The 72,089-nt window shown below is 45.4% G+C and overlaps 3 long non-coding RNA genes across 6 annotated transcripts; 1 reads left to right on the forward strand and 2 right to left on the reverse strand.

Moving 5' to 3' along the window:
- Positions 1–202: 202 nt before the first annotated feature.
- LOC111774940 (uncharacterized) lies at positions 203–7,336 on the reverse strand. 4 transcript variants are annotated; one of them, XR_011421259.1, is made up of 3 exons: positions 7,058–7,334; positions 6,466–6,604; positions 203–1,040 (listed from the first exon to the last, which is right to left on the reverse strand). It is a non-coding gene; the product is annotated as an uncharacterized lncRNA (long non-coding RNA). The 4 variants fall into 4 exon arrangements; XR_011421261.1 differs by lacking the exon at positions 203–1,040 and adding an exon at positions 2,741–3,495 and having other exon boundaries at positions 7,058–7,336; XR_011421258.1 differs by lacking the exon at positions 203–1,040 and adding an exon at positions 2,741–5,726.
- A 24,028-nt stretch (positions 7,337–31,364) lies between these two features.
- On the reverse strand, positions 31,365–40,794 carry LOC106780960 (uncharacterized). The gene is made up of 3 exons (XR_001377421.3): positions 40,585–40,794; positions 32,537–33,262; positions 31,365–32,150 (listed from the first exon to the last, which is right to left on the reverse strand). It is a non-coding gene; the product is annotated as an uncharacterized lncRNA (long non-coding RNA).
- Positions 40,795–45,220: 4,426 nt separating this feature from the next.
- LOC138915384 (uncharacterized) lies at positions 45,221–48,599 on the forward strand. Its single transcript, XR_011421256.1, has 2 exons — positions 45,221–45,589; positions 46,843–48,599. It is a non-coding gene; the product is annotated as an uncharacterized lncRNA (long non-coding RNA).
- The last annotated feature ends 23,490 nt before the right edge of the window (positions 48,600–72,089 follow it).

The raw sequence follows: 72,089 nt of genomic DNA on the forward strand, positions 1-72,089 counted from the left end.
TCTTCCATACAATGGGAATAATAATAGTCTCTATGTCATAGAGAAGTTATGAGGAATAAATGAAATAATGCATGTGAAGTGCTTAGAGAGGGCCTGATACACAATCAACAATAAAGCGTCTGAGGAAAGGAAGTACAGAACTAGCAACAATTGTTCAGTGGTTCAAGTCTGAACACTTAAGGTCAAGAGTTGACAAGAAGAATGAGGAACCTAATCCCAGATGTTTATTTAGAAAGACATATGAAGAAGTTGAGTGATTGGAAGAAAGAACAACATAGGAGAACTTCTTTTGGTGTGTGGACCATAATGTAGTCAAAATACTTCCAGGGCCTCCCCAAGTTTCAAGTTTCTGCCATAAACTCCTCCACTCCCTCCAGAACCAGCCTGATTGCGCTGCAGAGGTCCTTACAACTGAAACATCTTAGGCATCTTAGGAAACAAACACAAAAACTCAATGAAACCCATGAGAGTCTTATTGCAACAGGCTTCAGTAACAAACCAGTGGAGGATCTTCATGCCTTTAAGAATAGAAAATGGTCCTGCTTTAGACTTTGAGAAACTTTTGAGTTTAAGTTTTCTATGCTGACGCACTTATATCAAAATTTTAACAAACTAGCCTGACTCCTGGAATTGAAATCAGTAAGTAACCCTTTCTCCAAGTCAGCCTGGCTTTGCGGGGAATTCTTATTTTACATGCGCAGATGCTGGCTATTTTCAAGGTATGGAGCTGGCTTGTGCAGTGGAGACAAAACGTTATGTGACACATACATATAGTTTCTTATAAGGCAAAACTCACTGCAGTGAACACTGCCAGAGTCCCCCTGGTGACTGTACCCAATTTCCATGCAGTTCCCATTAAAGTTGATTCCACACCCAGCCCCAGGGGTGGCGTTGGTGACCCAGGCCTAAGCCATCAGCATGTCTCATTTCCCTTTCCATTGACGTTCATGTATCATTCGTGACCTAGTCGGAGCCAATGAGATGCAATGACATTTTCGCTGCATCTTCTGGGAAAGAGACTCTCACTCATAACCTTTGACCTAAAACATAAGAGAATGAATGGGTTAGCAGGGACCTTTCTGGGACCCATAAAACTCAAGGCCAAAGTCAACATAATGGAAAGTAGAACAAAGACATGAAGATTCAAAAATAAGCAGGTGCTACTGATATGCTTAAGCCCTGAATAGAGTTGTGCCTGAAGCTAGCCCTCCTCTTTTCAGCTTCTGAGTCAATAAATTCCCTTTTTTGACTAAGCCAGTTTGGGTCAGGTTTTTCTGTAACTGCAACTAAATAATCCCAACTGGCATTCATCAAAGTCACTCTTCCCAAACAGGAGCTGCACACTCTGATTCTGTAAAAAAGATAACTGGTTTCTCTAGAGAACTCACATGTGAATGAATCAGGGCATATTCAAGAGGGTAAGTATCTGGGTAAGAAAATCTCTCCTTTGGGGATGCCTGTGGTTCACATTTCTGTGTGGGCCAGGAAACTCCTATAAATTTCACCTGTTGACACATTTTCTTTGCAAGCATTTTGCTACTTCAGGGGGAGGAGCCGGAAACAGAGGTGCAGAAGGGAAGGCGTGAGGCAAAATATAAACGATTGTGCAGGAAGCAATATAGCTGATGGCCTTTTAGCAAAGGGCTGGCATGTGGGTACGTGCGGTGTGAATTCACGGTGGAGGAACTAATCAGGCAACGTTATCAGATCTGGAACAGCAAGAAAAAGAAAAATCTCTTTCTTTTTCCCCTGGTTTGATATGTCTGAAAGTATCCAACCAGAAACCTTGACTTCGGATTGTGCTAAAGTGGGGACCTGGGATCTGGGTTGTTTTCCAGAGACCGAGTGTCACTTCATTTTCAGAATGAAGCTGGATTTTTGTTCTATAAAAACAAGGCAAGTTCTGGATTGAGGACAATAGTCAAACACACTGATACTTGAATACAAAGAAGTATGGAGTTTCACAAGTTCTTCTGAGGAATAGAGACTCGTCTCAAGCCTGGAGCTGAGGAAGCTGTGGGAGCAGAACCAGAGTCTGTGAGGTTATGTCTTCCGTGAAAAGTAACAGCCCAAAGCATTGCTCTTAATAATCTAAGTCCAAAACTGCTCCCGTGGAAGGTAGCAGAGCCTGAAGAAATGAGCTTGGACTTCAGTAGCAGGACTGGTTTCAAAGCTTGCTTCCATCCCTAACTGGCTCTGTGGCCTCAGACCAACGAGTTATCCTCTCTGAATCTGTTTCCGTATCTGTAAACATCATTTAGTTTCTTGAGAGAAGTAATTCAGCTGAGTTACATCAAGAGCCCATGACCCATAATAAGAACTCAAATAAATGGCAACAGCATGATTTCTCTTATCCTGGGGAGACATACTGAATACAAATTGTGTGATATCTATCTGATGAAATACTACTCACCAATAAAAAATAACGAACTCTTGAAATACACAAACAGCATGGGTGAATCTCAAAATAATTACACTGAATGAAAGAAGCCAGACCAAAAAAGACTAAATACTGTATGATTCCATTTATGTAAAATTCTGGAAAATGCAAACTAATATATTGTAACAGAAAGCAGTTCAACAGTTGCCTGGGGGAGAGGAGATAAGGCAGAGAGGGACAGAGATGGGAGGAATTACAAAGGGACACAAGGAAAGTTTTTGGAGGGATGGATATATTTTCTATCTCGATTGTGGCTATGCTTTCATGAGTGTAGAATGATGTCAAAATTAGTAACTTGAACACTTTTAGAATGTGTGGTTTATTGTGTATCAATTCTACCTCAATCTAAAAAGTCTATGCCTTTTACTTTTATGGATAAAGAGAGAACAGAATTTGGTGGTAGATCAGAAACATCTTCATATATAGTTTCTTTTTGTTACTTTGCAGTCAAGTTCTGGGAGATTCTGACCCGGAGGAAGGGAGACGTTGGAAGGAAGCTTCTTGTTGAGGAACAAGACTTAGGAGAACAATCTACAGCTCTAGCCCCAGCTTTGGGCTCAAGTGCTTCTCAAGCACCAGTCAAACTTCCATCTCTGGTCTTGATTCCTCATAGCGTACACTTCCCATCCTGTACAATCCCATTAAAATCCCCCACCCACTATCAATCCATAGCGCCAACCGCCAGTGACTTTGCACACCAGCCTCAGACCCGCTGCCAGACCACAGCTTTCATTTAAGCCCTGCTGGCACCGGGCCTCACTTCACTTCAACCCACTGAACAAGGTTCCTGTTAGGCCAATGCTGACCTGGCCCTCTGGGCCACTTTGCTTTCCCTGAGATTTTCAGCAGAGTGAGAAAAGTTACTTTATGTGCATCCCGTTGAAACTTGCTTAAAACCTTTCCCCAAAATTTTAGTTCGCATCAATGGAACTTTTTCTCCCAAAACTCCTTCAAAAGATGTTTTCAAGTCTAAGCCCTTTGCAGCATCCATGCGCCTTCCCAGCAGCACTGCACATTCATTTTGGTGACGCTTCGGAATCTTCCTAGGTGAAAGGCTGAAATATATAAAGACATCATAAACGAATTCTAGAGGGCTTGGGCAGGATTATTCTAAGAATTTTATCCATCCACTTCAAGCAATTTCTTCTGTTGATCTTTAGGATTACTCCTGAAACAGCCAAGGCTTCTGCTAGTTTATCCCAGAATGTCATCCTTGTTGGTGTATAGTTGTGCAGTATCGCCAGTGCAAAGGTTTTTTTCTCTGACTGGCTCAAAGTGGCATACCAGAACTAAGTAAGAAATAAGCCTATATAAGAATGAGAAGATTTAAGGATTATAATTGATTCTCACAAACTGACTTTGGGAGAGCTGGGGAAAGTGATTTTCATCTTCCTCTAACATGGACTCAGGCATGGCCTGAGAAACACTGGGTACCACCCACCCTCCATTTAGAGCCGAGATTTTTCTTGGGTTTTAGTGCATGCGTGTGTGTGTGTGCACGTGCATGCATTTGTGGGTGTGAAGTACACTAGGTTTAGCCGGGCCCGATCAATGGAAATTGTGCTAACTGGAGTAGATAGCTGCTAATCAATCAAGGAAGTATGAGAGAGAAGAGATGGAGCCAGAAAATGTCAGAGGTTGACTAAGTTGAATTACATTTAGGAACAGTGAAATGGGGGCTGTCCTGTTGACTGAAGGCCCTACCTCTTGGGTTCTTGCAGCAGAATTAGCAAAAACAAACCGCAGAAAAGCCTTTCTCCAGCCAGAATTCTTAGTAGGCAGTCATGTGGCGGTAATTGCGTCTTTGTCTGCCTCCTACTCCCTCCTCGCCTTCAGACCCTCTGGTTTCTGTCTGAATGGAAAGAACTCTTGCTGCAGTGGGATCTTCGTGAAGTCGGCCGGGCAGGGGAGGAGAGGTAGCCCCACTCCCGGAGGCACCACCGCTCTGATGAGGGCCCTGGTGCTCACCTTCCTCCAAGTGGAGAAAGGCCGGAAGGAAGCTGGTAGTGATGGATCGTCCAGCCGATGCCAGGCCCTGTGCTGGGTGATTTTTCATTCAATATCCTACTTAACCCTTACAATGTCCCACAAGATGAAATTATTAACCCCATTTTCACAGAATATGGGGCCAAGAAGAATAATTTACAGAATAATTTAATCTCAGGAAGGCTAAATAAGTTGCCCACACTTCACAGCTACTATGTGGGGGGCTGGAGATTTACTTTCGCATCTGCCTGAGGGTGGGAGGTGACTCAACAGTGGGGGGGTTGGGTAGCAGAGGCCTGTACAAGGTTCAATATCCTGAATTGTGAGAGTCAGGTACTCGGTGATAAATGATATCCAGGTCTTGCAGAAAGAGCTAGATCTCGATCCTGTCTGCCTCAGACCACTAGGATATTTTAGTGTGGAGCCTATCATTTTCAGATGATTTATAAGAAGCAAGGTCAAGTCAACTTCTTTTCCTATTGACTCTTTCCTTTTTTAAGTCTTTTTGAGATGTTATGGTAGACCAAGATTTAAAGATGTTTAATTCCAGTCCAGAAGCCAATGAGATGAAAATAGAAAAGCAAAACTGAGTAGCAAATAAAGGAAATTAATTTAATAACAGAATTTACTCAGTCTCTGGGGGCCTGCCCCAATGAGCATCCCCAGTACCTTCAGAGCGAGAGCCTGGCCACTGCTGGAGTCAAAAGTTCTTGACTCCAACCACAGAAGGCAGAAATTGTTACATGTTCACCCAAACACCAGCACACAGCTATAATACGTGTCCAAGTCCTTGCAGGGGTGTGTGGCCATGGTCCGCCATCAGTCCTGCTCTGGTCAGTAGAAAATAAGCGGAATTGATGCGCACCAATTCCAGGCCTGGATCATAAACCCACGTGCAGTCTGTCATGGACTTTTCTCTTCCCACCTGGCTGTAATGAGTCAACTCTTGGGACCATGTTGGAGCCACATGTTGAACTTGATGGAGCCACAAGACGAAAGGAGCCCTTGGGTCACATCGTGGAGGAGAGCTACTCAACCAGAAGTGTCAGCTTTGCCTGTTACGTGATCGAGATATAAACTTTCAGTACGTAAGCCTGCCAGGACGTAGGCATTTTTCTGTTACAGCAGCTAGCGCTCCCTTAACCAACACACGAGAGGCTGGGTTCTGCTCATCTCCCCAGAGATCATGATGTGAGCCTCAAAGCACCAGAGCTCGGAGAATGAAACTACTCTTCCAGAAAGAAAGGCCTATCTGGTTCTGAGCCTCCAGGATTTTTTTCTCTTGCAATTTGTGTCCCACCTACAGGAAGTATGGAAAGAATTTGGAAAACATTTTCTTTCTGTGACTTAGGAAGCAGAATTCAGTTGTGGCACCAAGAATATACCTTATTGAAGGGTAAAGTCATAAAGTAAAACATTTCTTTTTAGACCATCGTAGAAAAGACCAAAGTAAATTAGCGAAAGGGGTGAAGGATAGGGTTTTTACATAGTTTTATTGCAGTAAATAAATAGGAGGCTAAAGGACAGCCGCCCACCAGAAACCCTTGCAGACTTGTTTTGTGAACACAGAAGATTTATGCGTACCTGGAATCAGTTGTTTGGGTGCAATGTGACATTTTAAAGTGCTGGAGGGTGTTTAAAACAGTTTTCCTGTTAAACACTTTAAATTCACCCTTCCTACAAAAGTGTTCAGTCTAGTAATGTACACAATACACAATTATCTGAGCAACAAGTAAATTTCATTTCAGCTTCTGTCAAATGCTACAAATTCCAAATGCGTGGCACTGCATTTAATAAGGTTCATTTAATTCGTATCCTTCATATTCCATGATGGAGGAAAGTGTGTGATTGGAAGAAGTCTTAACTATAGTTAGATGATGAAACGGCTGGTGTGAAAGGTGGGTCTTCTCCAGGAACATAAGAAATCCCAAAATAGAAGCAAGCAATGTGGTAATGATTTTAGATGGAAGGAATTTATACCAAGACCTTTTGTGCATAGATATTACGGAGCTCTCTGAAGTCTTGACTGGTTTACGTACCGTAGGTAACCAGGGGTTATCACTGGAGCATAATTCACCTTTGTCGGGGTGCAGGGTGAGAAGATCAGAGCTGTTCCCAAGGCTGACTCATGCATCTGCCCAGGTAGAGGAGAGTGACGAGATGAGCTGAAAAATCCATCTGTGCACAGACCCAGAAGAACCATGAAAACAAATTGCTTCCCCTTTCAACACACTGAGAAGCCCCCCAAAGGTGACATCCTGGATCTTCAGAGTTGCGAGCTAGCCTGAGTGGGTCTGTGCTCTGCTCCAGGTGTCTTTAACACACTGCAATTTGTGTGTGGCTGGCCCTTTAAAAACAGCTCCAGGCCAAAGAAACCTCATCCAGCAGAATTGTGGGTTTGTTTTAGCAACTGCTTCCCTGCCCTGGTCTCCCATTACTTCATCTGCATTCCCTAGATGCTGACCTTGTCCCCCTGTAAGCCCACAGCAGTAGTTCCCCTCACCCCCTGTGGCTTCCATAATCTCCCAGGGAACTCCCAGTACTGAGCCCTGGCCGCCCCGCAGGATGCCACCTCTTAGGTCACAGCTGGAACCTGATGCCCTCACCCAGCTCCTCTGGTCGCAACCTTACCTGCCCCAGATTTCAGGCCTGCGTCAGACGCTGCGACAGGAGGAGATAGGGAGGTGACCCTGTTTGGCTGTGCCCCGGCTGGCCTCCTCCACGCAATTCCAGGCAGCTAAGAATAGTGTTGAAGCCAGGGGTTGCTTAATAAGGTTTCATTTAGAGGGCTGCCCGGCAAGGACTGCCAGCGTCTTTGAGCAGTGGCTCAAAGCCCTCTCTGGTCAGTCTTTGTGTGGCCAGTGAGTCAGCAACACGCCCTTCCGCACACTTGCTCCCACTATTGAGTAGCGGACTCCAGAGAACTCTCCTTGGATTCTTAGTTAGAGCACTTTTGGATGCAAGAGACAGAGGCTGATTCAACTAGCTTAAAAATAGCGAGTTTATTGGCTGGGAAATGAAATTTAGCCCAAGGGAGTAGCAGGCTTTGGGCAGAGCTGGATCCAGAACTGGTTCAAATGCTATTTTCAGGGATCTCTCTCTCTATCTTAGAAAGAGTGAGTCCACCTGACAGGCAGGATGTCTGCGAGAGGCCATGACTTACATCCCAACACTTAGCAGCTCCAGGAGAAAACCTCCCGAGAAAATCTACTCGGCCCAGTGTGGGCCACATGCTCATCTCTAAACCAATCACTGTGGCCAGGGGAAAAGGTCACATGATTGGCCAGGCCTGGGCCCATGATCCTGCCCCTGTGGCTAAGGCAGGGGCCAGGAGACACGATCAAAGCACATCGAAGGGTTGTCTCTGCAGAAGATGGGGCCCGGCAGTGGCCGCCACCTGGCTAAGACCAACGGTCATTTTTAGCCCTCATCTCGACACAGATAACCACTCCTTCCTCCCCTCAAACGCTGCGTCTACTTCCAGCACACCCCATTCTCCTGGTTTTCCTTTTGCCTGGGCCTTTCTTTCCCAGACTATTTTTCTGGTCTTCCTCATCTCCCTGGCCTCCTCATGCTGGAGGTCTCAAACCTCAGGCCTTGACTTCTCTCTCTGTCTTTTGTCTGCACTTCGTTGCTAATCTCATTCTGTCTTATGACCTTAATGGCCGTCTATTTACTGTGGGCACCAAATGCGTATCTGACTACTGTCCTCTCATGAGCTCCAGTCTCCACTTGGAGTCCTCTACCACTTGGGTGACCAACAGGCACCTCAGATAGACACATCCAGCACCGGGCTCCTGACGGTGCCTCCCACGCTGCTCCTCCAACCCCTTCTCCCTGCCATTAATGTCAAACAGCTCCATTCTTGCAATTGCTCAGGCCAAAAATCTCAAAACCACCTTTGTCTCTCTTCTTTTTCTCACATGCCACATTCAGGTGATCAGCAAATCAGGTCATCTAGTGTTAGGTCTAGACTCTGACTATTTCTGACCTCACCCACCCTTGCCAGACGGCCAAGTCATATCATGTCTCACTAATATGATCACAGTCGCTTCCTGACTTCCTCTGGTCACACCCTGAAGTGACCGTCAACTCATTCAGAGTAAAACTCTTATAGTAGTCTGCAAAGCCCTACATCATTTCCCCACTGCCACCTCTCCCTGTTTCCTCTCTGATATGGCCTACTGCCCTACACCCCCTGCTCAGCTCCAGTCACACCAGCTTCCTTGCCATTCCTCACTCACCAAGCACAGTTATGCCTCAGGGCCTTTGCACTTGTTATTCCCTCTGCCTGGAGTCCCCCTTTGCCAGGAAGCATGTCTTCCTTCCTCATGTCTGTCAAATTTTTAATCAAATGTCCCTTCTCAATGAGACCTTCACTGACCACCCTTTCTAAAGCTGCAAACCCCTTCCTGACTCTGGCACTTCCTGTTTTCCTTCCCTGCTTTAGTTTTCCCCATAGTAGTAGTTACACTTTAACATGCTCATTCTTTTTATTTTAAATATCTTTAAAAGTATTTCTTTAGTTCTTTGCATATTTATTTTAGTCCCCATCTGTTTCCCCAGCGCTAGACTCTGTCGGGGAGAGGTGTTTTTCTGTCTGTGCTCAGTGCTGCTGCTCTGAGAGGCCCTCAGTGATTCAGTGGATGAATGAAATGGAGTGATTTTCTTCCTCAGTCCCCCAACCAGGCTCCCACTGGGGTGTGAAGGCCTTCAGTCCCCCCTCCTGTCTCACCCTCTCACTCCCCTCACCTACAGCCTCATGCAGGGCCCAGGAGGCAGCACAGAGTCACGGCTCAGGCCGAGGCAAGGTGGCAGCATCTAGCCAGGAAAGGTGAGTCCAGACCTTAGAGGACAGGCAGGAGGGCTGGAAAGCAGGGAAAATGTGGGTGGGCTGACATTCCAGTCGTAGGATGGGGCCAGTGTGTGGCAGCTGGACAGGGCCAGGTGGTGGGGGCTGCGGCAGTGGGTGGGAAGCTGGGTGGCCTCAGTCCTGTGTCGGGCTGGCACACGGCAGATGCCAGGTCCAAGCAGGACAGACACAGGGATGGAACTCATGAGACACACTGAGGTCAAAATGGACAGAGGCCAAAACAGACACCCTGCCAGCTTGACCACAGAGGCAGCAATCTGTCATCCTTTCCGGTCAGGGTTGATGGGAGCTCTCTGAAGATGCCGGGCTCTCCCTCAGGCCAGCACCTTCTCTTACCTTAAAGGCTCAGCTCCTGTGTCTTTCATTTCACAGGCTGTGCCTCTTTAGGCAAGACCCCAATTACTGGCCACCCCAGGAGGGCAGCCTCCGCTGGCCTGGCCCACACCCTTAAGAATGCAGGCACACTGTCTTCCTCCGCCACGGCCAGGCCACCACCGTGGAGGAGACCCCATCTTCCCAAACCCCCTATGCCCGAAGCAATATTTTTAGTGTTATAAAACTTAAAGGTCCCTTAGAGACTCTCCAAGTCCAATGTCCTCATTTTATCAGTGAGAAATCTGAGGCCCAGAGGACTGAGGTCGCTGCCAGGGCCATGCAGGGAAGATGCCCAGCCGAGGGCTCTCTGCACAGGGCCACACAGTCAAAAGAAGCCCCCGCCTGGCTGATCGCAGGCCAGGCCCGCTTGCTTCACCTGTGAACTAGAAGCTCTCTAATGTTCTAGGAATCGGCAACGTGACGAGCGAAATAATGAAGCTCGGCTGCAAGGAGCCGTTTATTGCGCCCTCTTGCTCTTCTCCCTGCTCCCCATTTCGTGATGGGATCGGATGAGGTCACTCCTCAGCCTGATGAAACTCTCCTCCTCGCCAAGCTGCGGGCTCTCTCTAAGCTCATTATCTGACTGGCTCATACTTTCCCAGGGGTTGCGGGGAGGAGGAAAGGTAATTAAGTGTTTTGCTTAAATGGCCTTTTCAGTTGACAGAAATAGCTGCCCAGGGATGCGGTAAACTCTCCTTCCTGATCCTCGCCCTGTGACCGCTGGGCTTCAGGCTGCACGCAGGCGCCAAGGGCGAGGGAGGGGACCGATGATGGTGAAAAGGCCAAATGGACCAAAGGTGGCTGCCCTCCCCAAGCTAATCCAGAAAGTGGATCCTCTGCAGGCAGATAATGGAGGAGAATGAGATTGCACTGAGGACTCTGCGCATCTCCAGGTCAGCCTTCTCCCCTCCGAGCTGGGGAAGTATCTGGTTTGTCTGCGTGCATGCCCGTGGGTGCCAGGTGTGAGCAGCCCAGCAAGAACCAGGCTTTTCTCCTGCCTTGCCTGGCCCTCTGTTGGACTGGCATACTGGGACCAAGTCTAATCAGTGGTGATGTTTAATGCCCCTTTTCAGCCCAGAGCAGTAACCACTGCTTAGAGAATGCATTATTTTGAGAGACATGATCCTGCCGTACAGAGCCCGTGTAACCTGGAGGATGGGACCGGGGAGGACGAAAGGCAAGGATGCATCTCCCCCAGGCTCCATGAGTGAAGACCTAAGTCAACAATCTCCTCTGACAAATGGGCAAAATATGCATTTCCACAGAAAGACGAATTTGGATGCAAAAGAGGTGTTTATCAAAACACACAAGGAAAGAGGGAAAGGGAGAGTGAAAGCAGTGAAAAATGAAATAGAAACAAGAATGGGAATTTCTGAGGTTGGAAATCACGGATAGGTCTGTAAGGAGCTGCTTAAATCGGACCCCAAAGAGTTAAGTCAAGTTTTAGCTAACAGCACCTACTGGTAAGTCCAGGGCACATTCAGAGTTATTGTGTTAAAGATAATAGCAGCCTTATTATAACAGAGAGCTCCATATACATTAGTGCCCACACGATGTCACCTGTCTGTGAATTCAGCAGAATTTTGCTCAGAGAATAATACAATATTGCCATTGTTACAGCTTAGAACTACATGTTCATTAATAGAAACAGTATCTCTGGCACTTCTATGCAACACTAAGTCCCAAAAAAGCTCGTTATGGAATGCGGCCCTAAAGCCAGTAATGGCAGTCATTATGACAATGCGCATCAATATCAAAGGATCTGTAATTATTTTTACATTTTTCCGGGTATCATCAGTGATTCTCTAAACTGTGCACCTCTCTTGGTATAATCATGTGTCCTGGTAGCCTCTATCCATATGCAAAATTTCATCACAAGTTATTAAAAATTGAGAAGATATGCCTAATAGAATGCTTATTAGCTACCATTTTGTTTCATATTCAACCTCAAATTGTTATCAAGGTGACTTTACCATTATTTAGTAGTATTTAGCCCAAATCCAATCAAGCAAATGCTTCAGAATTTAACACTGGCATGAACATACTGAAGACAAAATCTCTTCTATTCTGTGTATTGGGTTAGGATGGTTTGAACTGGCCATCAAAACTGGGGAAAAGGAGAGAAACTGATATACACAGGAAAACTCAGTGGGAAAAAAATGACTCACCAGATTTGTGTTTATTGCTGTAGAGATTCCTAATCTCACCCTGTCCAGTTCCCCTCTTCTCTAATAGGTGGGCCATGTGACGAGCTCTAGCCTATGAAATGACAATGGAAGTGTGATGGTTTTTTCTAGGCTGACGAATGGAAGCGTGTGTGACACCTGTACCTTTTCTCTTCCCCTTCTGCAATGTTCTTGTGAAAATTCAGCAAGCTGTATATTTCAGTGTGCTTTTCTGTGTATACTTCCATAAAAAATGTAAAAATAAGAGGAGGTCCTGAGTAAATTTTGCCCTCGATGATACCCTTCAGTTCTGAAAATTCTGCCCTCTGGTAGCTGCGCTCATCAGGGTTCTCTATTTTTGGTGAGGAAGATTCACTCTGAACTAACACCCATTGCCAACCTTCCTCTTTTTTTTGATTGAGGAAGATTAGCCCTGAGCCAACATCTGTGCCAATCTTCCTTTATTTTGCATGTGGGATGCCTCCACAGCATGGCTGATGAGTGGAGCAGGTCCACACCCAGGATCCGAACCTGAAAACCCGGGCCTCCGAAGTGGAGTGCACAGAAATTTAACCACTCAGTCATGGGGCCAGCTCCCACCAGAGTTCTTATTTTTGTTCATGGGATAATGGACAGAATGTCTTCTCCTTGGGCCCAAGGACCAAAAGAGGGAGAAGATTAGAGCCTCAATCAGAGATTTAGGTGTTCAGGATTTATTGAGGGAGTGCCTTACAGGAAAAACTGGTGAGGGAGGGAGTGAAGAAGCAGCATGGCGGGGGAGAAGAAAGAGCTGAGCAAGGCTGTTGTCTCTGGTAAAGTCAAGCCTTGGCCTGATCCACGGTAGGGGGTGGAGGGAGTTCAGAGCATAAACAAAATTGCAGAGTTATCCCCCCCAAATCTTGACGCAAAAGATCCTGCCTTTTAAACCTTTCATTGGTCAGTCATTGCCCATGGGCTTCCCAACTTGGAAAGCAGTGCAAGTTTTCTTGACAAGACTGTTCCCATCAGCTGAGGGAAATGTTTTGGAGAAGCAGGCACCTCTGGGAACCAGGATATCTAAAATTGTGTGGACAGAAAACACAAATTTCCCAAGTCAGCCATGATGATGGAAATGATGCTGAACAAAGCCACATCTACTTCCTGCAGCCACAGTTTTACCTTTTAGGGATGCAGCACATATAACAGCATTTTCCTAAAAAGTCTGCTGCATCTTGACACAGTGCCTCATCCACATAGGGTGTCACATTCAAGCTGGTGACCCAGCTGCCCTGATAAAAGGCTTTTCCACTGTTCTATCAGTTTACCAACTTCTGAATAGTGTGATATAGGATAGAATCAGTAATCTCGTGGTCATGTGCCCCCTGCCATACCTCCTTTGCCATAAAGTGAGGCTTTGGTCTAAGGAGATGCTATGTGTAATCCCACATCAGTGAATCAGACACTCTGTGAGCCCTTGGATAGCGCAATGGCCAAGGTCTTGCAGGTAGAAAAGACAAATCCATTTACAGAATATGTATCGATCCCAGTGAGCATGAATCACTGCTCTATCCAGGATGGGAAGGGACCTATATGATAGACTTGCCCCAAGTGCCTTTCTGGTCAGCTCAAGATGCTCAGCCTCATTGAGCTAACAGATCTCACTCGCAGCAGCAATAGCTAAATCAGCCTCCATGCGAGGAAGTCCATGCTTTTGGGCCCATGCAGAGCCTCCATCTCTGCCTTCATGATTGCTCCTTTCATGAGCCCATTGCTCATGCACTGGGGAAGCCAAGGGCAGAGGCTGTCGTCAACTGGCCAAGACTTCCTGCCTGTTTGGTTGTTTGGTACTTCAGCAGTGGCCCTTGGTGTGTGTATACACACAACACAAATATCTTCACACTCTATGCCCACTCCCACAGGTCCATCCACATAACTTATCCCCAGAACTCCTTATCCCCTCTCCTATGTCCCTTAAAAACCAGCCAAGTCATTTGCCACTTCCCCAAAGCCCATGTATATTCTTACCTTGAGTCACTTCTCCTTCTGCACAAAGTGAATACTGGTGCAAAGCTCTGCCCACTGAAGGGCTTCCCTCACCAGCGTTCTTCAGGGCCACAGAGAGGCTGTAGTGCAGCCACAGTCCATTTTCAGCTTGTGTCAATGCTTCTAGCTAATCCATCTGTGAGCCAAGCTCAGGTTTTCTCCTCTATCAGCTGGTCATAAGAAATCCTCTTTGTGGCAATAGATGTGAGCTGAGGGAAAGACATCAGTGCCAATTAGCAGGTGACATGGAAGTCTGGGCCATCAGACTTGTGTCCTCTGGACCTGCTCAAGCCCAATCCAGATGTACACTTCCATCCTACAACGGATTCTTGCTGGGCCTGTCTGACATATTTTGGTGAGGCTGATAGTACTCAGCTCATAATAGGCAGTTTGGAATAAGGCCAATTGATACTCCATGCTTAGATGTTCTCCTACTAGTGCCCAGTAACATGTCAAGAAATATTTTTCTAATGGTATATAGTATCTGCTGTAGACAGCATGGCCTTGGTCCAGAACTCCAGAGGTCTATGCTGGAATTCTCCTTGGGGCCTGCTGGGACCTCTACTGAGCATCCCTATCTACTCAGATACCTCTAGGACCATGGAGTCTACTGCATCATATAGTCCAAACAGCAGGACTGCTGTTGCTACAAGGACTTTTCTTGCTCTGGAGCCAATGCAAAACTAGCAGCCTCCCATGTCATTTAATAAATGAGTCAGAGAAATATTCTCAAGTATAGAACATGCTGCCTTCAAAACCCAAAAACCTCTAACAGTCGTCATGTTTATTTCTTAGTAGTAGTGGGTGCAAGGTACCCACTTGTCCCTTACTTTGTTCCTTACAATAACAATGGACCTGTTCCTTACTTTGGAAGCCCTATCCAGCATACCCCATGCCACTGGACACCTGTTACCTTCACTGGTGTGGCAGGTCCCTGAATCTTCAGAGAATTTATCTCCCACTCTCTGGAGCATTTATCTTACTAAGGCATCCAGAGTACTTACCATAGTGGATCAATGTTTTGCAGAATGTCCAGCCCATCCGGATCCTTTCAGACTGTATTATGACAGAGTGCAGGAGAATCAACGTATCCCTCAGACTAGATCGTGACTCTATACTGTTGTCCATCCCACAGGAATGCTAACTGCTTCTGTTCTTCTTTCTTTCTGGAAAAGAATGCACTGACCAGATCAACAGCTGCATACCCCATACCTGAGGCTGTGATGGTCTGCTGTAGTGAAGACAGCACGTCTGACAGAGCAGCTATAATTGGAGCCACTACCTGGTTACATTTGCAATAGTCCATTGTCGTCTGCCATAATCCGTCCAGTTTTGCAAAGACTAGACTGGCGATTATGATGAAAGCCACCACCTTTTCATCATTTAAGTCATTTAGTGTTGCACTCATCTCTGTCATTCTTTCCAGGATGCCATACTGCTTTTGATTGACTATTCTGATATGGGAGGGGCTTCTACTTGGGTTTTCCTACAATAGCTCTTACTCCACAGATCGAAAAATCAATGTGAGTATTCTGCCAAGCTAATTATCTTCTTACCAACCATGCATTCAGGAATTTGGGAAATGACCACCTTTTGGTCTGTGGACCCATTTGACCCACCATGAGATGGACCAGGTCTGTGACTCCCATAAAGCCCTCCCCTAATAGGGAAATGATGATTGTGTTTGAGTCTCCAGGAATCAAGATCAATTTAGACCTACAACCAATAGCCTTTGAACAAGCTGGTATAAGCTATACCTAAGGGTATGGTTGCCAAAGTAAATGACCATAGTATATTTTTAGGGAAGAATGGGGAAATCGCTACTCTACACACTTGCCTCAGTGTTGCAGAATCCATCCTTGTTAGCACTTGACCTTTGATCAATGGATGTCTTAGAACTGGCTCAAATTTGGAACTTGGGCAATAGATCATGAGTTTCAACTGGTACCTTGGCTTTCTCTCTCCTTCATTCTCGTTCCCTTATAATGCCATATTTATTAAGTAATAAAGAATCTATGATGGATGCTGGATATTGGAGATACAAGGGTGAAAAAGACGCAGCTCCTTGCCTCCTGGAACTTTTTCTTCCATCTTCTCTGGCTCACTTATCTTAACACAACAGTCTGAAAGAACAGAATATGAAGACTGGGAATGCTGTGGGTTCTCAGCAGCTAACATACCTGAAAGTAAAATTACAACCATAATAATGGTTCATATCGAGGAGTTACCATGTGTTCTAAGTACTTGGTCTGTATAATTTGATTTAATCCTCACAACCCTGTGAGAGAGGTTTTCTCATTTTGTGGATGGGGAAACTCATACTTACAGAAGTGGCCTAGGCTCAACTTGTCTCCCTAAAAGCTGTTTACAACCGAATGAATATGAGATAGATGAAAAGCAAAAATGGGATTCAAGCTGGTTGAAATTTTGACCAGAGGAAGCCAGATTCTCCAGAACTCTTAATTCACAGAGAATAACCATCTAAACAACTTTTTTTCTGTTCTGATTCAAGCCAACCTGGGAATGACAGGGAGTTCGAAACTCAAGAGATTAAGTCACCTAATTCAATCATTATCCATTGGAAACACCTGCCATGTATTGAGCCCTGCGAAAAAACCCACCAGATTGTGCTGAAGGAGCCCACAAGCCTGCTGAGATAAACTGGTATACACTGCATGGGTCATGAACCACAGAAGGCTCAGTGGACTGGTTGTAGACTCTTTCTCAAATTGCAGGTCTCAACTCAGTAGTGGATCATGACAACATTTTAGTATGTTTTGACTAGCTTTTTTTTTTTTTTTTTTTTTTGAGAAAGATTAGCCCTGAGCTAACATCTGTGCCCATCTTCCTCTACTTTATATGTGGGACGCCTACCACAGCATGGGTTGCCAAGCGGTACCATGTCCACACCCGGGATCCAAACGGGCAAACCCCGGGCCGCCGAAGCAGAATGTGCGTACTTCACCGCTGTGCCACCGGGCCGGTCCCTTGACTGGCATTTTTAAGAATGAAATGGAACATAATTAAAGAGACTATTATCAAACAGAAAATACAAAATTGTGTCTCTTAAAGAATAAATATTGTTTTGTGAAATTTTGTTACTTTAGATGAAGTAAAATAATATTTCTTACTGTGGGTTGTGGTAAAAAAAAAAAAGTTTGGAAAAGACTGCATAGAGCATATGTAAAACTACTTTAACAAACAAATAAACAAGCCACCCTCAAACCAAGGAGCACAGGAGGCACCAAGTTGGCATTGCATAAAGAGAAAAGTGAATGAGTCAAACAAAATTATTTTTTCGGCTATCTGAAATTGATATAATTACTAATTTTTCTGCATCCTAAGGGGTCATATTAATGAAAAACAACGTAGGTAACAGTAACAACAACAAAAAGAGCTTAGCACTTTTAGGCTTTCCATGATCGTGACCCTCTCTCAAGATCATCGAGGAGAGAGAGGTGTTTGTGAGTGTGTAGAGTCAGTTCACATCACAAAAGGGCCTCCTTCCACCACCACTCACACACGCTGAGCGCTCACTTCTCCATGAAGTGTGTCTGAGGAAATGGCTTTGGTGCACAGACCTGAGTGGGACAGGTACACATGAACCACAAAGGCAGAGGCTGTGACGTGGGCTTGAGATACTCGCCAACGCTGCTTACAGGAAGCCTTCCTGAGACTGCAAATGTCATTTTTCAATCCCTCTTGACACCATCTTCGTTTGCTGCTTATGCTGGCCACCTAGAAATCCAGGACTTCTTCCTTAGCAATCCACTCCACAACATAAAGTCTCCTGACTTGAGAATCATTCCACTACAGGCCAAAAAAGTATAAAATGGAAAGGAGGAAATATGAAGGTTTTCAAAGCACTTTTCACTGGGGAAGGGCTCATTATGAGTCATGCTTCATATTGAGACAGCGTTCTCCTTCCCAAAGGGTTCGGAGGGCTTCACCCTGCTTGTCACTGCCTCCCATATGAGAACCAGCAGCAAGGATCCTTTTTACAGGCTCCCCGGGGCCCCCAGCCCTGAAACAGTCCTGGGTTGTGTGCAGCCTGGAGAAAAAGGATATTCATGCTTCTCTCCACCCCTGAGATGCTGCAATTCCAGAGTTACAAAGCAGGCAGTTTTATGCTTGATTCATAAACCAAAACTCTGAGCTGCTGGAATGTCAAGAACTCAAGTCACACTGAGCAACCCGAAATACAGTCAGAACTGATTTGCAAAGGGGACATTGAAAGACCAGTCCAGTAGTTTCACCTGGAACTTGCCTGTGCTGTGTCCTTGCCCAGAAGTTTCTTCCCTCCCACTCTGCGCTGGCCTGCCTTCTTCTCATCCTCAGGCCTCAGCACAAATGTCACCTTGTCAGAAAGTCCCTCCCTGACCACCCCACCCGGGCCAGGTCACCCAATCAATGCTCTTTCAAAGCATCCTGCCCTTTTCCTTCACGGCACTGACTTTGGTGAATAATTATATGCTGATTGGTATGTTCACTTGTTTAATATCTGCCTCCCCGGGTGACTGGAAGCTCTGTGAGAGCTGTGGGGCTCACCCTGAACACCCAGCACACTGCCCCCGGCACCTGGCCCTCAGAAGACAGGGAATGTTTGTTGAAGGAGTAAATGAGTTCTCTTTATGAAATTGAAATTTTATTCCCTGTTACTTACCATGAAGCAGTTGACTTGCTATCATATTTTGAAGACATAACGGTTATTATCAAAATATTCTTTATGGACCCTCATGTGCATAGCAGCATTATTCACAATAGCCAAAAGGTGGAAGCAAGCCAAATGTCCATCGACAGATGAATGGATAAACAAAATATGTATATACATACCATAGAATAGGACCCAGCCTTAAAAAGGAAGGACCTTCTGACACAGGCAACAACATGGATGAATCTTGAAGACATTATGTTAAGTGAAATAAGCCAGTCATGAAAGGACAAACACTGTATGATTTCAATTAATATGGGGCACTTAGAGTAGCCAAATTCATAAAGACAGAAAGTAAAATGGTGGTTTCCAGGGCTAGGGAGCGGGAGGAATGGGGATTTAGTGTTTAATCAGTGAGGAGTTTCAATTTGGGAAAATGAAAAAGTTCCAGAGACAACAATGTGAATGTGCTTAATGCCACCAAACTGCACACTTATTAATGGTTCAAATAGTAAATTGAATGTTATGTGTATTTTACCACAAATTAAAAAATAAAATTAGAAAATATATTTTAAAACATTAAGTGTTTATTGCTACACAAATGCCTGCTTTTGGTGTCATGGCAGTATGGGGCACAGTTTGCATAAATGTTACCATATAAATACTGAAAATGTTGATCACATACTGAAAGGAAGTTCTGTGTTCTGGCTACCATCTCAGAGGAGCTTCATCTCTCCCCTCTTTAGTTGGAGAGGCCCGGTGTGCAGCCCTGTGTCAGACACATGGCGAGTGTTTAGAAATACTCGTTGAATGGATGGCTGCAGGTCCGACAGGATGCATGGGTGTACAAACAGGTGTGTAGATAAATATAAGGATGTCCATGAGAAACAAAATTGTCCAAACGTGTTTTATAGAAACTAGAACTGATATCCTAGATTGTGGTAGTTAGGACACCTTGTTCCTCAAATCACTTCATCCTTTTTTCTAGTAAAAGGTATTCAAACAATGGCTATTTTCCAATAATCAAATTTGAGGAGAATCTTAAACAAGAAAGGCAAAATTTTAAATTGTATTACACTATTTATTCTGAAAGAAGTGTTTTATTCCCGAAGATTCAAAAAAATCATAATTATAATCTTAATGGCAAATGTTTATGAGTTAGTCATTATTATTACCCATGTTTAGCAGGGAATTGGAGCAGAAAGAGATCAGTATTTAAGAGCACATAGCTAGCAAGTGACAGAGCAGGGGTACAAGCCAGACCCCGCATTGTTAGCCAATATGTTCTATTAGCTCTCTCTCTTAAAGAAAGAGAAGAGAGGTTGGGAGAAAAGGGAGAAAGGGAAGAGAAAGAAAAGAAGCTTCTATTTCAGCTTCTTAAAATTTAAAAGCCACATCATATTCAACTATGTGGTCCATTTTAATGCTCATATTTTAATACAAACAACTCAGAGTGGGGCTTCCGGGGCTTCCTCCAGGCCAAGGCCAGGTCCAGGGCTGAGTCCTGCCAAATGAAGCGTCCTCTTGTTTCCCAGGTTGCTGCCCCTCTGCAGCTGCCCTGAGAGCCTGGCCAGAGGTCCCACAACACACATTGCCTCACTCACTCTTCCTGTAACAGAGGACAACTTCCCTTAGCACTCCACAGTTTCCAGAAGGCTGCATTGTTCTTGCATCCCGATTTTGGAGTTCCAAAAGACCTCATTTCCTCTGGCTATTCTTTCCCCTTCCCCAGAAGGGGGGCTGGGGGGGGGTGACAAAATCAACTCTTCCACTCTTTGCTCTTGGTCACCATCTCCTAAGGAATCTTAGAAAATACACTTAAAGTAGTAAGACACCAACATCCTCAATACAGAGGCTCTAACACTACAGGAACATAACCCGTGTCGGGTGAGTGGTGTGGATTGTGGGGGAGGCAGGAGTGAGGAGGGAAGGCAACCAGAGAGGAATTACACAAAAGAGAGTCCATGTGACTGGGTCTAGACAGTACCAACTTGCTGGTAAAAAATTCACCAAGTGCACCCAAAATTGTCATTGAATTGAACTTTATTCTAATAAATATGTTTTTATTATTGACGTCAAGTTAAACCAGTTTATACCTAAGGATAATATTTATAAACAGTAATTTTAAAAGCAAAATAGAAGGATTTGAGGGGGTGGTCTGTGTTTATTATCACTCTACTCTCTTTGAGAAGTAATTTATCATCATTGCTGGGGTGTCTGCCTGGTTTTGATTCTTTAAACAAGTCTGAGGAAGGCTTCCGGTGCCTAAGAGAAATGGTATTTGTGTTACTCTGGGTAGACACCTGCAGTTCTGCACTCGTATTTAGATTACACTAAACAGGCCTTCCTTTTTCCCCTCTCTGAATTCTGGCCATCCCCTAACAATGCAGACCAGCTCTTGGTAATGGTGAGCCGGGTCGGACACCCAGGGGGCCGGCCACAAGAGCCCAAGGCCATTGCACACTTATTCTTCAGGATCAGATTCAAAGTGTTGGCAATCCCTCTCCCGCCTATGAGGCTGAGAAAGCTTAAAATTACTCTATGGTGTCTTGCCCTTATTTTATCAGTCAACTTTGTAAAGAATAAAACGAAAAACATAAAACTTCAGAGTGGAAAATGCAAACAATAGAAGGAAATGATGGAGACACTATGACTTTTGAGCTCTCAAGAACAGCAGGGCTCTAGTGAGGGAGAAATTTCAGACTCTCCCCTCCCCCTACACAACCCATAATGGTATTGAGGTCAGCGTGGAAAAGGCTGCAGATCTCCTCAGAAGAAAAAACTAAAGACCAGGCATTTCAGGAGTTTTATTTTTGCTTGATGCAATTTGCATGTCTATTTTCAACCTTACAAATAAACAAATTTCAGGGTCTTCAAAAAGTCAGAAAATATAACAATAAACTAAATTTTTTAAAGTATACATTTTCGTGAAAAGATACATGCACTCCCATGTTCATTTGCAGCATTATTTACAGTAGCTAAGATATGGAAACAGACTAAGTGTCCATCAACAGATGAATGGATAAAGAAAATGTGAGAGAGAGAGAGACACATATATATAATGGAATATTATTCAACTACAAAAAAAGAATGAAATCTTGCCATTTGAGACAATGTGGATGGACCTTGAGGGCATTATGCTAAGTGAAATCAGTCAGGCAGAGAAAGACAAATACCATATGATCTCACTTATATGTGGAATCTAAAAAAAAAACCAACTCGTAGATACAGAGAACAGATTGGGAGTTGCCACGGGTGGCGAGTGGGTGGTGGGTGAAATAGGTGAAGTGGGGGGGGTCAAAAGGTACAAACTTCCAGTTATAAAATAAGTAAGTCACAATGATGTAATGCAGTTACATATTAACACCGTATTGCATTTTTGAAAGTTGCTAAGACAGTAGATCTTAAAAGTTCTCATCACACAAAAAAGAATTTTGTAGCTATATGTGGTGATGGATGTCAATTAGACTTATTGTTGTGATCATTTCATAACATACACAAATATCAAATCATTATGTTGTACACTTGAGACTAATATAATATTGTATGTCGATTATACCTCAGTAAAAAAAGAGAAGAAATGAAATATTGTCCAACTCTGAAAAAAAACACATTTTCAAATAATATGTTCAATGTCTTTCTTCAACTTCCAGACTCCTTTTCTGATGAAGTATCTCTAAATTTAAAGCAATAAGTCCAAGTAATAATCTGAAAAAAGTAGACTGTGTCTACTATCTAAAACATCTGGAAACTCAGAGAAAGTTGTGTATTTATTGTACATTTATCTCGAGTTTTGGGACCTTCTGGGGTTTTTTGGTTTTTTGGGTTTTTTGGTGAGGAAGATTGGCCCTGAGCTAACGTCTGTGCCAATCTTCCTCTATTTTGTACGCAGGATGCCACCACTGCATGGCTTGACGAGTGGTGTGTAGGTCTGTGCCTGGGATCTGAACCCACAAACCCTGGACCACTAAAGTGGAGCATGAACTTAACCATGATGCCACTGGGCCGGCCCCATGGGACCTTCTGTATTCATCTCTTTTTTTCAAGTCCTCTGCTTATTTTTTGCAACCACAGTATTGGTTTTCCCTTGGGAACCACTGAATACAAAGTTCTCAGAAAACAATTGCAAGTAAAAGAAATGTCGCAGCCAAGTGTTACTTAAACTCATATCTGACTTGGGCAATAGTGTTGAAGTGGAAGCTCACCAAATGACGAGGGAGGGAGAGAGCATTAGAGAATTGGTGACACGTTTAAGCAATGACTCGGGTGTCTCACGGTGAAGAAGTCATTCCTGGTTTCCCAGCTCTGAGTAAAGAATTGTTGGTTTCTGAGGCCTTTAGGTATAGGCCCAGGGCAAAACCTGATGTTATCCTGGCTCTAAACTCTCCCTTTGAACTTAGGGATGATCAAGAAGACCCAAAGGAGCTGACCCAGCCAGGGGAACAGGTCGGGGATGCTCCTTGCTCTTATGGACCTAAACCCAGTCTCCAAGACAGTGGTTATTTGCAGCATGTTACTGTTCTTTCTGTGTTTAAACTTCAGTCTAACTTGTTATCAATATAAAGGTGATTTGTTCTATGACTTGGTCCATCTGTCAAGGTCGGTCCAGCCCTGACTTGTAGCAGAAAATATGACTCTCTTTCACCAGCCTGAGGGAGCTCCTTACTTGAGCAGTAGCCAGAGGTACTGTCCTCTCTGGAGACAGAAGTGATGCTATGGCTGAGGGGTCACACCTGAGCTTTTCTTCTAGAAAACTCTCAAGCTGTTCCATACCTTGGCCACATTGAGGACAGCTCCTCAGAAGTTCCACAAGGCCCTGGAGGCAGCGAGAGTGGGGAAGGGCTGACCCCTGCCTGAGGAAACTTCTCTCAGGTTTCCCTCCCCACCCAGCAAGAGATCCAGGGTGAAGGGTCCCCCTTCTGGGAAACCTCTCTGCTCTCAGTTCTCTCCCAGGCCCTCCCCGCAGTCCCTCCCCTCTCTGAGGTGAGTCCTCCAGAACCTCTTTCTCACTTGGTCAAACCCAGGTCCCCATATAAAGGAGAAAGGACAGGAGCTCTTTCTGTTGCACACAGTAACACACAGCCACCTGTGCAGTCCTGGGTGATTGCTCTGGTTCCTCGCTTCCCACCCTCTGTCCTGTACCTGCAATACCCGCCAACTGCGGGCAGAGGGTACTTCCCCATCTCTCCACACTGGGCTCAGCCATGTGACTTGCTCTGAGCAATGAGATGATAGCAGCAAATGCAAGCAAAGGTTTTGTGACCGGCTTGCTCTCTTGCACTTCTGCCATCCTTATGAGAAGAACAGGCCAGGGCTGGCCCGCTGGCCCAGGAGGAGGATGAAAGACACCAGGGCCAGAACATTTCCAGCTAGAGCTGAGGCCCTCAGACTTGTAAGAACTAATAAAGGGCTGTTTTTTTAAGCTCTTGAGTTTGGGGAAACTTTGTTAGATAGTATTTGAGGCAATCGCTAACTGATACATCCTGTTGGATTTTCCCTTTGGGGCCCACTTTGACTTACTGCCCTGCAATTGTACTTAAGAATAGAAGAGGCTCTGGAGCTAGAAGGCACTGGAAGAAGAAATAAATAGGCTTTTACTTATTCTCAGCCCTTCCTCTGTGGTCTCCTCTTCCCCAGTCTCACATGCCAGACCCTTAAATGGAGGAGGTGCTTACACACAGAGAGAAAAAACCCTCTGGCTTCCTTCATTCCATGTCCTGTTTTTTAGGACCTAGAGGCCTGCAATATGTCCCTCCACCCCTCAAGAACTAATTGGTAGTCGACATCTCCTGTTGGTGGTCATCAGCCCTTTGGCCAACACCATTTTACTGGTGGACTGCATCACATGCATTACCCACCTTGGTGAAGGAAGTTGCTTCAGAGAGAGACTCTGACACAGACATTATCGAAGACAAGGTGGCAAGACCCTAGCAGCACCTGGTTCCCAAGTTGATTTCTTCCCCTTCTTGCTTACACTTGATTTGAGAAAGTAGAGCATTAGGTGCTCAAATGATGAAGACGACCAGGGCAGAACAGAAATGTTTTAAAGTGTGACAGCCCCCTACCTGATGTCCTTCTTGTCCCCCAGGTCACAGCCTCTCCCCTCAGGACAGAAGCAGGTCTTAGTGATAGCATAGTTTTGTTATCCTGGATGCTACCTGCACTTCCTAGGTCCAGGCTCTGTTCTCTGGGCCAGCTGTATCCAGCTGGATTGCACACCCTGTTCCCCACGCCTCAACCTCTTTAACACACAATATCTCTGAACTTACATGAAGATCAAGTATCTTTGTCTGAAAACCAAAACCTTCCACCACCACATTGCCCCTATACTTTATCTTATTTTTTTCCCTTAAATCCTTCTACCCAAATCCAGAAGACTCTCAGCCCTCTATCTTCTCTGTCATAAAATCTTAATTTTGCATCTTTCCCGTCCTTGTCTCCTTTCACGTAGACCGTTTGCCAGTTAGTGTTTTCCTGCTTCCACTGTATTTTGCTCCTCCTGAAACCTCACCTGTTCTATAAAGGATTTCATCAGGAAAAGCCACTAATTGCCTTGTCCCCATTCTGCATTGAATTATTTATGCCATTCACGCTGCTGGATTTCAACTTCCTCAAGGACCAAGAACTTTGCCATTTATTTGGTTTATTTCCTCTGGTTTGCAGTTCTATGTTCATTTACTACTCCAAACAGAGAAGAATGGGGGAGCAACAATGTGAAACCCAAAGGAATAAAATGATGATTTTCTTAAAAGACATAGAGAAAAATTGGGACATTGTGAATTATTCTGGTGCTTTGCACTTCAAAAGTGCCACAGTGTTGCCCTTTTAGTATTTCGCTCTGGATGAGTCGTAGCGTAGAAAGCAATAGATCTGGGGGGGGTGGGGGGGTGGAATCCAGGAGGTGGGTAACCCCTGGGTGGGGAAGGGTCCCTTCCTGTGAAGATGGCGCCAGAAGCCCATGCTAGGGGCCCAGCAAGAGTCAAGCTGGGTGCAGGGTCCAATGTCTTGGGAGGCAGAACGAGTGTGCATCACCTAGCTCTCTTTCCATGACCCTCCTGCCCCCAGGCTACTCTCCCCACACCCTCTGTCTTCAGCCTGAGGGCCAGCTGCCCATGTGCCCACGTGTCCTGGCTTGCCCACGCGCCCTGCCCTGCCCTTCTCTCCAGTTCTGTTCTCCTTGCAGAACTTTTCTTTCCTTCCTCTCACCAAAATTCCTTCCTGTCAACTGTAATAGCTCCAATTTACTGAGTTGCTCAGAACTTTATAGACTTGGAGCTCACATATTCTGGAGCTTAAACAAATGATCTCATTTAATTCTTGCAGCAGCCCTGCAATGAAGTGGGTGTTATTACTATCTTTGTTTTACAAATGAGGAAACTGAAGCCTTAAGGGTTCATCACTTGCCCAAAGTCACAAACCCAGCTGAGACTTGGACCCAGCTAGTCTGACTCCCCAGCCTACGTCTTTCCCTGCTCTGTACCCCTCCTTCCTGGTGGCCGACCTCTGCAAAGTGTGGAGGCAGCGTTGCTCAGGAATGAGAGGCCTCTCAGGTAGGAAAGGAGTCATCCTTTTAGGCAGGGACTTTCCCAGCACCTTGGGAAGCCTGGTGCCTGGCACCACAGTGTGTGCTAATAAATGTTGTTGGTGAACAAGTAATACCTTGTTGGCAGCCGCTTTCTCCATCACTGGGCAGAATCTTGTCCCAAAGTTGCTTTGTCAAGATGTTCCAAAAGCCCCGGAGGAGACCAGGACTTTGCTCAGCATTATCTAGCCACTGCACGTGTAGGAGGATAAAAGGAAAGCATATAAAGTGCACCTACGTGTGTAAAGACGCAGTCACCTTCATTTCTCCATAACCAAACTTAGCTATCTCTGGAGCTCCCCATTTCCATGGACGTTGGAAAATTTAGCCTTGCTAATTCATGATAATTCAGTCAACTCTAGACGTTTTTTCAGTCCCTTTTAGGTAAGTACTCAGTCAATTCACACTTTGCTGCCCACGCCTTCTCATTTCCTTCTCTCCAAGCATAACCTAAGTTCCGTGGAGCGGAACATTTCTTCTATAAGGCTGAAATTGTGTCTGAATAAAATGTTTTGAGACTGTGGTTTCTGTTCCTAGTAAGTGCTCCAATCTGGATGGAGACAGATGCGTCAGACTCGTGTGGTTGGCACAAGGCCGCCCTGCCCAGGCGGGCAGTAGATCTGCCACCAAATGGGCAGCCTACTGGTGGGTCCAGAGGCCATGCTGGGCCAGGCCTTCATCAAGGATTCCAGTGGTTTCTAGGATTACTGCAAGGAACCTTGGATGTAAATACGCCTTTCAACATAGGGGATAGGTATCAGAGGGACTTCCCTCCCAGGAAACTGTCCGGGGTCCTAATATGACTTGTAAGAGTTACACAGTCATGCTGACTGAGCCAAGTGGGAACCGAAATCACTGAAGAACTTCAGCCCTGTTTTGCACCCTGTATCAGGTAAGGAAACAAATAAGCACCCACATTTTTATGGCTTAACACAATCAAAATTTATTTCTCACCCAGATAACAGTCCAACACAAGGGTGCCTTGTCGGCAGGCCCCTTTCATCTCACAGTCCTACCATCTCATCTCCTGGCAGATAAGGGAAAAGAGAGTGATCAAGGCATCCTTGATTCTTAAAAACCTCAGCTCAGAAGGTACACGCTTCACTTCCACTCACGTTCCACTGGCTGCTCTCTCTGCCCCACCTCAGTCTGTCCTTCCCTCACAGTTGACCCAGTTTCCTGGTGTGGCTGCAGGGGCCTCGCAGTAAACCAGACACTCCCAGGGAGACCACACCCTTACCGGCGCCAGGTGGAACCTCACAGCTGCCTGAGAGCCTGGGCTTAAGAGTCAGATGCCAGTGACAAGTGACAAACCCAGGTTAAAGTCCCAATTCACTTCTAATATGCTAGGTAACCTTGAGCAAGTTACTTAACTTAAGCCTCAAAGAGTCATAACGAGATAGGCAGAGCATCTAGCACAACATTGGGCTTGTGGGAAGTGCTTAACAAAAGTTAGCTATCGTGTTCCTTGCAGTCCCCCGGTCAGACTGCATAGGCCAGAGGAAGGTCCCTAGACCCTGGGACATTTGCTCCTGGCCACTGGAACCATCTGCATGGCATTCATGAGAACAGGGAAGAAGAGTTGGCCCCTTGTCTCTCTTCTTCACCCTCCTCTGAGTTGACACCACCAGAGAAGTTGAAGCAGAAACAAACGTAGGGAAGGAAGAGCCGTGGCAGGGGAGCAAGCAGGGGATAACAGAGAAGGGATGGCAGGCAGAGAGAGCATGTGAGTGAAGGGACAAATGGGGGAGCAAGTGGGGTGGCCGAGAGTCTGAGTGAGGAGCAGGCTCAGCAGGGAGGACAGGAGAGGCATGTGGGACATGCCCTGGACTTCTCCCAGCCCAGCTTCTGTCCACTTCTCAGGGGATGTGGATATGGGTCTTGGAGATGGTCCTTCTCCAAACTGGGTTGGGTGGTGATCACTCAAGTGTCCGCCCACGAATGCGCTAATATTATTTGCCACTTGCTGTGGGTTGAACTGTGTCCTCTCAAAAAGATACGTGGATGTCCTAAACCCTGGTATCTGTGAAGGTGACCTGATTTGGAAATAGGGTCTTTCCAGATGTGAGTTAAGAGGAGGTCATCCTGGAGTAAGGTAGGCCCCTAATCCAAGATGACTGGTATCCTTGTAAGAAAAGAGGAGACACAGGGACAGGCACACTGAGAGGAAAATGTGTGTGAACACAGAGGGAAGATGGCCACATGACCACAGAAGCAGGGACTGGAGTATTGCCCTGCCATCCAAGAAACACCAAGGCCTGTTGGTCATGACCAGAAGCCAGGGGTAGAGGCGTGAGCAGATTCTCCCTCCAAGCCCCCAAGTAGGAACCAACACTGCTAACACCTCGATTTTGGACTCTGGCCTCCAGAACTGTGAGAGAATACATTTCTGCTGTTTTAAGCCACTCAGCTTGCAGTATGTTCTTATGGCAGCCCCAAGAAACAAATACAGCACTTGTGCATTTAACAAATATCGTTGCGCACCCATCATTCTTCGGGCATTATGAACTAAACAGATTTGATTCTTGCCTTCATAAAGCTTACAGTCTGGTGGGAGAAGCAGACATCAAACAGTTAACTAGGAAAGTCCAGGGCTACCTCTCCCTGTACCCCAATCGTGAGGGCAGAAATGGGGTCTTGCTCACTCTTTATCTCGAAACCCTAGCACAATACTTCAAATGTAAAAGTTTAGTTAAAAGTAGACCCCCTGAAGCTGGGTTACCTTGAGATCAGTCTCTCCGTGGTGTCCCATTCAAAGCAAAAAAAGCCTCCAAAAGCCTTGAACAATGCTGCAAGTCTTTAGTCAAGATTCCTTGAGGAGGTGGCAGTGGGTGGGGTTTTACATCACAAGGCACACAGCAAGATTTCCTAAAAATCCTCTCTAGGCTGCCCCTGGCCGCAAAGCTTCATTCCTCAGTGCAGCTGGTCCCAGTTCCCTTCCATCTCACCTGCCTCTGTCTGGAGGTTTTCTCCAACTCCTGCTCTTTTCTCCTGCAAATAAATTTGACCTCTGTTGGCTTCTCAAAAAGAGTTCTGCTTAAATACCGAGAGAAGGAAGGAGCTATTGGATATTTCAACTTCATTTTTTGTTCTTCTCAAGAACTCATGAATTATCAAATGAATGAGAAAACAGCCAGCTCCAAGTGGCCTCAGTAGGAATGATTCTGCATTATTTAAGCAGACCTGGAAAGCCCAAAACTCTAACATTATGCAGGAACCCTTCTCCTAGGGCAGGAAATTAACGCCTTTCATAAAGTATCTCCATCATTTGGTTTCTCACATGGGGCCTCTGGTATGGTAGAAACCTTTGAATTTTCCTCTGTTTGGCTACAGCTCACTGCTTGGTCAAGGTGCCCTACTGGAGACCAAAAAGAAGAACCTGGGCTGGGGATTTACCGATGTGGGCTCTTGGGGAAGTCCCTCCACTTCTGCCAGTCTCAGCGTGACCTATGCAAAATGAGAGGATTCTACTAGACATTTGAAGGCCAGAGCAAGCTCCAGAATGCAATAAACTTAGGCAGCAGGCAGGAAGGGTGAAAAAGATCAACCCAACGACAGAACCTCAGGTCGAGAATCTTTGCGAGTTCTCTGTTAACAGGACCTAGTGATTTGCCTCAGCTCATCAGCTTTTATTCGGTCACAGTTTCCTTAAGAGATTCACAGAGCAACTGGCACCCTTAGAAGAGCAAATGACCTTGACACCACTCTCATCATATCTGGCCCAGCAGAGGCCAAATGGCCAGCAGAGAAATCCCCAATCCCGCCATGAGGGAAACTCACATTGAAAGGCTGGGGAAGCTCTAGAACTGTGCTTGACAGGACCTGACACTTAGCAGTGGCCAGAGACTTGCTCCTCTCGATACTTTAATGCCTGGAATTCTAAATGTCTTGCTGTTATTAATTTATTGGGTATTGACTGTAATTATCCCACTTGTAATGAATTCATTTGGTATGAATTTCGATGTCATATATACAGTACTTTCATAAGAATTACTGTATTATTTTGCATTAATTAATCTATCTTTAAAGTGAAATCTTAACAATCAACTCATATTACTTGGATCCGTAAGCCACTGACAGAGCCTTTATTATAATTATTATTATTTATAAACTGTGTAAGGTATTTTCAAATATGTGCGTTCACAGGTTTCTTCCAACACCCTCTTTCCCTATCTATACATCACTGCTGCCTTGCCAAATAGATTTGTCTAATCAATACCTCAGTGTCCTTATCTTTAAAGATGTCACCTTGTGTTTGCAGCTGTTAGCCCGTCACGACACGTAATGATTTCTGAGCTGCTTCTGTAGCAGTGAAATGTATCATATTTTTACACCACATTCATTTTAAGGACCATCCAGATAGGAAAACCATCAGGATCTTTTTTATTAAGCCACGAAAACATTCTCCTGATTGTTTAACACACCTTATCACAGAATGGTCAATTCACCAATAAATAAAATTATATTTTAAAATGTGAACATTAGAATCAGATTACTCTGAGGGGAAGGATATTTTAAGTCATATGACTTCATACGAGCATATTTAGCACGTCACCTCAAATATCCTGATGACAAGTGAAAAATGAAAAACAATGCAGATATTTGTCACATTCTAACCAGACACTGGATATTGTAAAGAAACAGCCCATCAGTTCTCTGGTACAAACGGGAATGGAGAGAGACAAAACACATCAATGCTAGAAAAAGAAATTCAGAAAAGAAGCACACGACAGTAAATCATTGTGGTGCTGACACTTCTTGAACTTGACCTTAAAGATCTCAACAGCGAAAGAGTTATTTTTAAATGGGTCAAACTGTAAACTTAATTTATGTGGGGTCTTGAGATATGGACCCAAAGCAATGGTGACATACATATATAATTTTGAGTTAGACAACTCATTTTATTCATTTCATTAATTTCACACACAAATTTCTGACATTTGATTAGCCCTCTTAGTATTTAATCCCCAAATCCCAAGAGCAGATGCCTAATGCCTACTGAATTCTTTTTTATTCCACTGTGTGTATGTATGTAAAACACAACCTAACACAGGGTGGTGAATAGTTATCGTAAAGCACAGGATTGTATTAACGTGCATCCTTGTTGACTTTCATTGGGAAGATGGTGTGAGTCTCCTTGAGACATTGTTTGTCTCACTCGTCGGCATGACAGTATGATGTATACCATCCATCATGCTCGTTTCCTTCACGCATTCTCTGCCCTATTGGATCAGGCACGAGATGATGGGAATCTTATGAAAACTCCACGATTTGTTTATTACAGAAGGTTTATTTAAGGCTATCACCATGACCTGTATCCATTAGTAACCTCACGCGTTCTTAAAGGGACACTAATAACAATACCCGATTTTTAAAAAAATCCTACCGAGCTTTAGTAAAAACCCATGTAAAAGGCGTTTTTTAACTCTACTTCTCCATTGCTTTCTCATCCCTTTTGAGATTCATTTTGAGTTCTATTCACTTGTCCACAAAAAAAGACTTCAGGACTTCTTTAGTTAGCCAGTGTTACATAGTGAGGTACACTAAAGAAAAGAAAAATAAAAATGCCCTACAATCTTTTTTGGTGAAATTGAATTCTCATAATTGGACTTGGTTTTGAAATGTTTATCTACCAACACAGAAAGAAAAAACAAATCCAGCTGCAAGTTGTAGCTGCTCCCTCCCATCTACTAAACCAAATCCATCACACGTCCCAGAGTAGCTGCTGTGCTTATGGTGTTCTCCAGACACCAAGCGAGTTTAGCCTCTGGGAGGTTACTACAAATGCCTTATGGGATAAACTCACTGCCCATGGCATCCAGCAAAGAATCGAGCGTCTGATCAGGTGCTCCCTGGGAAAACAGCTGCATTGCTGAAAAGATGAGTCTGGCAAGTCCCTAAAGAGCATGCATGGATGAGGCCCCACCTTCCAGTGCACACGCTAAAAGCTCTCACCTTAGCTTTCCATTTGGATGACAAAGGCAGGGGTGTGAGTACTGGGGGATTAAATTTGCAGGTCCACAGAGCATAACTCCATTCAAAATCATGTCAAGGGTCTGCAAAAGAGACACATAAAGCACTACATTTTTGAAGTGTTTAGTGTGCCCACATGGAAGCGCTTTTTGTGTCCAGATATATGAAGTTAAATAGAAGGTAGTTATAGCCATTGTTAACCACAGTCTGCACATGGCGACAACGCTCCACAGACTTCAGCGCTATGTTCTGGTTTACCCAAGATTCAGCGGTTGGTTAAGCGGGCCAGGCTGGAGCCTCAGGGGCCTCCTTTAGTCACTGTCGAACCCAACCCCACCCCCCACCCGCCCTCATCCCCACCAAAGCACACCGAGTTCCCTGCCAGGGAAGATGAGCCTTAGGGTGTTCAAAATATTGGAAGTCCTTTTGGAATACCAAAGTACACCGAGGGCTAAATTAATTTTCTCACCTTCTGTATGGGTTTGTGAGGGTTGCCCTAACAAAGAATCGTAGACGGGGTGGCTTAAACAGCAGAAACGTATTGTCTCAGTTCTGGAGGTGAGAAGTGCAAGATCAAGATGTCAGCAGAATCAGCTCCTTCTGAGGGTCCTGGGGGAAGGGCTGGCTCCTCGTCCTGTAGACGGCCAGCCTCTCCGATGTCCTCCTATGGTCCTTCCTCTGCGCCGGTCTGTGTCTTAATCTCCTCTTCTCATAAAGACATCAGTCATTCTGGATTAGGGCCACTCTAAGGACCTCCTTTAACTTAATTACCTCTGTAAAGACCCTGGCTCCAAATAAGGCCACATTCTGAGGTGGACTGGGGACCAGGACTGCAACACGTAAATTTTGAGGGGACACAATTCAGCCCATCACACCTTCCCATGAGTACTTGGGTGTCAAAACACACAACGTTTTAGTCACTTTTCTTTCTGTTTTTCTCCATAAGTGAATAAGACAAACAGATTAAGGACTGAGTTTGGGGAGCTAGTTCATGCCTGTGTTTCTTTGCCGGCTCCACGAAACTCAGTAGAGAAAAAAAGAACCCCACCAAATAAATTATTGTATTAGACGGGGAGGGAGAGCAGGATGCAGGGGGTGACTCCAGGGCACGGCACCCGGATCAGCGTGCTGGCCGGTCGGAAGCCTTGCAGAGCCCGGACTGAAAGCAGGACCATTCATTCCCACGGCAACGTATCTAGAACAAAAGCGATCCTAATGTTACTAATACTAAACAACAAGAACAGTAAGGCCAGCACATTTAGAAGAGCTTGTCTTCAGTTACCAGATGAAGGGAAGATGATTCCGTCTTGAATGTCAACCACCTGACAAAAGAGTCCTTGGTTTTCCTCACACCACTGAACAAGGAGGAAGGCTCTCAGGAGGTCCTTTAAGAATGAGATGTGGGGCTGGCTCCGTGGCTGAACGGTTAAGTTCGCGCGCTCCGCTGCCACGGCCTAGGGTTCGGATCCTGGGCATGGACATGGCACCGCTCGTCAGGCCATGTTGAGGCGGTGTCCCACATCCTACAACTAGAAGGACCTGCAACTAAGATATACAACTGTGTACAGGGGGGGTTGGGAAGATAAAGCAGAAAAAAAAAAAAGATTGGCAACAGTTGTTAGGTGCCAATCTTTAAAAAAAAAAAAAAAAGAATGAGACGTTCGTGTCAAACACAAATTCAGTAACAAGACTGTGGAGCAGCATTCAGTCTACTTTTCTTGAATCAAATGCAGGAAGTCACTTAGTTTCAACTCTTGCTTGGAAGATAAAATGATCTCATAATCTCCCAAGACGCGTAACCCAACATGCACAAAAGAACTAGAAATTATGTGCTTTTGTTCCCAGTATGGCAACTTTTTCCTTCCACTTCTTTTCTGTACAAACATCTGAAGAAACTGCCTAGAAACTATGGGGAGTGGTGCTGTAAGGAAGGGGAGGGTTCCTTTTAAGGAGAGGGAAGAGGATGAGAAAAACGCTTTCACGCTGAACCACGGGACTTGGTAAAGTAAGCTTAATTTTTAAGAGATGGTCCTAGCATCTCATTTGAATTTATTAATAACAGAGTAGACTTATCTTCAAAATCTTCCTGGGAAAGCACAAAATAGACCATCCCAAACTCAGCAAAAAGCCTAAGACACCATCTGTTGCTATGTTGAACCATTTGACTGGGGGAGAGAGAGAGGAGACAGCTGACGGACGGGAAGGCACTCAGACACATAAATACCCACTCTGAGTCCTCTGCTCGGGAGCCTAAAGGAGAAAAGGGACCTCATGGATGCCTAGCTGGGATGCTGGGATCATTATATTCTAAAAAATGGTGAAAGCCTGTAAGTGGCACATTTATGTAACTTTACTGAAGCAAGTTAGATTAAACAAGGGTGTCAGAGAAATTTGATATAAGGAATATTTTAATGCTGCTTTGAAGGGATTTCCCCTCTAAAACACACACAGCCACCATTTGACGGTCGTTTATTTGCTAAACTATCATTAAATTGAACATCAATTTAAACCAGCCTCTAAAACAATGTATGGCTGGCAGTTTTCCCTACCACACCAGAATTCAGCTCCGTTTCAGAAGCGTTAACCGGAAAAGATTTCCCCGGAGATAAAATACTTTTTAAAACACATTGCATGGCAAAATGCAGCCTTGTCTTTTTCAGGAACACCATGCTTTTGGCACCAGCCCCCAATGTCTCTGAACATCAATGTCCACTTCAAGCAGTAACGTGCGTGAGCAGAGAATGGCTTCCCAGATATGCCGGGTAAACAGCGGTTTGATTAGATCATCCGGCCCTTAATAAAGAAGAATGGGAACAGCAGAACACCACCAGACCAAATGTGTTGGCTTTGCAGCCGGCGCAGAAAACGCTCCTCCAGCCTCAACAGCAAATCTCTCTGGGTTGTCCCCGCGACTTCAAGTTGACCCACAACGACAAAGCCCAAGGGAGCAGTTAGCACACTAGCTGAGAGCACGTCCTGTCTATGATTGGTACAGTGACATGTGCGATGTGGCCACGCTGGCTTTCAGCGCCGCTCCCGGACCTCCGGAGCCGGCTGCCGTGAGGCCTCCGGGCGGCTGTGCCCGAATCAGCCGGTAGATGGCGCACCAAGCTACGGACTCAGCCTGGCGAGCCGCGAGCAGCTCGGGCCGGCGAGGCAGGCAAAGATCTTGATTCATAAAAAACATAAATTCTACTTGATGAACAATAATAATAAAGGAAATTGACTACTGGGCACCATAGAGATGAATTTTCAAAGCCCCGAAATCAGCTTATTTGAGATTATTTAATTTAATTTACTAAATTTGAATAACTGCGATGTAATGACGCATGGCAGGGCATTTAGGTTTTACAGCTTCTAAATGCTTCTCTTTAGGGCGATTGTACTCAGTCTCATGGTCGCCAGAGAACTCAGTCCCCATCCCCAAGCCGGGTAAACAAATTGAGAAGAGAATAATTACACACTGGGAGAAAGACAAGGAGAATCTATTGAGGGCAGAGATTTCACTACAAAATTTCCCCTTTTTTCAAGTAATAAACTACCTCAAAAGTACTCAAAGACCAGTGTCACAGACTTTATTCATATAAGCACAGCAGCTGAGCCTAAGCTAAGCACTTTCCAGGTGCTTCTTGCAGTAGAAGCCTCATCTCAATAAAACAAGGAGGATCTACAACAATATTTATAAATTTAAGTTAGTGAATGTATATTTCTAATGGCTTCTAAACAGACAAATTAAGACCTGCAAAATCTAGAAATTCTGTTCATCCTTTGATCAACAAAAATTTTCTACAAGTGGATGTAAAAAGGCCTTTTATAAAAATGCAGCCGCCACATTCCCCTTGGTGTAGCTCCTGTGCACACATTCTGTGTTTGCACAAATGTGCATGTGTATCTGCATAAATATAGGGAGTTGCACACACACACACACACACGTATTAATTCAAGTATCCCTGAGAGTGTGCACATGTATGGGGCTGTATATGCTTTCTGGGTACCACTCTCCTCTACTGTTTTCAGCATAACTGATTTTGGCACCAGCTCTTTAGCACTCTGGAAGGGCCTTCATTAGCACTGGGATAGTATCCAAAAAGAATCTAGAAAAATCAACACATGGCTGCTCTTGTTCTCACGATAAATGACAGCTTTGGTGGAAAACAACAACAGTTAAGAAGCAAAACAAAAACCAAAAAGCAACAAGAGTAGCAATAACATGAATAGAGGAAGTCAGACATCACTAACTCAGATTTTTTTTAATTTTAATTTATTTATTTATTCAATTTTTACAAGCCTCTTCCTTTGCCACTGAGCCTCCGGGTACTTTCACACAATTAAAAATATAAATAGTGAATATATGTTCACTATATATATGTTTCACCCTAGGAAAAAACAACAGTCATGTGGGCTTATGTCTCTTTATAGACACAAACATGCTTATTATATTCTTTAAAATGTGTGAAAGCTGTAACTGACACATTTGTGTAACTCTACTGTTACGGTATGACAGAAACTGCCCATTAAACCATATCAGCCCCCAGACTGAATGCTGTCAGTTGAATCATACACACCCATAATCCGCCATTCTTTGGAACCAGGGTTCTGAAGAGATGAGCCTTTCTTGGAAAACAGAATCTCCCTAATTATCTCAAAGTCTTGTCTCAAACCATTAATAGGAACTCTTGTGCTGTTCAGATGCCGTGAGAATGTGTGGGGAAAGCAGTGATTTCTAAACTAGTCAAAAACCCAGTCATACCCCGTGTGTGTGTGTGTATGTGAATATGCCCTGACCCCATGCCTTAATAGGTAAATAAAGAATCACATTTGGAAGAAAAGCAGTAACCAAACAAACTACAGAAGGCTTGGATTCAAAGGGTTAATTCCTCCTCATCACCTGTCAAAACAAGAGTGGAAAACTGAAGTGTGCCTGGCCCTTTAAGGCTAGTGGTCTGCCCAGGAGACCAGCCAGACGGGGAGAAAACCCCAATGGGTCCTAAGAAAAGAGAAGTTACTGTGCTCTTCACTCCCTCATCAGCCCTTTGCCTTCTATTTCCTCAGTTTCTCGGTTAGATCTTGTGTGTTGTTTTTGTTGGAGAACCTTGAAATTTTTCAAGGAAAAAAGAACAGGAAAGCAGTGGAATAATTTTTTAAAAACAATAACAAAAAGAGCAAGTGCATAGGCTTTGTAGGCACATGCTTCTGAACAGCAGGAGGGTGAGTGCAGCCTGGGCTAGAACCGTCTGTATGGGGTGCCCTCCACGATGCTGGGGGTGAGGGTCGGAAGAAGAAAGCTGGACATGTGGCAAGAGAAGCATCTGAAGGAACCAAATCATAAGCTCGAGCCATCCTAGAAGTGTGGCTCTGGAGTGATTCGAAATGCACGAACAGTCTGAGATTGTAGATCACAGAAGAGAGGAGGCAAAGCGTCTCCAAGTTCATTCATTCATTCCCCAAGTGTTTATTAAGTGCCTCTGATGTGACAGGCACCCTTTAAGCACTAGGCATGCAAAAGTTAACAAGATATGTCTTCTCAATGCCTTTCTACCTTAGCAGCACGGCCACCATTTTGTCTGACTTCATACTCAGTCGGTGCACAAAATCCTCCAACTCAGGAGGCATAGGTTAAAAATGCTGTGAGTCTGTGGACTGAGAGGAAATGGAGCCCAGAGCTGAGTGTTCCTAAGTAATGTGTGCTGGCAGCTCCTTAAGCTGTCCTACCATCTCCCCTGATCACTATACGCCCAACAGACACCCCCTCAGGGGCTCAGCACTTACTCCAAACTGTAGCCTAAGTATCTGTTGACAACAGCTCATCCTTAGAAACAGCTCCATTTCTCTCTATTGCTGATAATCATTATGAATAAGCTAACGCGATCTCATGTTTGACGAATTGTCTCACTCCCCAAGAAGGGCCTGAAGCTGATGGAAAGGTTTCCAAAAGGAGAAGAGATTCCAAGTAGAACAGAGGCTACTTCTTAACAGTCTATTCAATAACCCTTCTCTCTTTCGTCTCCCTCTGAGATGAGGATAGAAGCAGCCTGGCATTTGGCAGGGAGACCAGTGTCAACACTCTCTATATTTACTTATTTATTGGCAGTTTGGAAAGCAGCCATCATTTATGGTCCTTCATACCCAAATAGAGGGAGCGATGATTCCTGCCAACAATGTCTCCACACCACCTGACTGGCCTCTCTCTGCACAAGCCAAGAGGGGAATTGGTCCAGGACATTCATTGTTGGCCGCCATGTCTATAGCACGTTTAATGCTGCCTATACTCTAAAAGACCCCAAATGGAGAAGACAGTGGGTTGCAAGCTTCCTGACATGGTTTAGTTCTCACAGAAGCAAGGTTTGGAAAGACGGAACTTGACTCTATCCATCTGCAGCCACACAACCCCAGTGCAGTCAAGACCATACTGGTGTTCTTCTGTTTGGAAGGTGCAACTGGAGGATGAGGTGGAGACCTTGGCAAGAGTCCCAAAGAGTTTCCTGTACACGTGGAGGATGATATGTTTGAGAAAACTGTCCTTCTGAGAAAAGGCCAAATAAATTGGGATTTGTTTTGGGAGCAAAGAGAGAAAGCTGGGATGGGGATGTGGGACCTATAACAGTCTTTAGAATGATACTGGGGGAGTGAGATTGTCTTTGAATGAGAGTAAATAGTAGCTGTCAACTTCTAGCACAGCGAGAACAAGAAAAACCAGAACATTTTAGAGCCAGCTAGGTCCTTAGCCACTGTCTAGTCTGACCTCTTCATTTGACAGGTGAAGTTCATTTTTCAGGGAAAGATCCTGGACTATAAGTAGCTCTCCTAAGTCTAAATGGAGCGCTAGATGTTCACAATTGGCTGACACCGGCACCAGAAGGATTATTAGACATTATTAGGAGCATAGACTTGTCACCAAAGGCACTCGAGCCACAGGTTAAATTCTAGACCAAGGTAAGCACGTTTGTTGAGTCAGGAGCACAGCACACCCCTTGCCAGGGTTGAGACGCCTTCTGAAATCCTTATAAAGGAATAAGACAAATCGTAGTGGACTGCCTATTATCCTGCTTTAGAAAGCAAATTGGCTGGGAATAGGGCGCAGGGCAGGTTTGACCAGTCCAAAACATCGGAGAATGCGGTTTTCTTAAGTGCTGGAGCAAGCCTAGTTATGAAATCCAGAGAGCCTTCTGCACAAGCAGCTCAGCCGTGGCTTCCCAGGTTGCCCGCACTGATAGGCAATTTCATGGGAAGCAGGTTGTGGACATACCATGTAAGTTACCAAAGCTCAGTGGGCCTCCACCACGGCTGCAGCATGAAATTTCCCGTTTGCTCCACAACCTCCGAACTCAAAGCAAAATTGCCACCAGCTGTGCTTTCAACGTTCTTTCTCCACTGCAAGTAAAGAGTGAAACATTTTTGATGATAACGTGGGTGGAGGAAAATTTAGGGAACCCCTGCTCCACTGACAGTCAGTCAAGATTGACCAAAGTCAAAGTCAACCTTATCGCTCCAGTTGCCATCTGCTCTCAAAGATGACGTCCTATGTGGCCCACCAGATGGAATAATGAGACTGGACTGGAGGTCAAAAAAGACTGGATGTCTTATCTTTCTGATAAGAAAATATACAATCAAGATGTAAATGTGTCCACAGAGGAAATTTGACCTGAACATTTTCAGCTCTTTAAACACTAATCAGGGTTGCAGAAACGAGGTAAGTGATATATTTTCAGTTCCTGAAACACCTTGCTCTCCTTTTCATCCTGTATCTTTGCACCCACCATTCCCTCTGGCATTCCCCAACCCATCTTCTATCTCCACTTGGTTAACTCCCGTTCATCCTTCAAAACCCAACACAAATAGCATCTTCTCAGTGGAATCTCCCAATGTCTCCAAAACAGAATTAAGCACTCCTTCCTCTGTGATCCCAGGCATAAAATATTCTATATTATACATATATGGTAAGAAACAGTAAGGAGGAAAAATAACACGAGATTTGGGGTCAGAGATAAGAGATTCTACATCCCAGCTCCTCCATTTACAATCTCTGTCCTTGAGCAAATTAGCCAATCTTCCTGATCCTTGGTGCAATTCCATCTATAAAATGGGGCACTAATGCCTACTTTAGAATATTCTTGTGAAAATGACATGAGATTAGCAAATAAAGCCCCCAGCGCTGGGCCTGACTCATGGTCAATACTCCACAAGTTGCTCCCTCCCCTTTCTCTTCCCTTCTAAGGCAAAAACGTTTCTTTCATCATTCATTGTGTCCTCAACGTTGAGTACAAAACGTACTAGAACATACAAGGGATTTAATACATGCAATTATGCCACGAATGGGCTAACTAAGGACAAATAGGAGCCAGTTTTTAATCCTAGGATGCCAGGCCTAGAAATGGCTTTAAGCCAATGGTATTTGACCAGATGATCATGATGGAGGAAGTTCAGAGATGGAAAGTAGCAAAGCCCAGACGAGCCCCCTTCTCTCCTGCTCCCAGACCAGGACTCTCCCACTATTTCCCACAGCCAGCACACGCTTACCTGCTTCTAAGTGTTGCGGACAAGAGCCCGTGTGGGACTTTCTGGGAATGCATTTCAGCTGGCCTCTTTGCCCCTAGACCTGGAGGCCGGTAACCAGTCTCGCTCGGTGGCTGCTTTAATATGAATCCCATCCAGCTATTAGTGGTTAAGGGCAATTTCTCATCATCCACACTAATACGGCTTCATTCAAATTGGAAATGATCGATGATTAACAGGCATGAGGAAACATGTTGTGCTACATTCAGAAAGGATGCAAATGACAAAAACATGTTGCCTTCTGGAGAGGCAGGGAAATGGCGTATAGCAGAACGCACCCCGCTCCTTGCACCTCTCTGTCTGGCTAGACGGTTTTATGGCATTTAGCAACACTGTGCAAAGGCACCCACAGCATACCATAACTCTCGCAAAACAGCGTTTTCATGTGCTAATGGCAAGTGAATCAGAAACACATGGATTTAATTTCCTTCAAAATACCCATGGGTATAAAAATCAATGCAGGAAAGCCATTTGGCTAACTATATTTGGGGCTTTTCTGTGCCCAAAAATTGTGAGAAATTGTTGGAGATGGCTGCCGAGCCCAAAACCCCACCAGGTTCAGCCCTCCCCTAGCATAGCCCTGGCCTAATGTGATGTGAAACCCCGGCTGTCTTTTTGGAGAGAGGCAGGTGCTTGCTGTGAGGTACCTTAACGGCTGCCATCTCCGCAGATTTCCTGCTTTCTGCTATTAGTTCATTTGCTCAGCCTCTCCCACCACATAGCCATCAGGGAGATCTCATTTTGGCAGCAGATCGGGATCCCTGCCTGAAAGTTGATAGAGGTTGAGCTATTTGCAGAAATAATGCTTTCCAGACGTACTAAACAGTACCCCTCTTTCCAGATGGAGCGGCATTAGTGTTGCTTCCAGCCATTTCCTCACCTTCTGGTATACTTGTCAGTTCTCCCATATGCACCACAAGCCTTCCGTATTCTGGGGAATCTCGGAAAACTGCTCAGACCCTCAGCTCCTCGCCACTTGCATGCACAAATGCACGCATGCACACATTTATACAGCCTCTGCGCTTATGTATGCACATAACGCTTTCTTCCCCCACCTCCTGGGAGTCAACGTGGGTTTTCGGAGAGATCTAATCACTAAATGTGATAGTTTAGCAGTTCAGGGATTAGACAGGCATGACTACATGGGGCATCAAAGAAGTCCCTGGGCTTTGGTGGATGTTTCCACCCTCTGCAGTCATCAACGACAACGTTATTCACATTCTTATTCACATTGCCTTTTGGTGGCCTCTGGCTTTCAGTGTCAGAGGGAGCCCTTGGTGAAGAGACCACTCCCTCTCTGGCCCAAAATAAACCTCTTAAGAGCTGGATTAAGCCTCTCTGTGTTATGGCCCATACATAAGACATTTTGGATTGCAGGACCCCGTGATATGACATCCATGTGCTGTTTCCTGATTGAGAAATTACTCAGCCAGCCATATTGTATTAACTCTAGATGGTTTAAACATGCCTGGGCCAGAAATCAGGTACTTCAAGCAGGTCATATATTGAGGTCCTTCCAAACTCCCAGATTCAACGCTCTCAAGAGTCCTGGTGTTATTTTCACACACTCAAGCCTTCAGTCCAGTGGTCAGCCGGAGCATTAGGCCACATGGGTGCAAGTCCAATATGGAAACCGTCCTCCTCTTTCTACAAACAAGCGTCTCCTTCAGTTTGCCATTCTTCTCTCTTTTCTAACTCCCTCCTGAAGCTGAGCTTTCCTTCTCAGGGGGGAGAGGGGTCGGGAAGAGAATATAACACAGGCATGCGGAGCTCCCCTCTCCATTGCCCTCATTTCTGAACTGGGCTGACTTTTGTCCCTGAGTGTGTTCAGGATGGATATGCTCTGCCCAAATCTAAGATCTGTCCTGTTTCTGCTCTCACAGAGGAAAGACTCATGCATCCTGGAGTGGATGAGGAGTTGGGGTCAGCTTCCCAAAAGAGCCTGACATTGGAAGTCTCAATGCTACTATATACTGTGAGAGTCAGGTTGAGCAACTGAAGCTAATTTTCAAACACAATAAAGACAAAGTAAAACAAAATCCATTAAAAAAAATACAAACCGTTGGATATAACTGATACTCCCTCTTCAACTCAACTCTCCAATTATTTCTCAGAATCAGTATATCCTATGTGACCTCAGGCAGGTTCCTTAACCTCTCTGTCCCTCAGATCCCTCACCTGTAAAGTAGGGCGAAACTCGTAAACACCTCATAGGTTTGTTGTGTGGATTAAATGGGATAAGGCATGCAAAGTGCTGAGAACAAGCTTGGAGTACAGTAAGCGGTCTCTAAATGTAGGCTGATAACCACACCAGGCATTTTCTTTCTACCTCCAGGAAACCTTACTTGCTATTACCGTTCATGCTTTTAGGGACTGAAAAGACCTTGGCTTTCAACCCAGCCATTGCTGCTGGCAGATTTCATATCTGTAACACCCCGAGTCCTTGCGGTCATTGATGTTCTTGTCTTGCTGTATAAGTCGAGTCCCTGGTGGTCAGGCTGGTTCCTGGGAGATGTGGCCCTCACCAATGAGCAGCTTTTCTTCTGGAAGGCACTGTCCTGGTCATCTCAGGGAAGATCTCACGCATCCTAGCCTAATTTCTTAATCCTTACATCTCTTGATCTTGCTAGAATGACAGAGATAAGATCATTTTGCAGTTTTTGTACCCAGGTGTGCTATATCCTTCCAATCAGGGGAAAAGAGAGCTTAGCAATCAAATAGTTGCTTTATTTGATCAACTGTGCATCTTCCCAACTTGATCAAGTCTTCCTATGCCTTGAATCTTTCCTACCCAAAGCTTGGCAGATTTGCCACCCCAAACTTTTTTCTTTGATGATTTGAAACACATAAAAGCAACAACAGAAGGCTTTTTACAAGTTACAGCAATTTTTTTTTACGTGTCAAAAATACCTCTTGTTGCTTGATTGATGTGCGTGCACAGTTTAAAAGTACAAATCACCTGTTCCATATGCATTTTCTGGATGCCCACACTCTTTAATTCCTGGAAGGCCCAAAGAGCAAAATAGCACCCTCCCTAATTCTTTCTGCTACTGCTACTGATAAAAGGAAACGAAATGTATTAGTCACCACCCAGCAACTCAGGCTCCGGTTCACATTGCGAGACTTGCTCATTAAAGCAGGAATGGGGTACAGAGCCAGAAAGGAGGGGTTTGCATTTAGCCTGTGATGGGAGTAACAAGTTGATCAGCATGACACACCGGCTCCACAACGGGGAATACCTTAAACAATTCCATCAACATTGATTTACTTTAACCAGGTGATATTTTAATGAGCCAACCCCAGTGCTCCCCGGATGACACGACTTCTCAAACTAAGAGAGCACAACACCTTTAAAAGGAAAAAAATAACTAAAAAAGCCAGAGAGCTGACACTTGCAGATGAGTCTAATTCTCTTTGTCCTGCGGACATGCACTGTGTTGGGAGAGCTCCAAGTGCATCAAGCTGATTTTTGCTGTCATCAGAACTGACCCTCGGTCCCCCAGGAGGCCTGTGGCCTGTCTGCTACAATGACAGGAAAGAAGCCAAGCTTCAACTTAAGGTCCTCAGATGTGCAGCACAACAGGCTTCGTCCAGCCCTGATGAGGGCAGCTGGATCGCATGAATTTTTTAAAGGAAAACAACTGATTTGGGGGGCGGGGGGAAGCGTAGCGGGTCTTACGTTTCCCCCCTGTGAAATCCCCACAGAAGAAACGCACGAAGCCAGCGTGTTGATTTTGGCATCGGCACACACAGTCCCTCTGTTCTGAAGATGAGCTGACACGTGCAGATTTGCAGATCAGCCATTTCAAAAGGTTAATTAAATATTACCATTGTTTTCCAAGCTATTAATGTATGTTCTTTTATTTCTTCATGCAAAAGGCTTCTCCCCACTCAAAAATCAGGGTTTGGATTTGCCTCCCAATCCCTTCCCTTTTTGAAAACCTAGAAAGCGAATGACCAAGGGGCCTAGAGAGAGAGAGAGAGAGGGAGAGATACAGAGACTCCGAGGCCAGAGGCAAAATGTAGTTCAGAGATGGGGAAAGACTGGGACTGGCATTGTCTGAAGTGAAGCCCCTGAAACTCATTCTCAGCTGCAGCTGGGATTAGAATCATGTCCTTCAAGGAAGGTTCTAGAAAGGAGCCAGAAAGGAACCCCTGCACTTTCTACCTTTATTTATTGCTGACATAATTGCCGCATTGGAGTTCAGGAACGTTGTAAGCCCTGGCCTTTGGTGGTTCTGGGGGAATGTCAGTATGTGGGTCGGCCAAATGGCCAGTGAGGACAGAGGCAGGAACAGGTCCCACTTTGCAATGTCTGTCTGTCCCCTACCACCTCCAGGTGACACAGTTTTCTCCCTGCCTGGGGCGTCCTGAGGTTGGCAGGAGAAGGCCCTCAGTGCAAATGGGAGAGGGATTCCAAGATGGACGACAAAGGATAATAAGACAGAGGTCAGGGAGAGGACAAGGTTCCTCTCGGGCAGGAAGTGCCACCCTCTGTGACTGCAGTTTACAAGAATCCTGAGCCACGATGAGCACAGCGGTCTGCAGGAAATCTCTCCAGACAACCCATCTTCCAGGGCGAGCAGGACATGTTTTGTTTGCAAAGTAATAATGCCTCCCTGGATGTAGGGAGGAGGCAGCTAACCTACGGCGTAATGAATGAAAAACAAACGAGCAGAATGAAGACGGGTGACACGGGGTGCCAAGGGCAGGGTGGGGCTGGCACAGATGGACAGACGGAGGGGGAGGGCAGGACCAAGTCTGGTCACAGATAAAGTAGGAAGAGTATTCATGCCGTCCTGTGCAGGACACCGACCTGGAATATTTGACCTCCCATCCACCCAGATTCAGGCCAAGCCATGGGAAACTCCATCCCCGGAGGGCTAAGTGGCACTGCAACGTGGCACCTACAAGTGCAGACTGCAGTTCTTCAGAGATCTGGGGTCTGATAGTCTCCGTCAGTCTCTGGGTGAGTTTCCTTAAGGTTTTTCAATTCCGAATGTTTCCAATTTTAAATACAAATGGCTATATTTTCAGCGTTGTTAAAATGATAAAATGGAAAAAAAAAAAAAAAAAAGCACGTAAAGTGCCTGGTTTACGGTAGTGCTCTTGAAATGGGAGGAAAGAGAGGGAGAGGGAATGTGGGTGAGCCCAGGGGAGGGACAGACCGCGCAGGAGGGGGAGTGCCTGGATGCCTTGGCCCTTCTGGAGCCATCTGTCAGCAAGGCCTCCCAGGGTGTCCTGGTCCAGCTTCCCCAGATGAGTTCATTCCCATCTCCCATGATCCACCGGCAGCGTCCCGTCTGCTGCATCTGTCCGGACACGGTCTCCCCTTGGGGAAGGGTCGCCTTGACACCCTGGCTGCCCACACCCAGAGCTGAGGCCCTGCACAGGTGGGAGGCTTGGTGGTGACTGGGCAAAGTGCATGTTTGCACACGCTGAGCTGTGAAGAAGTAGAAAGGAGAGGCACACACATATCCTCCTGAGCGTGTTTTAAGTGCTGAGATGCAGCCTCCAGAGAAAAGTGCTGGGTCTCCTGTAAGACTGGCGCCTGGGGGACAGGTACAGAAGGAACATGATGTAACAGATACCAGGACCTTGAGCTGAATTCATTCCAACCCTGTATAGACTGGCACCTAATGTGTGCCAGACCCATAATGAAATATCAGAGTGCATGGGAGAAGCCCCCGACCAGGCACTGCTCCTCATGTATCTCATATCACAGCACAGGGACCAGAGACCGAGAGTTAATAGAGAGCAACCGCAGATCACAGAGCTAGAGAGTAGGGGTAAGGAGAGAGGGGGCAGAAAGTCCCTTCTGGGAGAGGAAACAGCTAGTCTAAACAGGGCAGGTATGGTAAGGACGCCCAGAGGATTGTCTGCTGGCCTAGTAACACCCCCGCCCCCATGGCCAGGGAGGGGGCCCCAGCGAGGACGTGATCTAGCCCACTGGCAGCAATTAACTGATGTGACAGTGGACAGACCTCCAGCTCCCTGGATCTAGGCTAACTGGCCTAGCAGCAGGCTCCAGGCTAGGGTTGCCAAATGTGGCAAGCAAAATCTCAGGATGTCCAGTTAAACTTGAATTTTAAATAACTAGTTAATAACTTTTTAGTGTAAGGATATCCCATGCAACTTTTGGGAGATACTTATAACTGAAAAGTGATGAGTTGTTTCTCTGACATTCTAATTTCTCTGGGCATCCTGTATTTTATCTGGCAGCCCTACTCCTGTCCCAAACTGGGGCTTCAGGACAGCACTTTCTGCAGGATGCAATTAAAAGAGAACTGAGTCTGCCTCTCTCCAGGGACCAAAAGACGTTTTCTGCCATGAAAAGAAGGCCAACCCACCAGGGAAAGAAGAAGATGAAGTCAGAAGTCAGTGAGCAGCCGAGACGAATGAAGCAGCAGTGCCAACAGCCTTCAAGGCCAGGTTCAAATCTCATCTCCTCCCTGCCCTTCCTACAGCCTGGCTCTTCTGTTCTCTACTTGCCAATCTTGACTCCCTGCCCACCCCACCCCAGCCCCCAGCTCCTGTGGACAGGGGGAAACTCTAATTCATCAGCTCCGTGTTAATCTAGCAAGCAAGCACACCTTTCGCACAGTAAGGCCAGGGTTACTGAGTTACATGGTACAGGGTCAGCGCAATATTATAAGAAGAAATACCATTTCTTATACAGACCAGACTGGGTGTTTTTCAAAGGGAATTAATCCTCAGGATGATGACTTATTTTTGATTTCCAAATTTAAGGAGAATACGAGCCAGAGTTGAAACACATACCTTCTCCCACGCTGTCCACAGATCCAGAAGTTCCTCCCCAAACCAAGCAGAAACACTCGCTGACAGCTCAAGGAGACCTAACGTGTCTAAAACTCGTGCGACAAATTATTTACCACAAATAATAGGCCCCGGGTTCATATCCTATAAAGAGAACCTACAAACCAGTAAGGAAAACACTCTCAGCCCCTCCCCCCAAAACGGGCAAGGAGATACTCGCAAAAGGAATAGAAATTTCTAATGAACGTATGAAAAGATGTCCAACCACATTAATAAGCAAATAAATATAAACAAAAATATCCAAATGCCCTTTCAGACTATTAAATTGACAAATTAAGAAAATCAATTCTACCGAATGCTGGCCAGGGTACTCACTCTGTGGCACTCATGGTATTTCCCTAATATACAAAAAAGAACTCTGCAAAGTGATAAAAGACAAGGAGTCCAATAGAAAAATAAGCAAAAGGTTTGAACAGGCAATTCCCAACAGAGATGCAAGCGGTCAAGGTAGGTGAGCTATAGATGCAAATTTTGACTGAGATGAGGATTTAGAGTCAGGTAATTAATTGCTCATCCTCACAATTGGGGAAGGTCAAGACCCAACGAGACATCAATTCCCAGCCTATGACATCACAAGGACTGATAATGTCTATTCCTGGGAAGCGCTTTGGGAAACAGCCAGCCTCTCACAAACTATTGGTGGCTGTAAATATTCTTCTGGTGTTTTTAAAGGATAATTCAGCAATGTCTATTCAAAGCACCTAAAATCTCTGACATCTTGTTTCTTCCTTGAAGATGGAGAACTATTGTTTACCTTCCTCCTCATAAAAGGAAATTTCCAATGCTTACTATCTCAGGAAATAATCCTTATTCCTTGGTCCCCTCTTCCCTAATTTAAAAAATACATTTTTAAAATTTACAGGCAATGGGGTTACTTTCCTCATGTTTTGATCCATTTTATCTCTACTCTGGGCAGTCTTTAACAAATCATCTCTCTCTCTCTTTTTTTTTTTTAACATTTCATGAAGAATGTGGTGATGATAGGAAAGCCCCAATTGTTAAAAAAATGAACATTTATTAGGGATCTTTCATTTTCCTAAGTAATATTTGCTAATTATATAAATTGGGGAAAAAGTAAAAATAAAAGGAAGAAAAAAATGAAATAGTACACACACACACACACACACACACACACACAAAAAGAATGTGGTGACCAATATGGGCACAAGATTATTCTTAAAAAACAAAATTGAATGCCGAGGACTGTCCCAAAGGAATTAGATTTTCAGCACAGGAGGGGAAGCAGTGATTGTGATGGGGAAGACGAGCACTACATCCAGGGCACCCAAGCAGCGCTCCTAATACATGGCCCGTCCCTCCCCTTCCTTCCTTGGAATTTTTCCCACTGCCCCTTCAACTAAGCACCATACTCCCTTCTTCAAGATGCCCTTCGTTGCTGGGCAGGAGTCCCTGCGCCTGGAACCCTGCCCCATCCCATCTCCTCAGGCTGTCTCCTGCAATCATTCTGCCAGCTCCTGAGATGCTGCTTCCTCCACAAAGCTTCCCACCTGTCCTGAGCCACTGCAGCTCCCTCTCTCCTCCTTCCGTTGTTCGTACGGAATAGCGGTGGGCTCAAGGATGCCCTGTCCAGTAAATGGCTGCAGCCGCCTGCACCTCCTTTTCTAGGCCATCTGTGGCCATGATGGCTGAGGCCCGAGTTTATAAATGTGCTTTGCTTGGATCAGCAATGCGGAAAGTCTGTGGAGAGACTGCCTTCTCCGGAGATGGCCTTGCGGAGCATCACCAAAGATCAAGGTTCAGTGACTTGGTAAAACGTGGCTCGAACTTAGGGGTCAAGTTTGCTCCTTCAACTTACTTCAGCCTTTCTGCACGTGTCCCAAGTGTCCTTGGGATAGAGTATTGCTGAGTTAAACTGCCAAGATCTGAAAATTAAACTCACAACAGTGACTTTAGTGGAATAGAAGACTGGCTTTCCTTTAAGTGGTTAAAAATACCACTGGTGACTGAATCTAAATCTTAGAACCATCCCTCCCGCAATTATATTTTCCTCTTCTGTGATTCAGCATCACTTTAATTGAACTGGATCTCACAAGACTAGAAATCTGGTATCTAGGACTATAAAACACCTTCAGTTGGCAAAATAGGTGGGAAGTTTTCTTTTAAATCCCTTTTCAGATTTTTGTCTCTAGCCACCATTAAAATTAATTTCACACCCATTTTCCCCATTGTACCTTTGGGAAAGATGCTTGCTTTTATAGCCTTCTCTTAACGTCAAAACAAAACTTCCCTTATACTTCTTAGAATCTCAAGATCCTTTTCCTATAAAGAAGAAAACAAATGACCTCGAATTAAGGCAACTGGAGAGTACTAGACGGCCGCAGAACGGAACCAACCCTGCTCAACGCCCATAAACTAGCAGCTGCAATGTTAATAGACAACGTGAAACGGGAGAATGTCAGGAATCACATGATTTTCTCACTCGCTTATCGTTAATATTTTCTTAAAGTGTTATATGCATTTTTGTAAGTCACAACTTGAATGATTTACAGGTTATGGTGAGATATGAAGATATGTTTACAACATCATATAAAATTATATTCTGTAGTCAACAGTGCTACCGAAAAGCTAAGGATTTTTGTTCCTTTCGCCTCCTCTGTAAGGGAATAAGAGAAACAGAACAAGCTCAGGGTCTAAATCTCTGGTCCATGTGAGTAATGTCTTCCTCTTTTATATAAGCACTGATAAAAATACCCCAAGGAGGACAAACAATAATATATAATAAATTATAGATGCTAGAAAATTGAAGGACATTGTGCTTCAGCATTTCTGCCTTCTAATAAACCAGTGGGGAGGAGATGCCCGTCTTCATCTGTCCGCCTGCAGACTGTTTGTTCATTCACACCCACTGTGTCGTGGGTCACCTGCACAGGACCTGAGCAGACAGACTGTAAAAGCAGGTGAGTGGCCGCTGCCTGCTGAACCCTGTCCCCCCCGCCCCCCTCCTCGGGCCATCTGATTTGGTCCAAGGGCATCCTTGAGAGTGGAGAGAGATGAGGGATGATTTTCCTCTTGGTAGCAGGGAGGGGCCACGAAGACCCACGGGTCCCAGTCTCTGCAGAACCTTTGTCGGCATCAAGGTCTCAGTCCCTCCCACACGAAGCAGACAATCCCTTCCCCAAATCCAGAACATCAGCAATAATTGATTTGGCTTCTGGCCCGTACCCTTCTGGTGCAAAAGCAACAGCACAGTTCACTAGCTCTTTCCGATTTCTCCCTGCCCTCCCTTAAAGAGAACCCTCGCGTCTGATTAAAATCGGTAATGCGCTGGTCCAGGAGTGAAGAGGTGCTATTTATTTCTGTCAAGTTCTGCTTGGAAGGTTTGAGGCTTCCTCCTACCAGACATTTTACTAGTAAACAGAAAAGTTACCCATATTGTCATGCTTGCCCTGACCTGCGAGCTAGTGAACAATAAATCTTAATTACAGTTAAATGCCAAAATCTGCAAAGAATGAGGCAGCACTAGTCAACTGTGAATTGGTCCAACTCCTCGCCTTGGCTGGGGTGCAGCTGCAGGAATACATAAATTAGTTTGTGATTTGTTTGTGCTGGAACAATCAGTCGAAGCTGTTTCTTAAGAGCATTTCCAGTATCAGTGGACGCACTGGCATTCATCCTATTGCCATGTCAGATGCAGGTGGCATCTGGGAAGTTTTATTTTAAAGGACTTTCAGCATTATGCTTGGGTTAATAAGAAAGCGCTATTTCTAAATATCTCGGCAGTTTTCCAAAGTCGCGCTCAGTCTGCTGACATCTGCTCCGTCCTTACTTGTTACCTTGGGGTTTATTCTGGGAACCGCTGAATAACCTTTTTGTTAGCAATCTCCTTTTTGCACCGGGCAGGGCCACTGGAGTGGGAGGCAGGCATCCATGCAGGGGCTTTTAAATTTTTTTTTTTTTCCTGCTGCTGTAAAGCTCCTGAGCTCCTTGGTATTCAAGCATTTGCTTGTCATAATGCTAAATAAAGCCACCCTGTTGTCCCCTTGCCTGGCTCCTCTTGACGTATTGGCACCTATATGCAAGAATTAGAAAGGTGATTGCCGACATAACTCTGTGCAATGGCTTCAGGCTGTTCTATCAATTTTGAGACTGACAGGAGATCAGAGATGGAACTGGGAAGAAAGAATGGAGTTTGGGCTGCTCAGTGCTCAGTCCCATGAATCAATCCGCAACCTACTCATATTATTTTAGATGCAGATCCCGTTCTTATTGGGACTCAATCATCTGCTAGATGCCCCCACCACCAGTTTTCTAAATAACAAGACAGGCAGGATTCCCAGGCCTCTGGAACCAGCAGACGGTAATGGCAGGCCGGGGATAAGGTGCTATTTCACTAATTACGAGGTGGATGTGTAAGGGGATAATAGGGAAGTGGAAAAACCCTTTCCCGGCAGAGGCGGGGAGAAGGGGGTTACAAAATAGGCAGCTTTCTGTTGTATTTTTAAGAAAAATAAAAGGGACATTACTCGGTACTAGAATGGCGATGGCAATTTCGCTGGAGACTCCTGTGCGCGAGGCCTCCCTCCCCGCCCTGGGGTCCCGCTGCCCCAGCATCCCGCCGCCCCCGCCGTCCCCGCCGCCCCCGCCGCCCTGCGCCCCGGGCTCTTCCCGGCTCTCGCAGGGCCCCATCCTGTCACCAGCGGTCCTGCTTCCTGTTTGTGCTGCCGCTTTGTTGCTTCCTGGCGGTCACCCGGAGCCCGCCCTTCTGCCGAGCCTCCACCCTGGGACTGGCTCTCTTCCCAGCTCTCTCTTGTGCTGCAAATCTGGCTCTGTCTCGGTCTAAACCCCACGTCTTTATAGGACTCGTCTTGGTACTGGAGTCTTTGCCTCCAAGTCCCCCAGCCCCCACGCACACCCCGGGGGTGAGGGACGGCATCTCGCAGAGCCGACCTTTATCCCCGAGAGCTGGTGCAAAGCATTTTTGCATTTGCTACCTCACCTGCCCTTTTGCATTCCTTTGAGGAGGGGGCAAGGGTTGTTTCCCACTTTTGTTGATTGAGAAAGAGGCTCAGAGAGACTGAAGGATTGAAGTGGTCCTGGGGAGGAGTAGGGCAGCACCCAATCTGCTTACTCAGGCTGCATACAGGGACATCCACTATCCATAACACCCACCCCGCATCCGGTTTCTACTAAATGCCAAGGCTCTACATGCCTTATTGCATTTAATCTACACCAGCACCTTGTCAGGTAGGCATTATTAGCCCTATTTTAAACCACAGAAACAGAGGTTCACAGAAGTTACCATCTCACCCAGGGTCATGCCGCTGGCACACTTGTCTGACTCAACTCTCCTCTCTGCTGGTGCCACCGAGCTTCCTCCAGTGACACCCTGACTTCATCCAGCTCTCTACTTGAATGCCACTCCTCAGTTGAAGCTGCTTTAGATAGCTTGCTCTGTCTCAAACAGCTTTCTTCCTGTCCCCTCACTCATCTTTATCTTTCTTTGGAGCATGTATCATCACCTGATATTATATATATTTATTTGTCTAGCTGTTGCTAGTATGTGTAGATCAGGAACTTTGTTTTGCTCATTGCTTATCCTCCTGGTACATGGCAGGCACTTAATAAATATCTGGGAAGGAAGGGAGGGAGGGAGGGAGGGAGGAAGGAAGGAAAGGAGAGAGGGAGGAAGGAAGAAAGGAAGGAAAGATGAAAGGAAGGGAGGAAGAAAGGAAGGAAGGAAAGGAGGGAGGGAAGAAGGAAGGAAAGAAAGGAAGGAAAGAAGGGAGGAAGGAAAGGAGGGAGAGAGGAAGGAAGGGGTCTGTGTTTCTTTCCAGCTTGAAGCTAAAACAGTCGGGTTTGGCAAGGTTGCCAGAAATGACAGGCAACCATCCTACCTACGTACAAACAACTCAGACACGAGGTGGACTTGTTCAGGATTCTACCTTAAACCACTGGTACATCTAGGACTAAACCGTCAAATTCTGTGACTAACAGAGTAAGCCGTTGCCAGTTATCCCCTCAGTGGCTTCCTACTCCCTGCAAATTGTGGCTGAGAGCTGCTGCATTAAGCTTCTCAAAGTTTTCTTCCTGTGCCCTGCACAACACTTGCCCAGACATCACTAATCCGACTACCAAGACTTCGGTGGCTCCTGGGAAGCAGAAGCCTATTGAGTTGACCCCTGTGTCTTCCAGACAGAACACTAGTATTGTTTCTAAAAGTCAAAGAATATAATTCTTGTTTGCCTTGATCCTTAGAAGTAACCCCTTCCAGCGTGTAATACCCTTCATGCTTAGGAGATCCGAGAGGAAGTGTTGGAGCAGGACCCCACTAGACACCCCCCTAGAGCGAGTCCCACCAGAAATCTCACGTGTGTGACAGAGTCCCTTCAGACACTGCTCTTTCTTCTTGGTCCTTTAATTTTTCACCTCTGAGCTGCAGAGAGCCAGCAAGGGAAGGAAGCTAGCATATGTGCAAGTCCATTCCTGGCCTCTGCTTCTGGGCCCGGGAGAGAGGCATCTGCAAGGTCAAAAGTGAGGCAGCAGATGCGAGGCCCCAGACCAGACCAAGGTACAGAACCCACCTGCTCTCTCTTCCTTTTGTCTTTTCTTTTCCTTTTTTCCATATATGGTCCTTTTAGCAAGTAAACTTCATAGAGATGAACCCAAAAAGAAGACTCACTCTAAACGGAATGCTTTCCTCTTTCCTTAATCATGGTGACCCACAGGAGGCGACTGGAGGAAGCTTCATTGCAGGGGCCTGGCTGGAGGAGCCCTACAACGTGTGAGGCACGGGTTTCTACTTCAGCTTCAAGGAGAAGAGCATCTCAGATTAGACTAGAACATTTGTAAAAGTGGATTGATTGGAGGCACCAAAGTGCTTTGAAGAATAAGAAGAATGGAGAAATCACAGTTGATAGAATCACAGAAAGGAAAATCAGGAAAGATTTCATGGAAGAAGTGGCTTCTGAAACAGATCTTGAAGGAATAGCAGGATTTTAACAGGCGAAGATGGCAGGAGGGGAAAATGCCCTAGATGGAGGGAGTGACATTGCAGTGGAGAGCTGGAAGTGTGAAGGGTTGGGATGGGGGTAAGGCTGGATGAGTTTGGCTGGCACATGGGGTACATGCCCGGGAATTGCAGAAGATAAGGCTGCAAAGAAATCAGGCTGCAGAAAGTCAGTCAAATAAGTTTGTGCTTGGGGACAGCCCAGTGGTGCAGCGGTTAAGTGTGTACATTCCGCTTTGGCAGCCCGGGGTTCACTGGTTGGGATCCTGGGTGCGGACATGGCACCACTTGGCAAGCCATGCTGTGGTAGGCATCCTATACATAAAGTAGAGGAAGATGGGTACGGATGTTAGCTCAGGGCCAGTCTTCCTCAGCAAAAAGAGGAGGATTGGCAGTGGATGTTAGTTTAGGGCTAATCTTCCTCAAAAAAATAAAAAAACAAATAAATAAGTTTGTGCTTAATTTAAAAGGAAAAGGGGAATGAGCAGGCCATCCCTACAATGGGTACTATTCTACAATAAAAAGAAAGAGTTTTTTTTTTATTTGATACAAATTTAACTACTGTAAATTCAACTCTAAAAACTGATATTTGATTCATTTATTGGAAAATTTTAAGGTATGTTTGGACAACTTGGTTTTGAATCTTCTCTTACAACTATAAATCTTATGAAAGCCAAATACAGAGTAAGTATGTCTACTCCCCGAGAGTATGTTCCTGATATGTTCCTGATAAAATTTAACTTCCAGATTGAGATGTGCTGTAACGGGGAAACAAACACTGGATTTCCAAGCCAGTATGAAGAAAGGATATAAAATATCTTATTCATCACTGGGATGTGGATTACTTTTTGTAATGATAACATTTTGGGTTTCTCTGGTTAAATAAAAGTGTTATGAAAATGAAAACAAAAAAGGGCAAAGGGGAGCCATTGACAGTCTTTGAGCTGGGCTGTCACATGATTAAAGATATGCTAATATCATAATAATAAAAATAATAACTTTGAGGAAGTGTGTAAGGCAGATTGCAAGGACAAGAGTCTGGAGATGAGAAAGTCCATTGAAAGATTTTTTTAAACAGCTACTCAGAAGTAACTCAACTGAGTCAGAGACTCAGAAATATGTTCCTCATTCCCCAAATATGACACAGAAATGGATTCCCTGTTCTTAGGGATGTTTCCACTGGCCAAACACTAACCTTAAATCACTCCCCAAATACTTCATGGTCAGGAAAGTTCTGGGTTCTATTGGGAGAGGTCACTTACTGTGAAGGATCAAAGGTCACCCTGAACCGTTCTGGACCAAACCCGACCCCTGGTTTGACTCAGAGGAAAGCCTGACAAAGTTTGTTATTGCATCTTGGGCTGGAATTTACCATTGGAAATGCAGCCTTTGTCACTGGCACAAGGAGAACTGTTTTGCATTTGATGACATTTTCAAAATGGTGTGAAAAAACCTTGACGTTTTTATTAGAAAATCTATAAAGCCCAAACAAATGGTTTCATGCTGCTTTGCCTCATTCTTCATAGGTTCATCGGCAATCCATCATCCCTCCCACTTCCCCCGTGCCCTCCACTCCCCTTGAACCCGTCAACAACGACATCTTGCCCGTGAACAAAAGGACAACTCAGAGAAGCCCTTTCAACCTTAGCCATCCTTTGCCTCTCAACTTTTACCCCTTAAATCAACTACAATCATTCCATTTTTCACTAAGTTCTTTCCTGAAAGGCTAAACAATGTTGTCACCTCCTTCCAGAAACCATTCCTTTACCTGTTAAGACACTGAATTATAGAAGCTTGACGTGCCTTTAGTTAGAGATGGGACTCTCTTTCCCAGGTCTCCCTTACATATGATGAAACTTCCAGTTTGAACCAAATAATTGGATTCAGAGCAAATAAGTGAAGGCTTTCCCTCCTGAAAAAATAAGTCCCTTTCTTAGAATGCCGTTTTGAATAAAGATCTCATCTATCCCAAATATCAAATAAGGTAATCCGCCTCCTTCTGCCTCACTTGCAACTCTACCCATCTGAGCATATTCCATCTACCAGTAGGCAACTTCCTGCCTATGCCTTCAGTATCCCTAAGACAAACTGTTGTGGGACTTCCTGTCACGCACCTCCATTCTGTGGCTTCCTCCCCGCTGACCCTCCTCCTGTCTCTGCCTCCCACTCGTCAGCACAGGAGCTGACATGTCAGCTTCTTGAGCATGAGTGACAGCTCCTTCCTTGGACCCCGTCACTCTTTTTACTTTTTCTTTTTTTTTGAGGAAGATGAGCCCTGAGCTAACTACTGCCAGTCCTCCTCTTTTTTGCTGAGGAAGCCTGGCCCTGAGCTAACATCGTGCCCATCTTCCTCTACTTTATACGTGAGACACCTACCACAGCATGGCGTGCCAAGCAGTGCCATGTCCACACCCAGGATCCGAACCGGCAAACCCCAGGTCACCGAGAAGCAGAATCCGCGAACTTAACCGCTGCCCCACTGGGCCGGCCCCTCTTCTTACATTTTTGAGTGAGTCTGATACTTCTGACAACACCATCACCATTTGGTTCTTTCTCAGTTCTCTGCCTGGCTCCCTCTTGCTTACTTTGATTAATCTTTTTTCCTTTATGTTCTGTTTTATGCTCTTTTTATTTACTTCTTTTGTTTATTTATTTATTTCTCCATTTATTTATTTTATTCAACCATTTATTTATTTCTTTCTTCAACCAAATTTGTTAAGTAGTCATAGTTGGCCAAGTAATGTGTTGGCATGAGTTGGGCTTATGGGCTTCTAATGTTTTCATTTAATTCTCACAATATCCTGATGAAGTAGGGAGGGTGGAGATTATCATTGGCTCCATTTTAAAGATGATAAAATGGAGGCTCAAAGAGGGTAAATCCCTTTCCTAAGGCTCCCTAGCTCATAAATGGCAGAGCTGAGACCCAGGTCTTGTGCTCCCAAATCACGATGCTTTTCTCCCATACCCCCCTCTTTCACTTCCTCATCAGGGGCCGTTCGGCATTCTCATTTCTGATTTCTGGTTTCTCACATCTCTCATCAGTCCTCAGCTTGGCTTCACCCACATTGCTTCCTCTCCTCTTCATCCTCTGCCCAGGCTCCTTTCGCTCAGTAACAGCCAGCCAGGGGCATTGCACACTAAGCTGAGAGGAACAAATCAGCCGCAAGTCCTGTGCCATCTCAGAGCGCGTTCCCTGCTTTGGCCATGCATCTTTAGAGTAGGATTTTGACCTGAAACGCTGTCATCAGCTATTCCCACCCGGCTCTCCGCCCTCTCTGCCTCCCTGCTGCCTCACTCTCACACACGCCCGTCATACCCTAGGACACTGGCTGCTTAATGGCAGGACTGTCCCCTGTGCTCCCAAACCACCATGGACTGTAAAACCTTGGAGGCTCATCTGTGTTTTTTTCCTCATCCTCAATGTGTCTTGTAGAACTCCCCGTGTGAAAATAAACACTGGGAGAAAAAAAGGAAAGAAAAACTCAGCAAGCAGACTCTCCAGCAGCATAAGGGCCTACCTGTGCCGACTCAACTGACAGCAAGTGAGACAGTCAGCAAAGCTATACTACAGGTGAAGGGAAAATCTGCAAAAAAAAAAAAAAGAAAAGAAAAACTAGGCTGCTTTGTTGTGGGTTTCTTCTTTTTAAACTGAGACTTTTGGGGTCATGTTTACTGATTTTCCTCCAAGACCAGGAACAGACCCAAATAGCAGGAAATGCAGTATTGCTCTAAAACACACAAATTAGACAGTGGCAGGGGGCGGTAAATGGAATTCCTACAGTACCCCAAACCTGGCAGGAATTCTTTTTGCCCCCTAATCCATCTCCTGTGCTACTGAGTGAGACAGTGGCCAAACCAGGCAGGCACGCAGAACCATGGGGAAGAAGTGACACCCTACCCTCGTCCCTCACTCCAGAGAACATCACCACCAGGGGCAGGCTCTCATATCCTCATATGAAAATTCAGTCGGGTATCCTGGTATTGCATGCAGCTATGGAATTAAGGTCAAATAAATTCACCAAACAAAGTTGAGCGTGTTCAAGCTTGAAGATGATACTGGGTCATGCAGGAAGCAGGTAAGGAGTGGGTGGGGACTAGCTAGCTAGCCCCCCCAGCATGACACAGCACTTTCTTCTCCCTCTGCTGTGCTCTTCTCAAACGACTGCCAACTAACAGCATTAGCACTGTTAGCAGAAGAGTGGACCTGCTCATGTCTTATGTCCTTCCCGAGAGAGCACTCAACTAGGAATCTACTATGTGGCTTCTTTCTTAAGGGAGATGGTGAGCAAATCACAAACTCTCAGCACCTCAGTGTTTTTTGATAAAAAGATACCTTCCTTCCAACCAATTCCCAACCTTCCCACCATCCTACATGCGCGCGCACACACACACACTCATCTAGAAGAAACTTGAGGGTTAGTAAGTATCCCAAGAGGGCCGTGCGCTCCTTTCCATGAACTCTGCATAAATATTAGAACATCTTCTTTTGACAATGACCATCTGACTATTTAAGGTGATCCTCCTCTGTTGAAAAGACTAAGTCTTAGGCTCTTATCAGCTCAAGAAGAGAGAGCTTGGCTGCTGCTCAAGTAAGGTGACAGGCTCCCCTTTTGCTGATGGCACAGCTTCCACAGAAGGTAGAGAGCATGCCTCGGCCTGGGCTGGGCTGGGCATCGCCCATCACTTCAGGAAGCTGTTCTCTTCCCAGATAGGCAGCCAGGCGCTTGTCCCAACAGCAACATGGGAAAGTTGATAACGCGATATAGACTGGGAAACGTGTGATCTGCCATCCTCCCCCGATCTGATTCATTCTAATCAGCATAGATTTAACAAATACATACTATATATAGTTACACATATATAAATCATATATAGCTATAAATCATACATAGATATAAGTCATATATAAGTATATAAAATGTGTGCACTTTGGCGTACATATATGTGCTAACTATATACTTGTTTGTTTGTTCTGAGTACACAGTGCAGACATTGAGACCATATTGCACTGTAGAGACTATATTGTTTGTTCTGAGTACATGCTGCAGACACTGAGACTACACTGCACCTGTATTTTAGACAAGGATGTCCCACAATCGTTTCTAAATGCTAATTGCAACAGCTCCCAGGATTCCCAGCGTGTCGGCCCGCTCTCTGAAAGCTCTTTGAGGGCTCCTCATCATTAGAATTCCCTGAGTTTTCACTCCTTCCTTGCAAGCCATCTGGCCTCTCTGTACTGGAGCTGTCGTCCACCCTCCCCCTGTCACTCACACCTGAGCCTTTGACATCCCCCACCTGAAGCAAATCCAGCCGTCAGGAATATCCAAAATTACAACCAGTCAGTTTTTCCCAAAATCTAGAATTAAAATTTGTTTTTCTTTTAAACCACCATTAGGTTTCATGCTTTTTTCCCTCAAATTCTTTATTTATGCTCTTGGAACGTACATTGCTGTATACTGGAGAAAAAAAAAGTCTACCTCCATTTAATCATTTTTCCCAATTAGCTGAGGCCGCTTGCCTCAGTGGCGTGCTTCCTGAACATTTATAATTGTCATTAACCAAAAGAGCAGAGAGGGTCAGAATGCAAAGGCCTCGGAGAGGCAAGGTTACAGGCTACGGCACGTGGGCACGAGAGCCTCTGTCTGTTTCTCCCCAGAAGGGTAGGTGCCACTAGCAAGTCCTTGCTCGCAGTCATTAACCCCGGCCAGAGGGACATTCTGAGTGACAGAGAACCACCAGAGCATCACTCAGAGGAATACATAACTGGTGATGGCATTTGTAGGATGCAGGAAGCTGCAAACAAGAAGAGAGAAAGGAGAGAGGAAGGGCCCCATAGCAGAGGCTGCTACTGTTCTGACACTGAGACAAAGGTGGGCAATTTTCAAGAGAGCTTTTCACTTTTCTTATCTTTGGAAGCAAGTAGCTCTTTCTCCCTCTTTCTTCATTTTTATGGTTGTTGTTACTGCTGCTCTTTGCTTGCTTTGGTTTTAATCGAAGAAATACTGAAAAGCTATTTGATAAAGATATTGCATGCAACCCATATGGCTCAGGACACATCTTCCTTCATTCTTAAGATGACAATTGTGAACTTGTGCTCCAGTGACCAGGACATGTGACCAGTAACAGCAATATCCAGGCAACAGAGATGAGGTCCTAAAACCCCAACATCATGTGGCCTCAGGAGATTCACCAAGTCGATTTTCCCCTCAACAGCATTGCAACCAAAACAACATCTTAGCTCGCCACTCATTTGACCCTTGCCAGTGGTGGCACACCAGATAGATGGGCATACGGTGGAAGGGAGTTGTGCTGCGAAATACAAGAAAATACAGCCCAATGGCCAGTTCAGCCAAATCAAAGCGGCAGGTCCATCCCTTTCACGCACCATAGGTTGTCTTAGCAAAACACAGGGCAGTGACACACATCAACATATTTAACTAGTTATCCTAAGTTTTGACAATTTCTCATTTAGCCTTCTGTCATGGGCTGAATTGTGCCCTCTCTCCTCCCCCAAAAAAATTCATACGTTGAAGTCCTAAACCCCAGCACCTCAGCATGTGACTATATTTGGAGATAGGGCCTTTAAAGAGGTAGTTAAGGTAAAATCAGGCTTTTAGGGTGGGTCCTAATCAAATCTGACTAGTGTCCTTATAAGAAGAGGAGATCAGGACACAGACCGAGGGAAATTACGTGAAGACACAAGGGGAAGACAGCCACCTGCAAGCCAAGGAGAGAGGCCTCAGAAGAAACCAACCCTGCTGACACCTTGATCTTGGACTTCCAGCCTCCCGAACTGTGAGAAATAAATGTCTGTTGTTGAAGCCCCCACTCTGTGGTATTTTGTGTGGCAGCCCCAGCAGACCAACGCACCTTCTCAACAGCCTGTATATTCAGGATAGGAGCAAGGACACAAAGGCTAGGGATGGAAGGTACTTGTTTAGAAAGGGAATTATGAGGTGGCAGAGCAGGAATGAAAACACACCTTCTGGCTTTGACTCAGAGGCCTTGGAAGACAGTGGAGTTTCCCACCTCTAAAGGCAGGAGAAGCACTGGACAAAATCGTCCTTCCCCATAGATAAGGAGGCACCCCCCTTAAACCTGCCACCCAGGAGTAGCTCCAGAAGAAGTATTGACGGCAGAGGTCAGTGAGGGCCTGGAAGGAGGCTGGCCCATCTCCTGCCATTTGGGAGGAGTCCCTTCCACCAGACTTCCCAGCATGGCGAGGCAACCAGAGGAGTCAACTCTCGATCAGCCTTTGGGCAAGTTCTCCTCTCAGGGTTTCACGTGTGTTACACCAGATGATTCTCACCACCGTCCCATGAGCTCGGAACTACTGTTATTCCCATTTTACAGGTGAGAAGCCCGAGATGCAGAGGTGAAGTCATTGGCTCAGGGTCATCAGCCAGCAAGAGACAGAACAGGACGAGAGCCCAGGCTGGCACAAGGACGCCAGTGCTGCCCACTGCACAAAACTGCTTCTGGAGTGTGGGGTCCTGGAGTACAATTCCATGCTCGGAACTTTATAGAAAAGAAGCAAAGGCCATTCCAAACTGACAATATATAAACTAAACGGGAAAAGATTCTGCAGTCTGGGGAGACACTGTAAATCTCTTTTCATGGTTCCAGAAGGTCAGTGAGGAGCTAAAGACCAAATAGTGCTGATGGCCTCCCCCTCCCCATCATTCAGTGGGACTGTAGTGAGTTTTACATGAAATTTAATGGTAATTGCATAAGGAAAGAAAAACCTCACAACTTTCCAGACGTTCATTAGCAGTCTTTCTTATCCCATCGTGTCTCCCGTGTGATGTCGACAAGAAGGTATTTTTGTAACGCTCACCCACTCTTCCTCCTCCCTAACAGCGAAAATAAGGACCAGTGAAGTAAATGACGTGCTCACAATCCGGGGAACGACAGTGCTCCTCCATGGGGTTTCCATGACCTTCCATGACCTTCCCTAACTCCACGCCCCACCCACCTCCTGTTCGCTGCTTCTGCTTCTGTGAAACGCTTCCCACATTCACCTCCTGGTTCTCCCTTGTCACAGGCCAGCTCTCAGGGTGTCATGTTTTTCTCTTCTCCTTGGTTCATCTGGTTTGTCTAAGGCTGACAAGACTTTCAGGATCCTCAGAAACCTATGAGATTTACTCAGGAAAAAAAAAATATGCACATAAAAATCTCCGTGGAAGTTTTCGTGCAGTTGCTGGAGATTCACAGACTCCAGAACGTGGACACAGGCACCTGGTAATGACCTTGCCCTAGAGGCTTCCTTCTCCTTCTCTAACAACCTTTGTCTTGTTCCTTGTCCATTTCCCGCCCCCCCCCCCCAACTTTCTTCTCCAGTACACATGCTTGCCCTCCATTGCATCCATTCAGGGAAGATTTCTGCCTCAGACAGTGTCCTTTTGTTCACCTGTGGTTGTGCTGTTCTGTGCTACTTCCTGTCTGATCATTCTAGCAGTCTCTCTTCACCTTCACTTCTCTTGGAAACTCTGTATTCTATCATCCACATGCAAACTGATCTTTTCTTAACTGTGGCCCCTTAAACATTATATTAAAGTCCCACTAAACATGAGCTTGGAAATAGGTGGTGGAACACAAGAGAAAATGAGACATGGGTGTGCTCTCGTAGAGTTTATAGACAAATGAAAAAAATGAGATCGGACAATGACTTACAATTCGACCGTTACCTTACCAAAATAGAGAAGTGCAGGTTCTTCGGGAGCGTGGAACAGAGCGACCTAAAGCAAGTTGCTGAATGGGCTGCCCTGAGAAAGTGGCATCTCCAGGGAAACCTGAAGAAGGATCAGGGTGGTCAGGCCAAGTGGGAGGGACAAACCAGGCAACGCAAAGAGCTTGTTGGCTTCCAGCATTAGAGCGAGCTTGGCTGAGCTGAGAGCCTGCAGAATCCAGGCTGACAGGCACAAGGTGAGAGGATGCAGAAGCCAGATCATGGCCTTCCTAAAAAGCCACCAAAAGGACCACGAATGATATACCAGGGATAATAGGACCTGATAAAGGGTTTTAAATAGAGGAGAGACATGGTCTGATATGGGAGAGAAACTGAGAGCTTATGTTACTTTTTATTTTAAACTTTTGGATATGCAATATATTCACATGTTTTCAAAATCAGAATGTATGAAAAGGTATGTAGTAAAAGGTGTTTCTTGGCCCCTAGTTCACCTCTCATTTAGTTTCTTTTGTGTGCTTCCTGACTTTTTTTATATTTATAGAAGCAATTAAGACCAGAGATTTTTTATTTTTCTCCTTCTATATTCAAAAAGTAGCATAGCATGCACATTGAATTGTTTGTGATAGCTTTTGACTGTTTTGCATATTGTCGATTTTGATCTTCTATCAGTATTAGTATTAGTCACCTTTGCACAAATGTAAGTCTCTCCTCCCCTATCAGATGGTAAGCTTCTGAGGGGCAAAAGCTGTATCTTGCTCAATTTTGCATGAGGTAGGTGTTCAGTAAAAAGTCTGTTGAATTGAAGTAGGTAATGAAAAAGTATCTTTGCTGAATAAATCAGTTACTACTGAAAAGAACAAATGCTGGGGCCGGCCCCGTGCCTGAGCAGTTAAGTTCGCGCACTCCACTTTGGTGGCCCAGGGTTTTGCTGGTTCGGATCCTGGGCACGGACACGGCACTGCTCATCAGGCCATGCTGAGGTGGCATCCCACACCAGCACAACCAGACGGACCTACAACTAGAATATACAACTGTGTACTAGGGGGCTTTGGGGAGAAAAAAAGATTGGCAACAGTTGTTAGCTCAGGTGCCAATCTTTAAAAAAAAAAGAACAAATGCATTCTCTGGCCTATTTTCTTGAATTTTTTACTTTTAATTATGCCACTTTTCCAACATTCACAAAAGTAGACAGAATATATAATGAACTCTCGTGTACCCATCCCCCACCTTCAGCAATTGTCAACATTCTGGCAATCTCGATCTCATCTATGCCCACCACCCATCCACATCCACTTTAGGGAAGAAGAGCGCTGTGGTATTTTACAACAAATGCAAGACATCGGGTCGTTTCCTCTGTAAATACCCAAGAATGCACTTTTAATGGCTAAAGCTTTGCTCTAAGAACATCATCACGTGCCAACAAAATTAACAGTAGTTCTTTAGTATGATCTAATATCCACTCCATCGTCAGATTTTCCTAATTTTCTCAAAAATGTCTTTATACAGTTGGCTTGTTGGAATCAGGAGTCACACAAGGCCCACAGATAATATCTAGTCACTGTGTTTATAGTTCTCACATCTCTTCGATCCTATCAGCCTCCTCCTCTCTTCCTCCCTCTCTCTCTTTTATGCCATTGATTTGTTAGAGAAACTGGGTCATTTGTCCTGCACCGTGTCCCACATCCTGCATTTGCCTGATTGCTTCTTTGTAGTTTCATATAACTTGTTTTCTATCTCCCATGTTTTCCTGGAAACTGGCAAGATTTGTGTTTTGAAAACTTTATCCAAGCTGCTATGTGGAGAACTGATTGAAGGGTGGGAGTGTGGACAATGAGAGGCTGTGTTACTGACCCAGGCAGGAGACAACAGCTCCCTAGATGACAGCAATGGCACAGCGATTCAGGGGCTGCATGGACAGAGAAATGGGCCAATTCAAGAAACACTTGGGAGACAGGATCAACAAGACTTGTTGACTAATTGGAAAGGAGTGTGCTTTTCAAAGCTCTCAAGAATCTGGGCCTCACCATGAGACAAACCAAAAAGGCTGCTTTCTCCTGGAAAAACATTTACATGTATTCTGACATTCTCCTCACAATTATCATTTATGACAAGTTTTAAGTGCATACAAAGTTGTAGTATTATTGTTGGTATTAAATTTTATTGCTGTGGCTTTAAAACATAAACAAAAATAATTCCTTAAGTAGTTGGAAATTGTAATGATACTCCTGGGAATCGATTTTACTGCTGGGGATACAGTAAAGCACAAAGATAATAAATTTAAATTGCAGTATTAGTATCGGGAATATATTTTATTGCTTTGGCCAGAATATAAGTAGGCAGGATTCAGAACTTCTTTTTTTCCCAGCAGCAGGTTTATATGCAATGACCCTGGGTCTGGTGTGTAGGGAGCATCAAAGGTCACCAGTATCACAGGCTGTGTGATAAGGTGAGAAACCTGGACTGACGGCAGAAGGTAGAGATAGAGAGGCTTGATTCTTACACTCGGTCGGGGAGCTGGAGATAAGCAGGTCTAGTGAGAAGGGGGAAGTGCAGACGGTCACACGGCACTGAGGAAGGACGATCTGGAAGGAACTGCTCTGAATCCCCACTCCACTGAGACGTCTCTGCATCCCACCCACCAGCACATCCCACTGCTTCAGACGCATCCCGTTTTGAAAACAAGCTCTACAGACCAAGGACCGGTTTGGGTTTTGGCGTTGTATAGTCTTACACTTTGTGGACACTGTGGACACTACCTGTGGCTCCCTCTGTGTCCTTGTCAGTGGAGGGGCCACCGTGCACCCAGCCAGAAACCTGGAAGTCCTTTTGGACTCTCCTCTCCTGCACTCCAGTCATCTGCCCTGCCGATTCTGCCTCCCCAAATATCTCTCACATCAGTTGCTATCTCTCCACGCCATCTCAGGCTGCCATCATCTCTTACTGGCACTTTCATTACAGCCTCTTTACCGCTTCGGATCTCATCCCTTGCAATCCATCCTCCAGGCTCATGGTAGTAATAATGCCCATCATTTATTGAGCAGTAATAATGTGCCAGGGACTGCGCTAAGCACCTTGCATCAGTATCTCACTTGACCCTCACAGCTTCCCTGTGTTGGAGGGGTAGCTCTTTCTCATAAATGAGCAAACTGAGTTCAGAGGTTAAATATTAAAAGACATCACATACTTATGAAAATCACCAGGCAAAGGAGAAAATAAATCTTAGATCCTTTACTGTTCTTCAATATTCCCTGCTGCCATTTCTTCCCTCCTTCCTTCCTTCCTTCCACAAATAAACCCCTTAGCAGGAAACCTAAGAGCACTGCCAGGTTCTCCAGACTCATCCGTCACCAGAACCCCAAGCAACCGTAGCTCTCATTAACCAAGTAACTTGGGGTCTTGGAGTGCCATTTGCCCCTGTTATTCCTCTTATCTAGAACATAACTCATTTCCCTTCTGTTGTCTAACTTCCATTCATCCTTCGAGATTTATTTTAGAAAACATCTCCACCAGGAAGCCTACTTTTAAGCTATGCACTTCCGCACACCACGAACACATGTGTGTACACACACACACAGATGGCTGGACCTGTGGCTCCCCTCCTGTCTCCTAGTGTACCCTGGGCATCTCCCTATTGTGGTGCTTATCATACTTCTGTAACCATCTGCCCTGTCTTAGTAACACTTCTGGAGGGTAACCTGCCTGAGGGCAGGGGCTGTGTCTTTTGGGTGTGAACTCCCAGAATCCAGTACCTGAATCCCGGCACACAGTGGGTGCTCAGTGGCAGTTTGCTGACTGAATACACGAGCAGACAAATAGCATGAAATACAGTGAATTCAACAGTAATTATTAGAACAATGAGACATAAGTCTTTTGAATCTCAAGGAAATATCGGGTCATGCTTTTATTCAGTTTAAGGAATTATATTTATATACTGTGCTTCAAATTCAATCTGCAATTACTCATCTGTTCTCATTCTTAAAACCCAACAAAATGGTACCTATAAACTCCTGGCAGAGTATAACTGATGGAGAATAAGCAGTTCCTTTCACACTTCAGCAAGTGCATGGAAAATAGCACCCTAGCAACGACACAAATAAATATTGGGAGTGATGTTTACTATGTTACAGTAACCTTGGAATGCTTCAAGAAGTTAAGGAAATTAGAAGGGTTAGTAAGTTTGAATCCTCCCAATGGCCAGAGTCAGCCTACCTTCTGCGAGCTCCCTGTTTGGGAGAGAACTCCTAAATTCTCAAGTAATGCGAAGCGCTTTTCTCTGTAGTGGGTCCCCATTTAGGTCATAAACTCCCAGAGTCAGAGTATGGAATTTGGAAATATGGAAAGTGGGAGAAGCTGACAGGAACCAGGCCTCTGACCATGGCAGGTTCCTGCCTCCGTTTCTGTTTCCGTAGAAACAGCCATCGGATCAGCAAAAATAAGTTCAAGATTCTTCCACTTTGTTTTCCTTTCTTCTTCCTTTGAGATAACCCCTCAAGGTTTTGCTAAATAGAGAAAATGAGCTTGTGGCTGAAACTTAGAATGTTCGAGAAGTTAAATATTCTCTCAGTAGAAACAGCATGTTTCTACTCCATCCACACATTGGCCTGCTCGGGTGACCACCACCGCTCTCAACTGGGGTGAGGTGCTCACAACCTTTGCATCAACAATCATCTTCCAGTCACTTCCGGCAGTTGGATAACCTTTATGACTGCACACGTTGCTGGGTATTCATGATGGCCCCTATCAAACTGAGATGAATGTGTTCCGTAATGTCTGTTTTTATTACATTAGGCTGGGAAGATGAAATCAAAAGGACCACTTTCAACAAAAACGTCCTATGTCGACAGTTCAATACTCTTTCTACAGGCCCCGGTGATTGCCCTCATTGTATGCCGGATAAAGGCGAACCGTGCAGCTACCTGCTAGCTCGACAAGGCTGTTCTCCCGCCAGCACGATGCTCAAGCTTTTTTTTTTTTTTCACAGCAGCCCTCTAATTCCACCAAACCCACTGGATTAACAAAAACCTAAAAGTAAAATGGCACAAAATGATATCCCTGCATGAGCTACTATTACACTTTGCAACCTACAATTACACCAGTTCAATCTAAATGCCCCAAAACATTATTTCATTAATTCAAGTCATTTTAGAACTGGTAAATATTTTTTCTTCTTAATTTCCTGTTATTATTAGTTTTCAGCAGAGACTTATGAAGCCCACAAAGGCCACCTGAATGATGTAGTGTGGAGCCAGCTGCAGTTAAGATGACAGGAAAGTGAGGGGCTGGCAAAGGAATGGGGATGAGAGTTGGCAAAGTTGATTTGAAGAGAAAAGGAGAGAAAGAGATCAAGGACAGGGAGACCAGCGGAGATCAGGGAGGAGCCCTCCAGGCGGGTAGATTAAGCCGTGTATGCTGGTCTGGTGCCTGTGGCTGGCACCGGTTAGCCATCTCAGAAGCGCGGTCCAGCAAAGCCGAGCACCGTGGACACGGGGCATGCGCAGGACCTGGGCCTCGCCGCTGCTTTAAAGACCAGTGTTCGAGATGTCCTCGGGTCTCTGAGTCAACCCCTTTAAAGAGATTTCCTCCTGTGACAGAATCCTTGGACCAATACAGATGCACAGTGTGCAGTTAATCTACTTTATAGGAGAAAAAAACGTCCTAACATCCTTAGTTGGTCTAAAATCTTCCTTCTGTAAAACTGCTTTGCGGGGGTGGGAAAGAGGATGTGGGGGAGGATGGTGGAGCATGGGCGCAGACGAGCGATATGTGTGTTCGTGGGCAGCTCAGTGTCAGGAAGGAGGGGCGCCGAAGGCTTACGGAATATGTTTCAATTGTTGGCTCGTGTCAGGGCTGCATGGTGGTTACAAGGAGGGCTTTTGGAAAGAGAAGGACCTAGATTCCAGTAGCAGCTTTGCCACGTACTAGCTGTCACCTGGACTAAGGTATTAAATTTCTGCAAGCCACCACTTCCTCAGCCATACGAAGGAAATGAAAATAGCACCTACCTCACAGAGTTTCTGTGAGAGCCAAACACGATGACACAGGTAAAGTGCTTAGCACATTACTGGGCACCTATTTGACCTGAAATGAAGGTTAGATAGTATTATTTGAATAATATGAATAGAACCAGACGTTATGGTTCTATGAGTGGGGAAAAGGGTGTCATTTTAGAGTTGTAATTCTCATTAACAAATACTGGGAAGCTTCACGTTGGTGGGGAGCATCTTTTTAAAATCAAGTGCTAGAAGGGGAAAGACGTTCTAGAGAGAGATTTGCTCTGCGCAGTGCCTTCCCGCTGGGGAGGATGGACATTTGTCCCTGTGAGGGAGGAAGGCACCCAGGAAGTGCTGGGAGGGCGGGCTCAGAATGCAGGTGGGGTTGAAGCCAAAGGTAGTGGGAAGAACTGGCTGGAATGCAGGTTAAGCTGGAAGTTCTCCTTTCCAGAATGACAGGTATCTCCTGGACGACGTCATGCTCTAACCTCAGGGGTAGCTCTGCCAGGAAGAAGAGTAACTGCCCACACATCGGGCAGGTGGAGCATTAAGGGGAGCGGGAGGCCAGGAGGCCTTTGGTTATTGTGCAGGCAGAGCTGAAGGGCCAGCTGGAGCTCCTGGTTGTTGTGCTAGCGTGGATTCACACTGTTTGCACAATTACGTAACAACAGACAACAGGAAAGGTGCAAATTTGCTCTTCAAAGGCACATGAACACCCCTCACTCCTGGGGCAGGCAGGCAGCACTCACACCTCACAAGCACTGGTTCCCGCTTCCTGCTCCCTGGGGAACCTTATTCAGTGTGCAGAACCCTCCCTAGGGACATCCCTATACCCCTTTCCTTTGGATGGAGAAACAGCTCCTTGCTGATGAGCCATCTGGGACCCAGGATCACCACATACATCTGTGGCAGCAGAGGCTTTTGCAAATGCTGGCCCTGGGTCTCTTTGCCCTGACTGGCTGCCGAGGAGGGAATGCAGCTGCAGCTCAGAAAACAATTCCACTCAGCAAACAATGCCGTGCCCCGGCCGGTCATAATGAGGTCTGGTTCAAATGTTGGCACACACACAAAATATTAATTAAAATAACGTGCATGATAAATAATATTGGAATCCAAAGCACAGGACTCCTCTAAAATCACAGTTGGTAATTATGTGAGCGCCTGCTAGTGCACACTCAGAATTCCAGGGTTGCTTGCGTGACAAAATTAGTCTCGGGGAGGTGACCTTGAGAGGTCGTCTTGTTGAGCATCCTCCTGCGTATAACTAAGCAGTGTCTGAACAACCCCAGAAGAAGAGTACTCGGCCTAATTTTCAAGCGCTCTTTGAGACCTCAATAATTCGATTTAAGGATAAATATTTGAGTACCAGCTAGTGTAAGGCTCTCTGCTTAGCACTGGGGATAAGGGGTAGGGCATGGGGGTGTGGGAACCATGGTTCATGCTTTCCAGAAGTAACTGGTTATGATTAACATTTGTCCCAGCCCAGTGGGGCAGCAGTTAAGTTCGCACGTTCTGATCCTCGGTGGCCCAGGTTCACCGGTTCAGATCCTGGGTGTGGACATGGCACCCCTTGGCAAAAGCCATGCTGTGGTAGGCATCCCACGTATAAAGTAGAGGAAGATGGGCATGGATGTTAGCTCAGGGCCAGTCTTCCTCAGCAAAAAGAGGAGGACTGGCAGCCGTTAGCTCAGAGCTAATCTTCCTCAAAAAAAAAAGAAAGTCCTTCCATATGCCTCACCTAAATCTTTCACATTGCTGTTAAAAACCCACAAAATGCCCCTTGTTTAGTCCTTGACTGAGAATCTCACAGGATTCCAGTTCTAATGCTTCTAGGGCCTTCCTTAGGTACCAGGGACGGGAGTATGGCTGACGATAGGTAAATGGCCCTCCAGTTCTGCAGACTGTTGACATCCTGACCTGTGGATTCCCACCAACTCCAACACAGCGAAGCAATCGTGTGCCACCTACTTTATCTAGACCCTTTAAATTATTACCAAATTTGACATTTATTGCCCCAGTTAGCACAGAAACCTAACTGGGAAAGAAAAAGACCCTATTATCTTGATTCCACAACCATTTTCTATCTGTGGCTCCGTCAACATTTCGGCATCTCGTTAAATGTATTTAATTTCATTCCCTCAACAATAACCCACGTACCACACCAGTGACCACCACTGCGGTGTCCTAGCCCCTAAATTCTATTAGCGTTCGGAAGGCCTCATGGCTGCAACATAATGTTCAATCAGTGCAGAGAAATTAATTAAATTAAAATTATTTTTATTGTGATTTAATTAGCTTGATTTAATTACTTTGTTCACTGACTGAGCGTTCTGTTGTTACGGCCAGATCCTCGCTCTCCTTCGTGGCATGAATGTTCCCATAGAATTACACATTTTCTCTGTTCAGTCATTGGAGCAGCCTGGGGGAGTTTGCCAGAAACTCACGATTTATCACAATCAGCATCATCACAAATTATAGGAAGCATCCAGCAATATGATAACTTCTAAATGAAGTGTCTGAGAGCAGGTCACACCACCAGCCTCGGCTGTTAATCCGTCATATTTCATAGTCAACCTGACACTCTGTCCAATTGGCCGGCCCTGCTTTATCACCAGGCGGCTCTGGCGAGCTGCGCCTCTGGGAGCGCACCCCCGCGTGAGCGGTCCAGCTCCCCCACAGGCTGTTGTCCTTGCAAAAGCCCTGCCCGGTCCTGCTGGCCTCCCTGCAGCCCCAATGCCACACACACTGGCGCTCCTGCTTCCTCTCCCCTGGAGCTGGGGGCCCGTGCCTGAGGTTCACAAATTGAAATTCGGCATTTCCTTCAATCTCCAGTGTAGGCCACAAACCACAGAGCATTAGCAGTCCCTGCAACCTGGTCCCCAGAGCACACCAGATATTTCCATGTTTCCATTACAGCTACTCTACGTATCTCGGAAACTTCTACTTCCATCACTGCTTCAAAACAATAGCAGTGGGTATCAGACCC

This window comes from Equus caballus, chromosome 9 (genome assembly GCF_041296265.1).
Source record: "Equus caballus isolate H_3958 breed thoroughbred chromosome 9, TB-T2T, whole genome shotgun sequence".
NCBI classification, from domain to species: domain Eukaryota; kingdom Metazoa; phylum Chordata; class Mammalia; order Perissodactyla; family Equidae; genus Equus; species Equus caballus.